The following is a 72,089-nucleotide window of genomic DNA, read 5'->3' as shown; positions in this document are numbered from 1 at the left end:
AGGAGTTGGATATCACATCTCATGCTATAGGAAGGGTCTCAGGTTTGGTATAAGCATTGAGATATCACATCTCATGCTATAGGAAGGGTCTCAGGATTGGAATGGGAAGGAGTTGGATATCACATCTCATGTTATAGGAAGGATCTCAGGTTTGGTATTAGAAGCATTGAGACATCACATCTCATGCTATCGGAAGGGTCTCAGGATTGGAATGGGAAGGAGTTGGATATCCCATCTCATGCTATAGGAAGGGTCTCAGGTTGGAATGGGAAGGAGTTGGATATCACATTTCATGTTATAGGAAGGGTCTCAGGATTGGAATTGGAAGGACTTGGCTATCATATCTCATGCTATAGGAAGGCTCTCAGGTTTGGAAGGGGAAGGAGTTGGATATCACATTTCATGTTAGAGGAACGATCTCAGGTTTGGTATTAGAGGTCTTGAGATATCACATCTCATGCTATAGGAAGGGTCTCAGGATTGGAATGGGAAGGAGTTGGATATCACATCTCAAGCTATAGGAACGGTCTCAGGTTATGTATAAGCATTGTGATATCACATCTCATGCTATAGGAAGGGTCTCAGGATTGGAATGGGAAGGAGTTGGATATCACATCTCATGTTATAGGACGGGTCTCAATTTTGATATTAGAAGCATTGAGATAACAAATCTCATGATATTGGAAGAGTCCCAGGATTGGAATGGGAAGGAGTTGGATATCACATCTCATGATAAAGGAAGGGTCTAAGGTTTAGAAGGGGAAAGATTTGGATATCACATCTCATGTGATAGGACAGGTCTCAGGTTTGGTATTAGAAGCATTGAGATATCAAGTCTCATGGTATAGGAAGGGTCTCAGAATTGGAATGGGAAGGATTTGGATATCACATCTCAAGCTATAGGAAGAGTCTCAGGATTGGAATGGGAAGGAGTTTGATATCACATCTCATGCCATAGTATGGTTCTCAGGTTTGGTAGAAGCATTGGGATATCACATCTCATGCTATTGGAAGGGTATCAGTATTGGATTTGGAAGGAGTTGGATATCCCATCTCATGCTATTGGAAGGGTCTCAGGTTGGAATGGGAAGGAGTTGGATATCACATTTCATGTTATAGGAAGGGTCTCAGGATTGGAATGGGAAGGAGTTGGATATCACATCTCAAGCTTTAGGAAGGGTCTCAGGTTTGGTATAAGCATTGAGATAGCACATCTCATGCTATAGGAAGGGTCTCAGGATTGGAATGGGAAGGAGTTGGATATCACATCTCATGTTATAGGAAAGATCTCAGGTTTGGTATTAGAAGCACTGAGACATCACATCTCATGTTATAGGAAGGGTCTCAGGATTGGAATGGGAAGAAGTTGGATATCACATCTCATGCTATAGGAAGGGTCTCAGGTTTGGAAGGGGAAGGAGTTGGATATCCAATCTCATGTTATAGGACTGGTCTCAGGTTTGGTATTAGAAGCATTGAGATATCACATCGCATGCTGTAGGAAGGTTCTCAGGTTTGGAATGGGGAGGAATTGGATATCACATCTCATGTCATAGGAAGGATCTCAGGTTTGGTATTAGAAGCATTGAGATATCACATCTCATGCTATAGGAATGGTCTCAGGATTGGAATGGGAAGGAGTTGGATATTACATTCTTGCTATAGGAAGGGTCTCATGTTTGGAATGGGAAGGAGTTGGATATCACATATGCTATAGGAAGGGTCTCAGGTTTGAAACGGGAAGGAGTTGGATATCACATCTCATGTTATAGGAAGGGTCTCAGGTTTGTTATAAGCATTGAGATATCACATCTCTGCTATCGGAAGTGTCTCAGGATTGGAATGGGAAGGTGTTGGATATCCCATCTCATGTTATAGGACGGGTCTCAGGTTTGTTATTAGAATCATTGAGATATCATATTGCATGCTGTAGGAAGGGTCTAAGGATTGGAATGGGAAGGACTTGGATATCACATCTCATGCTATAGGTAGGCTCTCAGGTTTGGAAAGGGAAGGAGTTCGATATCACATTTCATGTTAGAGGAGGGATCTCAGGTTTGGTATTAGAGGCATTGAGATATCACATATCATGCTATAGGAAGGGTCTCAGGATTGGAATGGGAAGGAGTTGGATATCACATCTCAAGCTTTAGGAAGGGTCTCAGGTTTGGTATAAGCATTGCGATAGCACATCTCATGCTATAGGAAGGGTCTCAGGATTGGAATGGGAAGGAGTTGGATATTACATCTCATGTTATAGGAAAGATCTCAGGTTTGGTATTAGAAGCATTGAGACATCACATCTCATGTTATAGGAAGGGTCTCAGGATTGGAATGGGAAGAAGTTGGATATCACATCTCATGCTATAGGAAGGGTCTCAGGTTTGGAAGGGGAAGGAGTTGGATATCCAATCTCATGTTATAGGACTGGTCTCAGGTTTGGTATTAGAAGCATTGAGATATCACATCGCATGCTGTAGGAAGGTTCTCAGGTTTGGTATTAGAAGCATTGAGACATCACATCTCATGCTATAGGAAGGGTCTCAGGATTGGAATGGGAAGGAGTTGGATATCACATCTCATGTTGTAGGAAGGATCTCAGGTTTGGTATTAGAAGCATTGAGACATCACATCTCATGCTATAGGAAGGGTCTCAGGATTGGAATGGGAAGGAGTTGGATATCACATCTCATGCTATAGGAAGGGTCTCAGATTTGGTATAAGCATTGAGATATCACATCTCATGATATAGGAAGGGTCTCAGGATTGGATTGGGAAGGAGTTGTATATGACATCTCAGGCCATAGGAAGGGTCTCAGGATTGGTATAAGAATTGAGATATCACATCTCTGCTATCGGAAGGGTCTCAGGATTGGAATGGGAAGGAGTTGGAAATCCCATCTCATGATAAAGGAAGGGTCTAAGGTTTGGAAGGGGAAAGATTTGGATATCAAATCTCATGTTATAGGACGGGTCTCAATTTTGATATTAGAAGCATTGAGATAACAAATCTCATGATATCGGAAGGGTCTCAGGATTGGAATGGGAAGGAGTTGGATATCACATCTCATGATAAAGGAAGGGTCTAAGGTTTGGAAGGGGAAAGATTTGGATATCACATCTCATGTTATAGGACGGGTCTCAGGTTTGGTATTAGAAGCATTGAGATATCAAGTCTCATGGTATAGGAAGGGTCTCAGAATTGGAATGGGAAGGATTTGGATATCACATCTCAAGCTATAGGAAGAGTCTCAGGATTGGAATGGGAAGGAGTTTGATATCACATCTCATGCCATAGTATGGTTCTCAGGTTTGGTAGAAGCATTGGGATATCACATCTCATGCTATTGGAAGGGTATCAGTATTGGATTTGGAAGGAGTTGGATATCCCATCTCATGCTATAGGAAGGGTCTCAGGTTGGAATGGGAAGGAGTTGGATATCACATTTCATGTTATAGGAAGGGTCTCAGGATTGGAATGGGAAGGAGTTGGATATCACATCTCAAGCTTTAGGAAGGGTCTCAGGTTTGGTATAAGCATTGAGATAGCACATCTCATGCTATAGGAAGGGTCTCAGGATTGGAATGGGAAGGAGTTGGATATCACATCTCATGTTATAGGAAAGATCTCAGGTTTGATATTAGAAGCATTGAGACATCACATCTCATGTTATAGGAAGGGTCTCAGGATTGGAATGGGAAGAAGTTGGATATCACATCTCATGCTATAGGAAGGGTCTCAGGTTTGGAAGGGGAAGGAGTTGGATATCCAATCTCATGTTATAGGACTGGTCTCAGGTTTGGTATTAGAAGCATTGAGATATCACATCGCATGCTGTAGGAAGGTTCTCAGGTTTGGAATGGGGAGGAATTGGATATCACATCTCATGTCATAGGAAGGATCTCAGCTTTGGTATTAGAAGCATTGAGATATCACATCTCATGCTATAGGAATGGTCTCAGGATTGGAATGGGAAGGAGTTGGATATTACATTCTTGCTATAGGAAGGGTCTCATGTTTGGAATGGGAAGGAGTTGGATATCACATATGCTATAGGAAGGGTCTCAGGTTTGAAACGGGAAGGAGTTGGATATCACATCTCATGTTATAGGAAGTGTCTCAGGTTTGGTATAAGCATTGAGATATCACATCTCTGCTATCGGAAGTGTCTCAGGATTGGAATGGGAAGGTGTTGGATATCCCATCTCATGTTATAGGACGGGTCTCAGGTTTGTTATTAGAATCATTGAGATATCATATTGCATGCTGTAGGAAGGGTCTAAGGATTGGAATGGGAAGGACTTGGATATCACATCTCATTCTATAGGTAGGCTCTCAGGTTTGGAAAGGGAAGGAGTTCGATATCACATTTCATGTTAGAGGAAGGATCTCAGGTTTGGTATTAGAGGCATTGAGATATCACATCTCATGCTATAGGAAGGGTCTCAGGATTGGAATGGGAAGGAGTTGGATATCACATCTCATGCTATAGGAAGGGTCTCAGGTTTGGTATAAGCATTGAGATATCACATCTCATGCTATAGGAAGGGTCTCAGGATTGGAATGGGAAGGAGTTGGATATCACATCTCATGTTATAGGAAGGATCTCAGGTTTGGTATTAGAAGCATTGAGACATCACATCTCATGCTATCGGAAGGGTCTCAGGATTGGAATGGGAAGGAGTTGGATATCCCATCTCATGTTATAGGAAGAGTCTCATGTTTGGTATTAGAAGCATTGAGATATCACATCTCATGCTATAGGAAGTGTCTCAGGATTGGAATCGGAAGGACTTGGATATCACATCTCATGCTATAGGGAGGGTCTCAAGTTTGATATTAGAAGCATTGAGATATCACATCTCATACTATAGGAAGGGTCTCAGGATTGGAATGGGAAGGAGTTGGATATCACATCTCATGCTATAGGAAGGGTCTCAGGTTTGGTATAAGCAGTGAGATATCACATCTCATGCTATAGGAAGTGTCTCAGGATTGGAATGGGAAGGAGTTGGATATCACATCTCATGTTATAGGAAGGATCTCAGGTTTGGTATAAGCATTGAGATATCACATCTCTGCTATCGGAAGGGTCTCAGGATTGGAATGGGAAGGACTTGGATATCACATCTCATGCTATAGGGAGGGTCTCAAGTTTGATATTAGAAGCATTGAGATATCACATCTCATGATATCGGAAGGGTCTCAGGGATGGAATGGGAAGGAGTTGGATATCACCTCTCATGATAAAGGAAGGGTCTAAGGTTTGGAAGGGGAAGGAGTTTGATATCACATCTCATGCCATAGTATGGGTCTCAGGTTTGGTAGAAGCATTGGGATATCACATCTCATGCTATCGGAAGGGTATCAGGATTGGATTTGGAAGGAGTTGGATATCCCATCTCATGCTATAGGAAGGGTCTCAGGTTGGAATGGGAAGGAGTTGGATATCACATCTCATGTTATAGGAAGGGTCTCAGGATTGGAATGGGAAGGACTTGGATATCACATCTCATGCTATAGGAAGGCTCTCAGGTTTGGAAGGGGAAAGAGTTGGATATCACATTTCATGTTAGAGGTAGGATCTCAGGTTTGGTATTAGAGGCATTGAGATATCACATCTCATGCTATCAGAAGAGTCTCAGGATTGGAATGGGAAGGAGTTGGATATCACATCTCATGCTAAAGGGAGGGTCTCAGGTTTGGAAGGGGAAGGATTCGGATATCACATCTCATGTTATAGGAAGGATCTCAGGTTTGGTATTAGCAGGATTTGAGATATCACATCTCATGCTATCGGAAGGATCTCAGGTTTGGTATAGAAGCATTGAGATATCACATCTCAAGCTATCAGAAGGGTCTCAGGATTGGAATGGGAAGGAGTTGGATATCACATCTCATGCTAAAGGGAGGGTCTCAGGTTTGGAAGGGGAAGGATTTGGATATCACATCTCATGTTATCGGAAGGATCTCAGGTTTGGTATTAGAAGTATTGAGATATCACATCTCATGCTATAGGAAGGGTCTCAGGATTGGAATGGGAAGGAGTTGGTTATCACATCTCATGCTAAAGGAAGGGTCTCAGTTTTGATATTAGAAGCATTGAGATGTCACATCTCATGCTATCGGAAGTGTCTCAGGATTGGAATGGGATGGAGCTGGATATCACATCTCATGCTAAAGGAAGGGTCTCAGGTTTGGAACGGGAAGGAGTTGGATATCACATCTCATGTTATAGGAAGGGTCTCAGGTTTGGTATAAGCATTGAGATATCACATCTCTGCTATCGGAAGTGTCTCAGGATTGGAATGGGAAGGACTTGGATATCACATCTCATGCTATAGATAGGCTCTCAGGTTTGGAAAGGGAAGGAGTTGGATATCACACTTCATGTTAGAGGAAGGATCTCAGGTTTGGTATTAGAGGCATTGAGATATCACATCTCAGGCTATAGGAAGGGTTTCAGGATTGGAATGGGAAGGAGTTGGATATCACATCTCATGCTATAGGAAGGGTCTCAGGATTGGAATGGGAAGGAGTTGGATATCACATCTCATGCTATAGGAAGGGTCTCAGGTTTGGTATAAGCATTGAGATATCACATCTCGTGCTATAGGAAGGGTCTCAGGTTTGGAATGGGAAGGAGTTGTATATGACATCTCATGCTATAGACAGGGTCTCCGGTTTGGAAAGGGAAGGAGATGGATATCACATTTCATGTTAGAGGTAGGATCTCAGGTTTGGTATTAGAGGCATTGAGATATCACATCTCATGCTATCAGAAGGGTCTCAGGATTGGAATGGGAAGGAGTTGGATATCACATCTCATGCTAAAGGGAGGGTCTCAGGTTTGGAAGGGGAAGGATTTGGAAATCACATCTCATGTTATAGGAAGGATCTCAGGTTTGGTATTAGAAGCATTGAGATATCACATCTCATGCTATCATAAGGGTCTCAGGATTGGAATCGGAAGGAGTTGGATATCACATCTAATGTTATAGGAAGGATCTCAGGTTTGGTATTAGAAGCATTGAGACATCACATCTCATGCTATAGGAAGGGTCTCAGGATTGGAATGGGAAGGAGTTGGATATCACATCTCATGCTATAGGAAGGGTCTCAGATTTGGTATAAGCATTGAGATATCACATCTCATGCTATAGGAAGGGTCTCAGGATTGGAATGGGAAGCAGTTGGTTATCACATCTCAGGCCATAGGAAGGGTCTCAGGTTTGGTATAAGCATTGAGATATCACATCTCTGCTATCGGAAGGGTCTCAGGATTGGAATGGGAAGGAGTTGGATATCCCATCTCATGTTATAGGAAGAGTCTCAGGTTTGGTATTAGAAGCATTGAGATATCCCATCTCATGCTATAGGAAGGGTCTCAGGTTGGAATGGGAAGGAGTTGGATATCACATTTCATGTTATAGGAAGGGTCTCAGGATTGGAATTGGAAGGACTTGGCTATCATATCTCATGCTATAGGAAGGCTCTCAGGTTTGGAAGGGGAAGGAGTTGGATATCACATTTCATGTTAGAGGAACGATCTCAGGTTTGGTATTAGGTGCCTTGAGATATCACATCTCATGCTATAGGAAGGGTCTCAGGATTGGAATGGGAAGGAGTTGGATATCACATCTCAAGCTATAGGAACGGTCTCAGGTTTGGTATAAGCATTGTGATATCACATCTCATGCTATAGGAAGGGTCTCAGGATTGGAATGGGAAGGAGTTGGATATCACATCTCATGTTATCGGAAAGATCTCAGGTTTGGTATTAGAAGCATTGAGACATCACATCTCATGTTATAGGAAGGGTCTCAGGATTGGAATGGGAAGAAGTTGGATATCACATCTCATGCTATAGGAAGGGTCTCAGGTTTGGTATAAGCATTGAGATATCACATCTCATGCTATAGGAAGGGTCTCAGGATTGGAATGGGAAGGAGTTGTATATGACATCTCATGCCATAGGAAGGGTCTCAGGTTTGGTATAAGCATTGAGATATCACATCACATGCTATAGGAAGGGTCTCAGGATTGTAATGGGAAGGACTTGGATATCACATCTCATGCTATAGGCAGGGTCTCAGGTTTGGAAAGGGAAGGAGATGGATATCACATTTCATGTTAGAGGTAGGATCTCAGGTTTGGTATTAGAGGCATTGAAATATCACATCTCATGCTATCAGAAGTATCTCAGGTTTGGTATTAGAGGCATTGAGATATCACATCTCATGCTATCGGAAGTATCTCAGGTTTGGTATTAGAGGCATTGAGATATCACATCTCATGCTATCATAAGGGTCTCAGGATTGGAATGGGAAGGAGTTGGATATCACATCTCATGTTATAGGAAGGATCTCAGGTTTGGTATTAGAAGCATTGAGACATCACATCTCATGCTATAGGAAGGGTCTCAGGATTGGAATGGGAAGGAGTTGGATATCACATCTCATGCTATAGGAAGGGTCTCCGATTTGGTATAAGCATTGAGATATCACATCTCATGCTATAGGAACGGTCTCAGGATTGGAATGGAAATGAGTTGTATATGACATCTCAGGCCATAGGAGGGGTCTCAGGTTTGGTATAAGCATTGAGATATCACATCTCTGCTATCGGAAGGGTCTCAGGATTGGAATGGGAAGGAGTTGGATATCCCATCTCATGTTATAGGAAGGGTCTCAGGTTTGGTATTAGAAGCATTGAGACATCACATCTCATGTTATAGGAAGGGTCTCAGGATTGGAATGGGAAGAAGTTGGATATCACATCTCATGCTATAGGAAGGGTCTCAGGTTTGGTATAAGCATTGAGATATCACATCTCATGCTATAGGAAGGGTCTCAGGATTGGAATGGGAAGGAGTTGGATATGACATCTCATGCCATAGGAAGGGTCTCAGATTTGGTATAAGCATTGAGATATCACATCTCATGCTATAGGAACGGTCTCAGGATTGGAATGGGAAGGAGTTGTATATGACATCTCAGGCCATAGGAGGGGTCTCAGGTTTGGTATAAGCATTGAGATATCACATCTCTGCTATCGGAAGGGTCTCAGGATTGGAATGGGAAGGAGTTGGATATCCCATCTCATGTTATAGGAAGGGACTCAGGTTTGGTATTAGAAGCATTGAGACATCACATCTCATGTTATAGGAAGGGTCTCAGGATTGGAATGGGAAGAAGTTGGATATCACATCTCATGCTATAGGAAGGGTCTCAGGTTTGGTATAAGCATTGAGATATCACATCTCATGCTATAGGAAGGGTCTCAGGATTGGAATGGGAAGGAGTTGGATATCCCATCTCATGTTATAGGAAGGGTCTCAGGTTTGGTATTAGAAGCATTGAGATATCACATCTCATGCTATAGGAAGAGTCTCAGGATTGGAATGGGGAAGACTTGGATGTCACATCTCATGCTATAGGGAGGGTCTCAAGTTTGATATTAGAAGCATTGAGATAACAAATCTCATGATATCGGAAGGGTCTCAGGATTGGAATGGGAAGGAATTGGATATCACATCTCATGATAAAGGAAGGGTCTAAGGTTTGGAAGGGGAAGGATTTGGATATCACATCTCATATTATAGGACGGGTCTCAGGTTTTGTATTAGAAGCATTGAGATATCAAGTCTCATGGTATAGGAAGGGTCTCAGAATTGGAATGGGAAGGAGTTGGATATCACATCTCAAGCTATAGGTAGGGTCTCAGGATTGGAATGGGAAGGAGTTTGATATCACATCTCATGCCATAGTATGGGTCTCAGGTTTGGTAGAAGCATTGGGATATCACATCTCATGCTATCGGAAGGGTATCAGTATTGGATTTGGAAGGAGTTGGATATCCCATCTCATGCTATAGGAAGGGTCTCAGGTTGGAATGGGAAGGAGTTGGATATCACATTTCATGTTATAGGAAGGGTCTCAGGATTGGATGGGAAGGACTTGGATATCATATCTCATGCTATAGGAAGGCTCTCAGGTTTGGAAGGGGAAGGAGTTGGATATCACATTTCATGTTAGAGGAAGGATCTCAGGTTTGGTATTAGAGGCCTTGAGATATCACATCTCATGCTATAGGAAGGGTCTCAGGATTGGAATGGGAAGGAGTTGGATATCACATCTCAAGCTATAGGAAGGGTCTCAGGTTTGGTATAAGCATTGAGATATCACATCTCATGCTGTAGGAAGGGTCTCAGGATTGGAATGGGAAGGAGTTGGATATCACATCTCATGTTATAGGAAAGATCTCAGGTTTGGTATTAGAAGCATTGAGACATCACATCTCATGTTATAGGAAGGGTCTCAGGAGTGGAACGGGAAGAAGTTGGATATCACATCTCATGCTATAGGAAGGGTCTCAGGTTTGGAAGGGGAAGGAGTTGGATATCCAATCTCATGTTATAGGACTGGTCTCGGGTTTGGTATTAGAAGCATTGAGATATCACATCGCATGCTGTAGGAAGGTTCTCAGGTTTGGAATGGGGAGGAATTGGATATCACATCTCATGTCATAGGAAGGATCTCAGGTTTGGTATTAGAAGCATTGAGATATCACATCTCATGCTATAGGAATGGTCTCAGGATTGGAATGGGAAGGAGTTGGATATTACATTCTTGCTATAGGAAGGGTCTCATGTTTGGAATGGGAAGGAGTTGGATATCACATATGCTATAGGAAGGGTCTCAGGTTTGGACCGGGAAGGAGTTGGATATCACATCTCATGTTATAGGAAGGGTCTCAGGTTTGGTATAAGCATTGAGATATCACATCTCTGCTATCGGAAGTGTCTCAGGATTGGAATGGGAAGGAGTTGGATATCCCATCTCATGTTATAGGATGGGTCTCAGGTTTGTTATTAGAATCATTGAGATATCATATTGCATGCTGTAGGAAGGGTCTAAGGATTGGAATGGGAAGGACTTGGATATCACATCTCATGCTATAGGTAGGCTCTCAGGTTTGGAAAGGGAAGGAGTTGGATATCACATTTCATGTTAGAGGAAGGATCTCAGGTTTGGTATTAGAGGCATTGAGATATCACATCTCATGCTATAGGAAGGGTCTAAGGTTTGGAAGCGGAAGGATTTGGATATCACATCTCATGTTATAGGACGGGTCTCAGGTTTTGTGTTAGAAGCATTGAGATATCAAGTCTCATGGTATAGGAAGGGTCTCAGGATTGGAATGGGAAGGAGTTTGATATCACATCTCATGCCATAGTATGGGTCTCAGGTTTGGTAGAAGCATTGGAATATCACATCTCATGCTATCGGAAGGGTATCAGTATTGGATTTGGAAGGAGTTGGATATCCCATCTCATGCTATAGGAAGGGTCTCAGGTTGGAATGGGAAGGAGTTGGATATCACATTTCATGTTATAGGAAGGGTCTCAGGATTGGATGGGAAGGACTTGGATATCATATCTCATGCTATAGGAAGGCTCTCAGGTTTGGAAGGGGAAGGAGTTGGATATCACATTTCATGTTAGAGGAAGGATCTCAGGTTTGGTATTAGAGGCCTTGAGATATCACATCTCATGCTATAGGAAGGGTCTCAGGATTGGAATGGGAAGGAGTTGGATATCACATCTCAAGCTATAGGAAGGGTCTCAGGTTTGGTATAAGCATTGAGATATCACATCTCATGCTATAGGAAGGGTCTCAGGATTGGAATGGGAAGGAGTTGGATATCACATCTCATGTTATAGGAAAGATCTCAGGTTTGGTATTAGAAGCATTGAGACATCACATCTCATGTTATAGGAAGGGTCTCAGGAGTGGAATGGGAAGAAGTTGGATATCACATCTCATGCTATAGGAAGGGTCTCAGGTTTGGAAGGGGAAGGAGTTGGATATCCAATCTCATGTTATAGGACTGGTCTCGGGTTTGGTATTAGAAGCATTGAGATATCACATCGCATGCTGTAGGAAGGTTCTCAGGTTTGGAATGGGGAGGAATTGGATATCACATCTCATGTCATAGGAAGGATCTCAGGTTTGGTATTAGAAGCATTGAGATATCACATCTCATGCTATAGGAATGGTCTCAGGATTGGAATGGGAAGGAGTTGGATATTACATTCTTGCTATAGGAAGGGTCTCATGTTTGGAATGGGAAGGAGTTGGATATCACATATGCTATAGGAAGGGTCTCAGGTTTGGACCGGGAAGGAGTTGGATATCACATCTCATGTTATAGGAAGGGTCTCAGGTTTGGTATAAGCATTGAGATATCACATCTCTGCTATCGGAAGTGTCTCAGGATTGGAATGGGAAGGAGTTGGATATCCCATCTCATGTTATAGGATGGGTCTCAGGTTTGTTATTAGAATCATTGAGATATCATATTGCATGCTGTAGGAAGGGTCTAAGGATTGGAATGGGAAGGACTTGGATATCACATCTCATGCTATAGGTAGGCTCTCAGGTTTGGAAAGGGAAGGAGTTGGATATCACATTTCATGTTAGAGGAAGGATCTCAGGTTTGGTATTAGAGGCATTGAGATATCACATCTCATGCTATAGGAAGGGTCTAAGGTTTGGAAGGGGAAGGATTTGGATATCACATCTCATGTTATAGGACGGGTCTCAGGTTTTGTGTTAGAAGCATTGAGATATCAAGTCTCATGGTATAGGAAGGGTCTCAGGATTGGAATGGGAAGGAGTTTGATATCACATCTCATGCCATAGTATGGGTCTCAGGTTTGGTAGAAGCATTGGGATATCACATCTCATGCTATCGGAAGGGTATCAGTATTGGATTTGGAAGGAGTTGGATATCCCATCTCATGCTATAGGAAGGGTCTCAGGTTGGAATGGGAAGGAGTTGGATATCACATTTCATGTTATAGGAAGGGTCTCAGGATTGGATGGGAAGGACTTGGATATCATATCTCATGCTATAGGAAGGCTCTCAGGTTTGGAAGGGGAAGGAGTTGGATATCACATTTCATGTTAGAGGAAGGATCTCAGGTTTGGTATTAGAGGCCTTGAGATATCACATCTCATGCTATAGGAAGGGTCTCAGGATTGGAATGGGAAGGAGTTGGATATCACATCTCAAGCTATAGGAAGGGTCTCAGGTTTGGTATAAGCATTGAGATATCACATCTCATGCTATAGGAAGGGTCTCAGGATTGGAATGGGAAGGAGTTGGATATCACATCTCATGTTATAGGAAAGATCTCAGGTTTGGTATTAGAAGCATTGAGACATCACATCTCATGTTATAGGAAGGGTCTCAGGAGTGGAATGGGAAGAAGTTGGATATCACATCTCATGCTATAGGAAGGGTCTCAGGTTTGGAAGGGGAAGGAGTTGGATATCCAATCTCATGTTATAGGACTGGTCTCGGGTTTGGTATTAGAAGCATTGAGATATCACATCGCATGCTGTAGGAAGGTTCTCAGGTTTGGAATGGGGAGGAATTGGATATCACATCTCATGTCATAGGAAGGATCTCAGGTTTGGTATTAGAAGCATTGAGATATCACATCTCATGCTATAGGAATGGTCTCAGGATTGGAATGGGAAGGAGTTGGATATTACATTCTTGCTATAGGAAGGGTCTCATGTTTGGAATGGGAAGGAGTTGGATATCACATATGCTATAGGAAGGGTCTCAGGTTTGGACCGGGAAGGAGTTGGATATCACATCTCATGTTATAGGAAGGGTCTCAGGTTTGGTATAAGCATTGAGATATCAAATCTCTGCTATCGGAAGTGTCTCAGGATTGGAATGGGAAGGAGTTGGATATCCCATCTCATGTTACAGGATGGGTCTCAGGTTTGTTATTAGAATCATTGAGATATCATATTGCATGCTGTAGGAAGGGTCTAAGGATTGGAATGGGAAGGACTTGGATATCACATCTCATGCTATAGGTAGGCTCTCAGGTTTGGAAAGGGAAAGAGTTGGATATCACATTTCATGTTAGAGGAAGGATCTCAGGTTTGGTATTAGAGGCATTGAGATATCACATCTCATGCTATAGGAAGGGTCTCAGGATTGGAATGGGAAGGAGTTGGATATCACATCTCATGCTATAGGAAGGGTCTCAGGTTTGGTATAAGCATCGAGATATCACATCTCATGCTATAGGAAGGGTCTCGGGATTGGAATGGGAAGGAGTTGGATATCACATCTCATGTTATAGGAAGGATCTCAGGTTTGGTATTAGAAGCATTGAGACATCACATCTCATGCTATAGGAAGGGTCTCAGGATTGGAATGGGAAGGAGTTGGATATCACATCTCATGCTATAGGAAGGGTCTCAGGTTTGGTATAAGCATTGAGATATCACATCTCATGCTATAGGAAGTGTCTCAGGATTGGAATGGGAAGGACTTGGGTATCACACCTCATGCTATAGGGAGGGTCTCAAGTTTGATATTAGAAGCATTGAGATATCACATCTCATGCTATAGGAAGGGTCTCAGGATTGGAATGGGAAGGAGTTGGATATCACATCTCAAGCTTTAGGAAGGGTCTCAGGTTTGGTATAAGCATTGAGATAGCACATCTCATGCTATAGGAAGGGTCTCAGGATTGGAATGGGAAGGAGTTGGATATTACATCTCATGTTATAGGAAAGATCTCAGGTTTGGTATTAGAAGCATTGAGACATCACATCTCATGTTATAGGAAGGGTCTCAGGATTGGAATGGGATGAAGTTGGATATCACATCTCATGCTATAGGAAGGGTCTCAGGTTTGGAAGGGGAAGGAGTTGGATATCCAATCTCATGTTATAGGACTGGTCTCAGGTTTGGTATTAGAAGCATTGAGATATCACATCGCATGCTGTAGGAAGGTTCTCAGGTTTGGTATTAGAAGCATTGAGACATCACATCTCATGCTATAGGAAGGGTCTCAGGATTGGAATGGGAAGGAGTTGGATATCACATCTCATGTTATAGGAAGGATCTCAGGTTTGGTATTAGAAGCATTGAGACATCACATCTCATGCTATAGGAAGGGTCTCAGGATTGGAATGGGAAGGAGTTGGATATCACATCTCATGCTATAGGAAGGGTCTCAGATTTGGTATAAGCATTGAGATATCACATCTCATGCTATAGGAAGGGTCTCAGGATTGGATTGGGAAGGAGTTGTATATGACATCTCAGGCCATAGGAAGGGTCTCAGGATTGGTATAAGCATTGAGATATCACATCTCTGCTATCGGAAGGGTCTCAGGATTGGAATGGGAAGGAGTTGGATATCCCATCTCATGATAAAGGAAGGGTCTAAGGTTTGGAAGGGGAAAGATTTGGATATCACATCTCATGTTATAGAACGGGTCTCAGGTTTGGTATTAGAAGCATTGAGATATCAAGTCTCATGGTATAGGAAGGGTCTCAGAATTGGAATGGGAAGGATTTCGGATATCACATCTCAAGCTATAGGAAGAGTCTCAGGATTGGAATTGGAAGGAGTTTGATATCACATCTCATGCCATAGTATGGTTCTCAGGTTTGGTAGAAGCATTGGGATATCACATCTCATGCTATTGGAAGGGTATCAGTATTGGATTTGGAAGGGGTTGGATATCCCATCTCATGCTATAGGAAGGGTCTCAGGTTGGAATGGGAAGGAGTTGGATATCACATTTCATGTTATAGGAAGGGTCTCAGTATTGGAATGGGAAGGAGTTGGATATCACATCTCAAGCTTTAGGAAGGGTCTCAGGTTTGGTATAAGCATTGGGATAGCACATCTCATGCTATAGGAAGGGTCACAGGATTGGAATGGGAAGGAGTTGGATATCACATCTCATGTTATAGGAAAGATCTCAGGTTTGGTATTAGAAGCATTGAGACATCACATCTCATGTTATAGGAAGGGTCTCAGGATTGGAATGGGAAGAAGTTGGATATCACATCTCATGCTATAGGAAGGGTCTCAGGTTTGGAAGGGGAAGGAGTTGGATATCCAATCTCATGTTATAGGACTGGTCTCAGGTTTGGTATTAGAAGCATTGAGATATCACATCGCATGCTGTAGGAAGGTTCTCAGGTTTGGAATGGGGAGGAATTGGATATCACATCTCATGTCATAGGAAGGATCTCAGTTTGGTATTAGAAGCATTGAGATATCACATCTCATGCTATAGGAATGGTCTCAGGATTGGAATGGGAAGGAGTTTGATATTACACTCTTGCTATAGGAAGGGTCTCATGTTTGGAATGGGAAGGAGTTGGATATCACATATGCCACAGGAAGGGTCTCAGGTTTGGTATAAGCATTGAGATATCACATCTCTGCTATCGGAAGGGTCTCAGGATTGGAATGGGAAGGAGTTGGATATCCCATCTTATGTTATAGGAAGGGTCTCAGGTTTGGTGTTAGAAGCATTGAGATATCACATCTCATGCTATCAGAAGGGTCTCAGGATTGGAATGGGAAGGAGTCGGATATCACATCTCATGATAAAGGAAGGGTCTAAGGTTTGGAAGGGGAAGGATTTGGATATCACATCTCATGTTATAGGACGGGTCTCAGGTTTGGTATTAGAAGCATTGTGATATCACATCTCATGCTATAGGAAGTGTCTCAGGATTGGAATGGGAAGGAGTTGGATATCACATCTCATGCTATAGGAAGGGTTTCAGGTTTGGTAGAAGCATTGAGATATCACATCTCATGCTATAGGAAGAGTCTCAGGTTTGGGAAGGGAAGGATTTGGATTTCACATCTCATGTTATAGGATGGTTCTCATGTTTGGTTTTTGAAGCATTGAGATATCACATCTCATGCTATCGGAAGGGTCTCAGGTTTGGAATGGGAAGGAGTTGGATATCACATCTCATGTTTTAGGAAGGATCTCATGTTTGGTATTAGAAGCATTGAGATATCACATCTCATGCTATAGGAAGGGTCTCCGTATTGGAATGTGAAGGATTTGGATATTACATCTCATGCTAAAGGAAGGGTCTCAGGTTTGGAATGGGAAGGAGTTGGATATGACATCTCTTGTTATAGGGAGGGTCTCAGGATTTGAATGGCAAGGAGTTGGATATCACATCTCATGCCATAGGAAGGGTCTCAGGTTTGGTATAAGCATTGAGATATCACATCTCTGCTATCGGAAGGGTCTCAGGATTGGATTGGGAAGGAGTTGGATATCCCTTCTCATGCTATAGGAAGGGTCTCAGGATTGGAATGGGAAGGATTTGGATATCGCATCTCTTGCTATAGGAAGGGTCTCAGGTTTTTTTTTAGAAACATTGAGATATCACATCTCATGCTATAGGATGGGTTTTAGGATTGGAATGGGAAGTATTTGGATATCACATCTCATGCTAAAGGAAGGGTCTCAGGTTTGGAAGGGGAAGGATTTGGATATCACATCTCTTGCTATAGGAAGGGTCTCAGGATTGGAATGGGTAGGAGTTGGATATTACATTCTAGCTATAGGAAGGGTCTCATGTTTGGAATGGGAAGGAGTTGGATATCACATATGCTATAGGAAGTGTCTCAGGTTTGGAACGGGAAGGAGTTGGATATCACATCTCATGTTAGAGGAAGGATCTCAGGTTTGGTATTAGAGGCCTTGAGATATCACTTCTCATGCTATAGGAAGGGTCACAGGTTTGGTATAAGCATTGAGATATCACATCTCATGCTATAGGAAGGGTCTCAGGATTGGAATGGGAAGAAGTTGGATATCACATCTCATGCTATAGGAAGGGTCTCAGGTTTGGTATAAGCATTGAGATATCACATCTCATGCTATAGGAAGGGTCTCAGGATTGGAATGGGAAGGAGTTGTATATGACATCTCATGCCATAAGAAGGGTCTCAGGTTTGGTATAAGCATTGAGATATCACATCACATGCTATAGGAAGGGTCTCAGGATTGGAATGGGAAGGACTTGGATATCACATCTCATGCTATAGGCAGGGTCTCAGGTTTGGAAAGGGAAGGAGATGGATATCACATTTCATGTTAGAGGTAGGATCTCAGGTTTGGTATTAGAGGCATTGAGATATCACATCTCATGCTAAAGGGAGGGTCTCAGGTTTGGAAGGGGAAGGATTTGGAAATCACATGTCATGTTATAGGAAGGATCTCAGGTTTGGTATTAGAAGCATTGAGATATCACATCTCATGCTATCGGAAGTATCTCAGGTTTGGTATTAGAGGCATTGAGATATCACATCTCATGCTATCATAAGGGTCTCAGGATTGGAATGGGAAGGAGTTGGATATCACATCTCATGTTATAGGGAGGATCTCAGGTTTGGTATTAGAAGCATTGAGATATCACATCTCATGCTGTAGGAAGGGTCTCAGGATTGGAATGGGAAGGAGTTGGATATCACATCTCATGCTATAGGAAGGGTCTCAGATTTGGTATAAGCATTGAGATATCACATCTCATGCTATAGGAAGGGTCTCAGGATTTGATTGGGAAGGAGTTGTATATGACATCTCAGGCCATAGGAAGGGTCTCAGGTTTGGTATACGCATTGAGATATCACATCTCTGCTATCGAAAGGGTCTCAGGATTGGAATGGGAAGGAGTTGGATATCCCATCTCATGTTATAGGAAGGGTCTCAGGTTTGGTATTAGAAGCATTGAGATATCACATCTCATGCTATAGGGAAGGTCTCAAGTTTGATATTAGAAGCATTGAGATAACAAATCTCATGATATCGGAAGGGTCTCAGGATTGGAATGGAAAGGAGTTGGATATCACATCTCATGATAAAGGAAGGGTCTAAGGTTTGGAAGGGGAAGGATTTGGATATCACATCTCATGTTATAGGACGGGTCTCAGGTTTGGTGTTAGAAGCATTGAGATATCAAGTCTCATGGTATAGGAAGGGTCTCAGAATTGGAATGGGAAGGAGTTGGATATCACATCTCAAGCTATAGGAAGGGTCTCAATATCCAACTCCTTCCCATTCCAATCCTGAGACCCTTCCTATAGCATGAGATGTGATGTCTCAATGCTTCTAATACCAAATCTGAGATCCTTCCTATAACATGAAATGTGATATCCAACTCCTTCCCATTGCAATCTTGAGACCGTTTCTATAGCATGAGATGTGATATCTCAATGCTTATACCAAACCTGAGACCCTTCCTATAGCATGAGATGTGATATCCAAATCCTTCCCATTCCAATCGTGAGACCCTTCCTATAGCATGAGATGTGATATCTCAATGCCTCTAATACCAAACCTGAGATCCTACCTCTAAAATGAAATTTGATATGCAACTCCTTCCCCTTCCAAACCTGATAGCCTTCCTATAGCATGAGATGTGATATCCAAGTCCTTCCCATTCCAATCCTGATACCCTTCCTATAACATGAGATGTGATATCCAACTCCTTCCCATTCCAACCTGAGACCCTTCCTATAGCATGAGATGTGATATCTCAATGCTTATACCAAACCTGAGGCCCTTCCTATAGCATGAGATGTGATATCCAACTTCTTCCCATTCCAATCCTGAGACTCTTCCTATAGCATGAGATGTGATATCTCAATGCTTATACCAAACCTGAGACCCTTCCTATAGCATGAGATGTGATATCTCAAGGCCTCTAATACCAAACCTGAGATCCTTCCTCTAACATGAGATGTGATATCCAAATCCTTCCCGTTCCAAACCTGAGACACTTCCTATAGCATATGTGATATCCAACTCCTTCCCATTCCAAACATGAGGCCCTTCCTATAGCAAGAATGTAATATCCAACTCCTACCCATTCCAATCCTGAGACCCTTCCTATAGCAAGAGATGTGATATCCAAATCCTTCCCATTCCAATCCTGAGACCCTTCCTATAACATGAGATGTGATATCCAACTCCTTCCCATTCCAACCTGAGACACTTCCTATAGCATGAGAAGGGATATCCAACTCCTTCCCAATCCAATCCGGAGACCCTTCCGATAGCAGATATGTGATATTTCAATGCTTATACGAAACCTGAGACCCTTCCTATGGCATGATATGTGATATCCAACTCCTTGCCATTCAAATCCTGAGACCCTTCCTATAGCATGAGAAGGGATATCCAACTCCTTCCCATCCCAATCCTGAGACTTCTCCGATAGCAGAGATGTGATATCTCAATGCTTATACCAAACCTGAGACTCTTCCTATAACATGAGATGTGATATCTAACTCCTTCCCGTTCCAAACCTGAGACCCTTCCTATAGCTTGAGATGTGATATCCAACTCCTTCCCATTCCAATCCTGAGACCCTTCCTATAACATGAGATGTGATGTCTCAATGCTTCTAATACCAAACCTGAGATCTTTCCTATAACATGAGATGTGATATCCAACTCCTTCCCATTCCAATCCTGAGACCCTTCCTATAGCATGAGATGTGCTATCTCAATGCTTATACCAAACCTGAGACCCTTCCTAAAGCTTGAGATGTGATATCCAACTCCTTCCCATTCCAATCCTGAGACCCTTCCTATAGCATGAGATGTGATATCTCAAGGCCTCTAATACCAAACCTGAGATCCTTCCTCTAACATGAAATGTGATATCCAACTCCTTCCCCTTCCAAACCTGAGAGCCTTCCTATAGCATGAGATATGATATCCAAGTCCTTCCCATTCCAATCCTGAGACCCTTCCTATAACATGAAATGTGATATCCAACTCCTTCCCATTCCAACCTGAGACCCTTCCTATAGCATGAGATGGGATATCCAACTCCTTCCAAATCCAATACTGATACCCTTCCAATAGCATGAGATGTGATATCCCAATGCTTCTACCAAACCTGAGACCCATACTATGGCAGAAGATGTGATATCAAACTCCTTCCCATTCCAATCCTGAGACCCTTCCTATAGGTTGAGATGTGATATCCAACTCCTTCCCATTCCAATTCTGAGACCCTTCCTATACCATGAGACTTGATATCTCAATGCTTCTAATACCAAACCTGAGACCCGTCCTATAACATGAGATGTGATATCCAAATCCTTCCCCTTCCAAACCTTAGACCCTTCCTTTATCATGAGATGTGATATCCAACTCCTTCCCATTCCAATCCTGAGACCCTTCCGATATCATGAGAGTTGTTATCTCAATGCTTCTAATATCAAACTTGAGACCCTCCCTATAGCATGAGATGTGACATCCAAGTCCTCCCCATTCCAATCCTGAGACCCTTCCTATAGCATGAGATGTGATATCTCAATGCTTCTAATACCAAACCTGAGACCCTTCCTATAACATGAGATGGGATATCCAACTCCTTCCCATTCCAAACCTGAGAACCTTCCTACAGCATGCAATGTGATATCTCAATGCTTCTAATACCAAACCCGAGACCCTTCCTATAACATGAGATGTGATATCCAACTCCTTCCCATTCCAATCCTGAGACCCTTCCTATAGCATGAGATGTGATATCTCAATGCTTATACCAAATCTGAGACCCTTCCTATAGCATGAGATGTGATATCCAACTCCTTCCCATTCCAATCCTGAGACCCTTCCTATAGCATGAGATGTGATGTCTCAATGCTTCTAATACCAAACCTGAGATCCTTCCTATAACATGAGATGTGATATCCAACTCCTTCCGATTCCAATCCTGAGACCCTTATGATAGCATGAGATGTGATATCTCAATGCTTCTAATACCAAACCTGAGATCCTTCCTATAACATGAGATGTGATGTCTCAATGCTTCTAATACCAAACCTGAGATATTTCCTATAACATGAGATGTGATATCCAACTCCTTCCCATTCTAATCCTGAGACCCTTCCTATAGCATGAGATGTGCTATCTCAATGCTTATACCAAACCTGAGACCCTTCCTAAAGCTTGAGATGTGATATCCAACTCCTTCCCATTCCAATCCTGAGACCCTTCCTATAACATGAAATGTGATATCCAACTCCTTCCCATTCCAACCTGAGACCCTTCCTATAGCATGAGATGGGATATCCAACTCCTTCCAAATCCAATCCTGATACCCTTCTGATAGCATGAGATGTGATATCCCAATGCTTCTACAAAACCTGAGACCCATACCATGGCATGAGATGTGATATCCAAGTCCTTCCCATTCCAATCCTGATACCCTTCCTATAACATGAGATGTGATATCCAATTCCTTCCCATTCCAACCTGAGACCCTTCCTATAGCATGAGATGGGATATCCAACTCCTTCCAAATCCAATCCTGATACCCTTCCGATAGCATGAGATGTGATATTCCAATGCTTCTACAAAACCTGAGACCCATACCATGGCATGAGATGTGATATCAAACTCCTTCCCATTCCAATCCTGACACCATTCCTATAGCTTGAGATGTGATATCCAACTCCTTCCCATTCCAATTCTGAGACCCGTCCTATACCATGGGACTTGATATCTCAATGCTTCTAATACCAAACCTGAGACCGGTCCTATAACATGAGATGTGATATCCAAATCCTTCCCCTTCCAAACCTTAGACCCTTCCTTTATCATGAGATGTGATATCCAAGTCGTTCCCATTCCAATCCTGAGACCCTTCCTATAGCATGAGATGTGATATCTCAATGCTTCTAATACCAAACCTGAGACCCTTGCTATAACATGAGATGTGATATTCAAGTCCTTCCCATTCCAATCCTGAGACCCTTCCTATAGCATGAGATGTGATATCTCAATGCTTCTAATACCAAACCTGAGACCCTTCCTATAATGAGATGGGATATCCAACTCCTTCCCATTCCAATCCTGTGACCCTTCCGATAGCAGAGATGTGATATCTCAATGCTTATACCAAACCTGAGACCCTTCCTATGGCATGAGATGTCAAATACAACTCCTTCCGATTCCAATCCTGAGACCCTTCCTATAGCATGAGATGTGATATCTCAATGCTTCTAATAATAAACCTGAGATCCTTCCTATAACATGAGATGTGATATCCAACTCCTTCCCATTCCAAACCTGAGACCCTTCCGATTGCATGAGATGTGATATCAAACTCCTTCCCATTCCAATCCTGAGATAGCTTGAGATGTGATATCCAACTCCTTCCCATTCCAATCCTGAGACCCTTCCTATACCATGAGATGTGATATCTCAATGCTTCTAATACCAAACCTGACACCCGTCCTAAAACATGAGATGTGAGATCCAAATCCTTCCCGTTCCAAACCTGAGATCTTCCCTTTAGCATGAGATGTGATATCCAACTCCTTCCCATTCCAATCCTGAGACCCTTCCTATAGCATGATATGTGATATCACAATTTTTCTAATACCAAACCTGAGATCCTTCCTATAACATGAGATGTGTATCCAACTCCTTCCCATTCCAAACCTGAGACCCTTCCTATAGCCTGAGATGTGATATCTTAATGCTTCTAAAACCAAACCTGAGAACCATCCAATAACATATGTGAAATCAAAATCCTTCCCTTTCCAAACCTGAGACCCTTCCGATAGCATTACATGTGATATCTCAATGCTTCTAAAACCAAACATGAGAACCATCCTATAACATGAGATGTGAAATCCAAATCCTTCCCTTTCCAAACCTGAGACCCTCCCTATAGCATGGGATGTGATATCTAAGTCCTTCCCATTCCTATCCTGAGACCCTTCCGATAGCAGAGATGTGATATCTCAATGCTTGGACCAAACCTGAGACCCTTCCTATGACATGAGATGTGATATCCAACTCCTTCCCATTCCAATCCTGAGACCCTTCCTATAGCATGAGATGTGATATCTCAATGCTTCTATCAAACCTGAGTCCCTTCCTTTAGCATGAGATGTGATATCCAACTCCTTCCCATTCCAATCCTGAGACCCTTCCTATAGCATGAGATGTGATGTTTCAAAGCTTCTAATACCAAACCTGGGACCCGTCCTATAACATGAGATATGATATCCAAATCCTTCCCCTTCCAAACCTGAGACCCTTCCTTTAGCATGAGATGTGATATCCAAATCCTTCCCATTCCAATCCTGAAACCCTTCCTATAGCATGAGATGTGATATCTCAATGTTTCTAATAAAAAACCTGAGACTCTTCCTATAGCAAGAGATGTGATATCCAAATCCTTCCCATTCCAATCCTGAGACCCTTCTGATAGCATGAGATGTGATATCTCAATGCCTCTAATACCAAACCAGAGATTCTTCCTATAACATGAGATGTGATATCTCAATGCTTCTAATACCAAACCTGAGACCCTCCCTTTAGCATGAGATGTGATATCCGACTCCTTCCCATTCCAATCCTGAGACCCTTCTGATAGCATGAGATGTGATATCTCAATGCTTCTAACACCAAACCTGAGACCCTTCCTATAACATAAGATGGGATATCCAACTCCTTCCCATTCCAATCCTGAGACCCTTCCGATAGCAGAGATGTGATATCTCAATGCTTATACCAAACCTGAGACCCTTCCTGTGGCATATGTGATATCCAACTCCTTCCCATTCCAAACATGAGACCCTTCCTATAGCAAGAGTGTAATATCCAACTCCTTCCCATTCCAATCCTGAGACCATTCCTATAGCATGAGATGTGATATCTCAATGCTTCTAATACCAAACTGAGATCCTTCCTATGACATGAGATGTGATATCCAATTCCTCCCCATTCCAAACCTGAGAACCTTCCTACAGCATGCGATGTGATATCTCAATGCTTCTAATACCAAACCTGAGACCAGTCCTATAACATGAGATTGGATATCCAACTCCTTCCCCTTCCAAACCTGAGACCCTTCCTATAGCATGAGATGTGATATCCAACTTCTTCCCATTCCAATCCTGAGACCCTTCCTATAACATGAGATGTGATGTCTCAATGCTTCTAATACCAAACCTGAGATCTTTCCTATAACATGAGATGTGATATCCAACTCCTTCCCATTCCAATCCTGAGACCCTTCCTATAGCATGAGATGTGCTATCCCAATGCTTATACCAAACCTGAGACCCTTCCTAAAGCTTGAGATGTGATATCCAACTCCTTCCCATTCCAATACTGAGACCCTTCCTATAACATGAAATGTGATATCCAACTCCTTCCCATTCCAACCTGAGACCCTTCCTATAGCATGAGATGGGATATCCAACTCCTTCCAAATCCAATACTGATACCCTTCCAATAGCATGAGATGTGATATCCCAATGCTGCTACCAAACCTGAGAACCATACTATGGCATGAGATGTGATATCAAACTCCTTCCAATTCCAATCCTGAGACTCTTCCTATAGCTTGAGATGTGATATCCGAAATCCTTCCCATTCCAATTCTGAGACCCTTCCTATACCATGAGACTTGATATCTCAATGCTTCTAATACCAAACCTGAGACCCGTTCTATAACATGAGATGTGATATCCAAATCTTTCCCCTTCCAAACCTTAGACCCTTCCTTTATCATGAGATGGGATATCCAACTCCTTCCCATTCCAATCCTGAGACCCTTCCGATAGCAGAGATGTGATATCTCAATGCTTATACCAATCCTGAGACCCTTCCTATGGCCTGAGATGTCATATACAACTCCTTCCCAATCCAATCCTGAGACCCTTCCTATAGCATGAGATGTGATATCTCAATGCTTATACCAAATCTGAGACCCTTCCTATAGCATGAGATGTGATATCCAACTCCTTCCCATTCCAATCCTGAGACCCTTCCTATAGCATGAGATGTGATGTCTCAATGCTTCTAATACCAAACCTGAGATCCTTCCTATAACATGAGATGTGATATCCAACTCCTTCCCATTCCAATCCTGAGACCCTTCCTATAGCATGAGATGTGATGTCTCAATGCTTCTAATACCAAACCTGAGAACCTTCCTACAGCATGCGATGTGATATCTCAATGCTTCTAATACCAAACCTGAGACCAGTCCTATAACATGAGATTGGATATCCAACTCCTTCCCCTTCCAAACCTGAGACCCTTCCTATAGCATGAGATGTGATATCCAACTTCATCCCATTCCAATCCTGAGACCCTTCCTATAACATGAGATGTGATGTCTCAATGCTTCTAATACCAAACCTGAGATCTTTCCTATAACATGAGATGTAATATCCAACTCCTTCCCATTCCAATCCTGAGACCCTTCCTATAGCATGAGATGTGCTATCTCAATGCTTATACCAAACCTGAGACCCTTCCTAAAGCTTGAGATGTGATATCCAACTCCTTCCCATTCCAATCCTGAGACCCTTCCTATAGCATGAGATGTGATATCTCAATGCTTCTAATATCAAACTTGAGACCCTCCCTATAGCATGAGGTGTCATACCCAAGTCCTTCCCATTCCAATCCTGAGACACTTCCTATAGCATGAGATGTGATATCTCAATGCTTATACCAAACCTGAGACCCTTCCTATAGCATGAGATGTGATATCCAACTCCTTCCCATTCCAATCCTGAGACCCTTCCTATAGCATGAGATGTGATGTCTCAATGCTTCTAATACCAAACCTGAGATCCTTCCTATAACATGAGATGTGATATCCAACTCCTTCCCATTCCAATCCCGAGACCCTTCCTATAGCATGAGATGTGATATCTCGATGCTTATACCAAACCTGAGACCCTTCCTATAGCATGAGATGTGATATCCAACTCCTTCCCATTCCAATCCTGAGACCCTTCCTATAGCATGAGATGTGATATCTCAATGCCTCTAATACCAAACCTGAGATCCTTCCTCTAACATGAAATGTGATATCCAACTCTTTCCCTTTCCAAACCTGAGAGCCTACCTATAGCATGAGATGTGATATCCAAGTCCTTCCCATTCCAATCCTTAGACCCTTCCTACAGCATGCAATATGATATCTCAATGATTCTAATAACAAACCTGAGACCCATCCTGTAACATGAGATGGGATATCCAACTCCTTCCCATTCCAATCCTGAGACACTTCCTATAGCATATGTGATATCCAACTCCTTCCCATTCCAAACATGAGACCCTTCCTATAGCAAGAATGTAATATCCAACTCCTTCCCATTCCAATCCTGAGACTATCCAACTCCTTCCAAATCCAATACTGATACCCTTCCGATAGCATGAGATGTGATATCCCAATGCTTCTACCAAACCTGAGACCCATACTATGGCATGAGATGTGATATCAAACTCCTTCCCATTCCAATCCTGAGACGCTTCCTATAGCTTGAGATGTGATATCCAACTCCTTCCCATTCCAATTCTGAGACCCTTCTTATACCATGAGACTTGATATCTCAATGCTTCTAATACCAAACCTGAGACCCGTCCTATAACATGAGATGTGATATCCAAATCCTTCCCCTTCCAAACCTTAGACCCTTCCTTTATCATGAGATGTGATATCCAACTCCTTCCCATTCCAATCCTGAGACCCTTCCGATATCATGAGATTTGTTATCTCAATGCTTCTAATATCAAACTTGAGACCCTCCCTATAGCATGAGATGTGACATCCAAGTCCTTCCCATTCCAATCCTGAGACCCTTCCTATAGCATGAGATGTGATATCTCAATGCTTCTAATACCAAACCTGAGACCCTTCCTATAACATGAGATGGGATATCCAACTCCTTCCCATTCCAATCCTGAGACCCTTCCGATAGCAGAGATGTGATATCTCAATGCTTATACCAAACCTGAGACCCTTCCTAAGGCCTGAGATGTCATATACAACTCCTTCCCATTCCAATCCTGAGACCCTTCCTATAGCATGAGATGTGATATCTCAATGCTTATACCAAATCTGAGACCCTTCCTATAGCATGAGATGTGATATCCAACACCTTCCCATTCCAATCCTGAGACCCTTCCTATAGCATGAGATGTGATATCTCCATGCTTATACCAAACCTGAGACCCTTCCTATAGCATGAGATGTGATATCCAAATCCTTCCCATTCCAATCCTGAGACCCTTCCTATAGCATGAGATGTGATATCTCAATGCTTATACCAAACCTGAGAGCCTACCTATAGCATGAGATGTGATATCCAAGTCCATCCCATTCCAATCCTTAGACCCTTCCTACAGCATGCGATGTGATATCTCAATGATTCTAATACCAAACCAGAGACCCGTCCTTTAACATGAGATGGGATATCCAACTCCTTCCCATTCCAATCCTGAGCCACTCCTGATAGCAGAGATGTGATATCTCAATGCTTATACCAAACCTGAGACCCTTCCTATAACATGAGATGTGATATCCAACTCCTTCCCGTTCCAAACCTGAGACACTTCAGATAGCATATGTGATATCCAACTCCTTCCCATTCCAAACATGAGACCCTTCCTATAGCAAGAATGTAATATCCAACTCCTACCCATTCCAATCCTGAGACCATTCCTATAGCATGAGATGTGATATATCAATGCTTCTAATACCAATCCTGAGATCCTTCCTATGACATGAGATGTGATATCCAAATCCTTCCCATTCCAATCCTGAGACCCTTCCTATAGCAAGAGATGTGATATCCAAATCCTTCCCATTCCAATCCTGAGACCCTTCCTATAACATGAGATGTGATATTCAACTCCTTCCCATTCCAACCTGAGACACTTCCTATAGCATGAGAAGGGATATCCAACTCCTTCCCAATCCAATCCTGAGAACCTTCCGATAGCAGAGATGTGATATCTCAATGCTTATACCAAACCTGAGACCCTTCCTATGGCATGAGATGTGATATCCAACTCCTTGCCATTCAAATCCTGAGACCCTTCCTATAGCATGAGATGTGATTTCTCAATGCTTCTACCAAACCTGAGACCCTTCCTTTAGCATGAGATGTGATATCCAAATCCTTCACATTCCAATCCTGAGACCCTTCATATAGCATGAGAAGTGATATCTCAATGCTTCTAATACCAAACCTGAGATCCTTCCTATAACATGAGATGTGATATCCAATTCCTTCCCATTCCAAACCTGAGACCCTTCCTATTGGATGAGATGTGATATCCAACTCCTTCCCATTCCAACCCTGAGACCCTTCCTATACCATGAGATGTGATATCTCAATGCTTCTAATACCAAACCTGGGAACCGTCCTATAACATGAGATGTGATATCTCAATGTTTCTAATAAAAAACTTGAGACCCTTCCTATAACATGAGATGTGATATCCAATTCCTTCCCATTCCAAACCTGAGACCCTTCCTATTGGATGAGATGTGATATCCAAATCCTTCCCCTTCCAAACCTGAGACCCTTCCTTTAGCATGAGATGTGATATCCAAATACTTCCCATTCCAATCCTAAAACCCTTCCTATAGCATGAGATTTGATATCTCAAGGTTTCTAATAAAAAACCTGAGACCCTTCCTATAGCAAGAGATGTGATATCCAAATCCTTCCCATTCCAATCCTGAGACCCTTCCTGTATATAACATGAGATGTGATATCCAACTCCTTCCCATTCCAACCTGAGACCCTTCCTATAGCATGAGATGTGATATCCAACTCCTTACCATTCAAATCCTGAGACCCTCCTTATAACAAGAGATGTCATATCCAACTCCTTCCCATTCCAAACCTGAGACCCTTCCTATAACATGAGATGTGATATCCAACTCCTTCCCATTCCAAACCTGAGACCCTTCCGATAGCATGAGCTGTGATATCTCAATGCTTCAAAAACCAAACATGAGAACCATCCTATAACATGAGATGTGAAATCCAAATCCTTCCCTTCCCAAACCTGAGACTCTTCCTATAGCATGAGATGTGATATCTCAATGCTTCTACCAAACCTGAAACCCTTCCTATAGCATGAGATGTGATATCCAACTCCTTCCCATTCCAATCCTGAGACACATCCTATAGCATGAGATGTGATATCACAATGCTTCTAATACCAAACCTGAGACCCGTCCTATAACATGAGATGTGATATCCAAATCCTTCCCCTTCCAAACCTGAGACCCTTCCTTTAGCATGAGGTGTGATATCCAGCTCCTCCCATTCCAATCCTGAGTCCCTTCCGATAGCAGAGATGTGATATTTCAATGCTTATACCAAACCTGAGACCCTTCCCATAGCATGAGATGTGATATCCAACTCCTTCCCATTCCAATCCTGAGACCCTTCCTATAGCATGAGATGTGATATCTCAATGCTTCTAATACCAAACCTGAGATCCTTCCTATAACATGAGATGTGATATCCAACTCCTTCCCATTCCAATCCCGAGACCCTTCCTATAGCATGAGATGTGATATCTCATTGCTTCTAATACCAAACCTAAGGTCCTTCCTATAACATGAGATGTGATATCCAAATCCTTCCCATTCCAAACCTGAGACCCTCCCTTTAGCATGAGATGTGATATCCAACTCCTTCCCATTCCAATCCTGATACCCTTCTGATAGCATGAGATGTGATATCTCAATGCCTCTAATACCAAACCTGAGATCCTACCTCTAACATGAAATGTGATATCCAACTCCTTCCTTTTCCAAACCTGAGACCCTTCCTACAGCATGAGATGTGATATCCAAGTCCTTCCCATTCCAATCCTGAGACCCTTCCTATAACATGAGATGTGATATCCAACTCCTTCTATTCCAACTTGAGACCCTTCCTATAGCATGAGATGGGATATCCAACTCCTTCCAAATCCAATCCTGATACCCTTCCGATAGCATGAGATGTGATATCCCAATGCTTCTACAAAACCTGAGACCCATACCATGGCATGAGATGTGATATCAAACTCCCGTCCTATACCATGAGACTTGATATCTCAATGCTTCTAATACCAAACCTGAGACCGGTCCAATAACATGAGATGTGATATCCAAATCCTTCCCCTTCCAAACCTTAGACCCTTCCTTTATCATGAGATGTGATATCCAAGTCCTTCCCATTCCATTCCTGAGACCCTTCCTATAGCATGAGATGTGATATCTCAATGCTTCTAATACCAAACCTGAGACCCTTCCTATAACATGAGATGTGATATCTCAATGCTTCTAATACCAAACTTGAGACCCTTCCTATAACATGAATTGTGATATCCAAATCCTTCCCATTCCAATCCTGAGACCCTTCCGATAGCAGAGATGTGATATCTCAATGCTTATACCAAACCTAAGACCCTTCCGATAGCATGAGATGTGATATCTCAATGCTTCTAATACCAAACCTGAGATCCTTCCAATAACATGAGATATGATGTCCAAATCCCTCCCCTTCCAAACCTTAGACCATCCCTTTAGCATGAGATTTGATATCCAACTCCTTCCCATTCCAATCCTGAGACCCTTCTGATGGCATGAGATGTGATATCTCAATGCCTCTAAAACCAAACCTGAGATCCTACCTCTAACATGAAATGTGATATCCAACTCCTTTCCCTTCCAACCCTGAGAGCCTTCCTATAGAATGAGATGTGATATCCAAGTCCTTCCCATTCCAATCCTGAGACCCTTCCTATAACATGAGATGTGATATCCAACTCCTTCCCATTCCAATCATGAGACCCTTCCTATAGCTTGAGATGTGATATCCAACTCCTTCTCATTCCAATTCTGAGACCCGTCCTATACCATGAGACTTGATACCTCAATGCTTCAAATACCAAACCTGAGACCGGTCCTATAACATGAGATGTGATACCCAAATCCGTCCCCTTCCAAACCTTAGACCCTTCCTATAGCATGAGATGTGATATCTCATTGCTTCTAATACCAAACCTGAGACCCTTCCTATAACGAGATGGGATATACAACTCCTTCCCATTCCAATCCTGAGACCCTTCAGATAGCAGAGATGTGATATCCAACTCCTTCCCATTCCAAACCTGAGACCCTTCCTATAGCATGAGATGTTATAATTTAATGCTTCTAAAACTAAACCTGAGAACCATCCTATAACCTGTGAAATCCAAATCCTTCCCTTTCCAAACCTGAGACCCTTCCGATAGCATGAGATGTGATATCTCAATGCTTCTAAAACCAAACATGAGAACCATCCTATAACATGAGATGTGAAATCCAAATCCTTCCCTTTCCAAACCTGAGACCCTTCCTATAGCTTGAGATGAAATATCAAACTCCTTCCCATTCCAATCCTGAGATAGCTTGAGATGTGATATCCAACTCCATCCCATTCCAATCCTGAGACCCTTCCGATAGCATGAGATGTGATAGCTCAATGCTTCTAATATCAAAACTGAGACCCTCCCAATAGTATGAGATGTGAATTCTAAGTCCTTCCCATTCCTATCCTGAGACCCTTCCGATAGCAGAGATGTGATATCTCAATGCTTATACCAAACCTGATGACCCTTCCTATGGCATTAGATGTGATATCCAACTCCTTCCCATTCCAATCCTGAGTTCCTTCCTATAGCATGAGATGTGATATCTCAATGCTTCTATCAAACCTGATACCCTTCCTTTAGCATGAGATGTGATATTCAACTCCTTCCCATTCCAATCCTGAGACCCTTCCTATAACATGAGACGTGATATCCAACTCCTTCCCATTCCAATCCTGAGACTCCTCCTATAGCATGAGATGTGATATCCAACTCCTTCCCATTCCAATCATGAGACCCTTCCTATAGCTTGAGATGTGATATCTCAATGCTTCTAATACCAAACCTGGGACCCGTCCTATAACATGAGATACGTTCTATAACATGAGATATGATATCCAAATCCTTCCCCTTCCAAACCTGAGACCCTTCCTTTAGCATGAGATGTGATATCCAAATCCTTCCCATTCCAATACTGAAACCCTTCCTATAGCATGAGATGTCATATCTCAATGTTTCTAATAGAAAACCTGAGACCCTTCCTATAGCAAGAGATGTGATATCCAAATCCTTCCCATTTCAATCTTGAGACCCTTCCTATAACATGAGATGTGATATCCAACTCCTACCCATTCCAACCTGAGACCCTTCCTATAGCATGAGAAGGGATATCCAATTCCTTCCCAATCCAATTCTTAGACCCTTCCGATAGCAGAGATGTGATATCTCAATGCTTATACCAAACCTGAGACCCTTCCTTTAGCATGAGATGTGATATCCAAATCCTTCACATTCCAATCCTGAGACCCTTCCTATAGCATGAGATGTGATATCTCAATGCTTCTAATACAAAACCTGAGATCCTTCCTATAACATGAGATGTGATATCCAAGTCCTTCCCATTCCAATCCTGAGACCCTTCCTATAACATGAGATGTGATATCCAACTCCTTCTATTCCAACCTGAGACCCTTCCTATAACATGAGACGTGATATCCAACTCCTTCCCAATCCAATCCTTAGACCCTTCCGATAGCAGAGATGTGATATCTCAATGCTTATACCAAACCTGATGACCCTTCCTATGGCATTAGATGTGATATCCAACTCCTTCCCATTCCAATCCTGAGTTCCTTCCTATAGCATGAGATGTGATATCTGAATGCTTCTATCAAACCTGATACCCTTCCTTTAGCATGAGATGTGATATTCAACTCCTTCCCATTCCAATCCTGAGACCCTTCCTATAACATGAGACGTGATATCCAACTCCTTCCCATTCCAATCCTGAGACTCCTCCTATAGCATGAGATGTGATATCTCAATGCTTCTAATACCAGCCCTGGGACCGGTCCTATAACATGAGATATGATATCCAAATCCTTCCCCTTCCAAACCTGAGACCCTTCCTATAGCAAGAGATGTGATATCCAATTCCTTCCCATTCCAATCCTGAGACCCTTCCTATAACGAGATGTGATATCCAACTCCTTCCCATTCCAACCTGAGACCCTTCCTGTAGCATGAGAAGGGAGATCCAACTCCTTCCCATTCCAATCATGAGACCCTTCCTATACCATGAGATGTGATATCTCAATGCTTCTAATACCAAACCTGGGACCCGTCCTATAACATGAGATACGTCCTATAACATGAGATATGATATCCAAATCCTTCCCCTTCCAAACCTGAGACCCTTCCTTTAGCATGAGATGTGATATCCAAATCCTTCCCATTCCAATACTGAAACCCTTCCTATAGCATGAGATGTCATATCACAATGTTTCTAATAGAAAACCTGAGACCCTTCCTATAGCAAGAGATGTGATATCCAAATCCTTCCCATTTCAATCTTGAGACCCTTCCTATAACATGAGATGTGATATCCAACTCCTACCCATTCCAACCTGAGACCCTTCCTATAGCATGAGAAGGGATATCCAATTCCTTCCCAATCCAATCCTTAGACCCTTCCGATAGCAGAGATGTGATATCTCAATGCTTATACCAAACCTGAGACCCTTCCTTTAGCATGAGATGTGATATCCAAATCCTTCACATTCCAATCCTGAGACCCTTCCTATAGCATGAGATGTGATATCTCAATGCTTCTAATACAAAACCTGAGATCCTTCCTATAACATGAGATGTGATATCCAAGTCCTTCCCATTCCAATCCTGAGACCCTTCCTATAACATGAGATGTGATATCCAACTCCTTCTATTCCAACCTGAGACCCTTCCTATAGCATGAGATGGGATATCCAACTCCTTCCAAATCCAATCCTGATACCCTTCCGATAGCATGAGATGTGATATCCCAATGCTTCTACAAAACCTGAGACCCATACCATGGCATGAGATGTGATATCAAACTCCCGTCCTATACCATGAGACTTGATATCTCAATGCTTCTAATACCAAACCTGAGACCGGTCCAATAACATGAGATGTGATATCCAAATCCTTCCCCTTCCAAACCTTAGACCCTTCCTTTATCATGAGATGTGATATCCAAGTCCTTCCCATTCCATTCCTGAGACCCTTCCTATAGCATGAGATGTGATATCTCAATGCTTCTAATACCAAACCTCAGATCCTTCCAATAACATGAGATGTGATGTCCAAATCCTTCCCCTTCCAAACCTTAGACCCTCCCTTTAGCATGAGATGTGATATCCAACTCCTTCCCATTCCAATCCCGAGACCCTTCTGATGGCATGAGATGTCATATCTCAATGCCTCTAATAGCAAACCTGAGATCCTACCTCTAACATGAGATGTGATATCAAACTCCTTCCCATTCCAAACCTGAGACCCTTCCGATAGCATGAGATGTGATATTTCAATGCTTCTAAAACCAAACATGAGAACCATCCTATAACATGAGATGTGAAATCCAAATCATTCCCTTTCCAAACCTGAGGCCCTTCCTATAGCTTGAGATGTGATATCAAACTCCTTCCCATTCAATGTGATATCCAACTCCTTCCCATTCCAATCCTGGGACCCTTCCTATACCATGAGATGTGATATTTCAATGCTTCTAATACCAAACCTGAGACCCGTCCTAAAACATGAGATGTGAGATCCAAATCCTTCCCCTTCCAGACCTGAGACCTTTCCTTTAGCATGAGATGTGATATCCAACTCCTTCCCATTCCAAACCTGAGACCCTTCCCATAGCATGAGATGTGATATCTCAATGCTTCTAAAACCAAACATGAGAACCATCCTATAACATGAGATGTGAAATCCAACTCCTTCCCGTTCCAAACCTGATACCCTTCCTATAGCATGAGATGTGATATCCAATTCCTTCCCATCCCAATCCTGAGACACCTCCGATAGCAGAGATGTGAAATCTCAATGCTTATACCAAACCTGAGACTCTTAATATAACATGAGATGTGATATCTAACTCCTTCCCGTTCCAAACCTGAGACCCTTCCTATAGCATGAGATGCAATATCCAACTCCTTCCCATTCCAATCCTGAGACCCTTCCCATAGCATGAGATGTGATATCTCAATGCTTCTAATACCAAACCTGTGAACCTTCCTATAACAAGAGATGTGATATCCAAATCCTTCCCCTTCCAAATCTGAGACCCTCCCTTTAGCATGAGATGTGATATCTCAATGCCTCTAATACCAAACCTGAGATCCTTCCGATAGCATGAGATGTGATATCTCAATGCTTCTAATACCAAACCTAAGATCCTTCCTATAACATGAGATGTAATATCCAAATCCTTCCCCTTCCATTCCTGAGACCCTCCTTTTAGCATGAGATGTTATATCCAACTCCTTCCCATTCCAATCCTGAGACCCTTCTGATAGCATGAGATGTGATATCTCAATGCCTCTAATACCAAACCTGAGATCCTACATCTAACATGAAATGTGATATCCAACTCCTTCCCTTTCCAAACGTGAGACCCTCCCTATAGAATGAGATGTGATATCCAAGTCCTTCCCATTCCAATCCTGAGACCCTTCCTATAGCATGAGATGTGATATCTCAATGCTTCTAATACCAAACCTGAGACCCTTCCTATAACGTAAGATGGGATATCCAACTCCTTCCCATTCCAATCCTGAGACCCTTCCGATAGCAGAGATGTGATATCTCAATGCTTATACCAAACCTGAGACCCTTCCTGTGGCATGAGATGTCATATACAACTCCTTCCCATTCCAATCCTGAGACCCTTCCTATAGCATGAGATGTGATATCTCAATGCTTCTAATACCAAACCTGAGACCCTTCCTATAACGTAAGATGGGATATCCAACTCCTTCCCATTCCAATCCTGAGACCCTTCCGATAGCAGAGATGTGATATCTCAATGCTTATACCAAACCTGAGACCCTTCCTGTGGCATGAGATGTCATATACAACTCCTTCCCATTCCAAACCTGAGACCCTTCCTATAGCATGAGATGTGATATCCAACTCCTTCCTATTCCAATCCTGAGACCCTTCCTATAACATGAGATGTTATGTCTCAATGCTTCTAATACCAAACCTGAGATCCTTCCTATGGCATGAGATGTCATATAAAACTCCTTCCCATTCCAATCCTGAGACCCTTCCCATAGCATGAGATGTGATATCGAACTCCTTCCCATTCCAATCCTGCGACCCTTCCTATAGCATGAGATTTGATATCTCAATGCTTCTAATACCAAACCTGAGATCCTTCCGATAGCATGAGATGTGATGTCTGAATGCTTCTAATACCAAACCTGAGATCATTCCTATAACACGAGATGTAATATCCAAATCCTTCCCCTTCCAAACCTGAGACCCTCCCTTTAGCATGAGATGTGATATTCAACTACTTTCCATTCCAATCCTGAGACCCTTCCTATAGCATGAGATGTGATGTCTCAATGCTTCTAATACCAAACCTGAGATCCTTCCTATAACATGAGATGTGATATCCAACTCCTTCCCATTCCAATCCTGAGACACTTCCTATAGCATGAGAAGTGATATCTCCATGCTTATACCAAACCTGAGACCCTTCCTATAGCATGAGATGTGATATCCAAATCCTTCCCATTCCAATCCTGAGACCCTTCCTATAGCATGAGATGTGATATCTCAATGCTTATACCAAACCTGAGAGCCTACCTATAGCATGAGATGTGATATCCAACTCCTTCCCGTTCCAAACCTGAGACCCTTCCTATAGCATATGTGATATCCAACTCCTTCCCATTCCAAACATGAGACCCTTCCTATAGCAAGAATGTAATATCCAACTCCTACCCATTCCAATCCTGAGACCATTCCAATAGCATGAGATGTGATATCTCAATGCTTCTAATACCAAACCTGAGATACTTCCTATGACATGAGATGTGATATCCAATTCCTTCCCATTCCAAACCTGAGATCCTTCCTACAGCATGCGATGTGATATCTCAATGCTTCAAATACCAAACCTGAGACCCGTCCTATAACATGAGATGGGATATCCAACTCCTTCCCGTTCCAAACCTGATACCCTTCCTGTAGCATGAGATGTGATATCCAACTCCTTCCCATCCCAATCCTGAGACACCTCCGATAGCAGAGATGTGATATCTCAATGCTTATACCAAACCTGAGACTCTTCCTTTAACATGAGATATGATATCCAACTCCTTCCCGTTCCAAACCTGAGACCCTTTCTATAGCATGAGATGTGATATCCAACTCCTTCCCATTCCAATCCTGAGACCCTTCTGATAGCATGAGATGTGATATCTCAATGCTTCTAATACCAAACCTGTGATCCTTCCTATAGCATGAGATGTGATATCCAACTCCTTCCAATTCCAATCCTGAGACCCTTCCTACAGCATGAGATGTGATATCTCAATGCTTCTAATACAAAACCTGAGACCCTTCCTATAACATGAGATGGGAATATCCAACTCCTTCCCATTCCAATCCTGAGACCCTTCCGATAGCAGAGATGTGATATCTCAATGCTTATACCAAACCTGAGATCCTTCCTATAACATGAGATGTGATATCCAACTCCTTCCCTTTCCAATCCTGAGACCCTTCCTATAGTATGAGATGTGATATCTCACTGCTTATACCAAACCTGAGACCCTTCCTATAGCATGAGATGTGATATCCAACTCCTTCCCATTCCAATCCTGAGACCCTTCCTATAGCATGAGATGTGATATCTCAATGCTTCTAATATCAAACTTGAGACCCTCCCTATAGCATGAGATGTGATATCCAAGTCCTTCCCATTCCAATCCTGAGACACTTCCTATAGCATGATATGTGATATCCAATGCTTCTAATACCAAACCTGAGACTCTTCCTATAACATGAGATGGGATATCCAACTCCTTCCCATTCCAATCCTGAGACCCTTCCGATAGCAGAGATGTGATATCTCAATGCTTATACGAAACCTGAGACCCTTCCTACGGCATGAGATGTCATATACAACTCCTTCCCATTCCAATCCTGAGACCCTTCCTATAGCATGAGATGTGATATCTCAATGCTTATACCAAACCTGAGACCCTTCCTATAGCATGAGATGTGATATCCAACTCCTTCCCATTCCAATCCTGAGACCCTTCCTATAGCATGAGATGTGATGTCTCAATGCTTCTAATACCAAACCTGAGATCCTTCCTATAACATGAGATGTGATATCCAACTCCTTCCATTCCAATCCTGAGACCCTTCCTATAGCATGAGATGTTATATCTAATACTTATACCAATCCTGAGACCCTTCCTATAGCATGAGATGTGATACCCAACTCCTTCCCATTCCAATCCTGAGACGCTTCCTATAGCATGAGATGTGATATCTCAATGCCTCTAATACCAAACCTGAGATCCTTCCTCTAACATGAAATGTGATATCCAACTCCTTCCCTTTCCAAATCTGAGAGCCTATCGATAGCATGAGATGTGATATCCAAGTCCTTCCCATTCCAATCCTTAGACCCTTCCTGCAGCGTGCAATATGATATCTCAATGATTCTAATAACAAACCTGAGACCCGTCCTATAACATGAGATGGGATATCCAACTCCTTCCCATTCCAATCTTGAGACACTTCTGATAGCAGAGATGTGATATCTCACTGCTTATACCAAACCTGAGACCCTTCCTATAACATGAGATCGGATATCCAACTCCTTCCCGTTCCAAACCTGAGACCCTTCCTATAGCATATGTGATATCCAACTCCTTCCCATTCCAAACATGAGACCCTTCCGATAGCATGAGATGTGATATCTGAATGCTTCTAATACCAAACCTGAGATCATTCCTATAACACGAGATGTAATATCCAAATCCTTCCCCTTCCAAACCTGAGACCCTCCCTTTAGCATGAGATGTGATATTCAACTACTTCCCATTCCAATCCTGAGACCCTTCCTATAGCATGAGATGTGATGTCTCAATGCTTCTAATACCAAACCTGAGATCCTTCCTATAACATGAGATGTGATATCCAACTCCTTCCCATTCCAATCCTGAGACACTTCCTATAGCATGAGAAGTGATATCTCCATGCTTATACCAAACCTGAGACCCTTCCTATAGCATGAGATGTGATATCCAAATCCTTCCCATTCCAATCCTGAGACCCTTCCTATAGCATGAGATGTGATATCTCAATGCTTATACCAAACCTGAGAGCCTACCTATAGCATGAGATGTGATATCCAACTCCTTCCCGTTCCAAACCTGAGACCCTTCCTATAGCATATGTGATATCCAACTCCTTCCCATTCCAAACATGAGACCCTTCCTATAGCAAGAATGTAATATCCAACTCCTACCCATTCCAATCCTGAGACCATTCCAATAGCATGAGATGTGATATCTCAATGCTTCTAATACCAAACCTGAGATACTTCCTATGACATGAGATGTGATATCCAATTCCTTCCCATTCCAAACCTGAGATCCTTCCTACAGCATGCGATGTGATATCTCAATGCTTCAAATACCAAACCTGAGACCCGTCCTATAACATGAGATGGGATATCCAACTCCTTCCCGTTCCAAACCTGAGACCCTTCCTATAGCATGAGATGTGATATCCAACTCCTTCCCATTCCAATCCTGAGACCCTTCTGATAGCATGAGATGTGATATCTCAATGCTTCTAATACCAAACCTGTGATCCTTCCTATAGCATGAGATGTGATATCCAACTCCTTCCAATTCCAATCCTGAGACCCTTCCTACAGCATGAGATGTGATATCTCAATGCTTCTAATACAAAACCTGAGACCCTTCCTATAACATGAGATGGGAATATCCAACTCCTTCCCATTCCAATCCTGAGACCCTTCCGATAGCAGAGATGTGATATCTCAATGCTTATACCAAACCTGAGATCCTTCCTATAACATGAGATGTGATATCCAACTCCTTCCCTTTCCAATCCTGAGACCCTTCCTATAGTATGAGATGTGATATCTCACTGCTTATACCAAACCTGAGACCCTTCCTATAGCATGAGATGTGATATCCAAGTCCTTCCCATTCCAATCCTGAGACACTTCCTATAGCATGATATGTGATATCCAATGCTTCTAATACCAAACCTGAGACTCTTCCTATAACATGAGATGGGATATCCAACTCCTTCCCATTCCAATCCTGAGACCCTTCCGATAGCAGAGATGTGATATCTCAATGCTTATACGAAACCTGAGACCCTTCCTACGGCATGAGATGTCATATACAACTCCTTCCCATTCCAATCCTGAGACCCTTCCTATAGCATGAGATGTGATATCTCAATGCTTATACCAAACCTGAGACCCTTCCTATAGCATGAGATGTGATATCCAACTCCTTCCCATTCCAATCCTGAGACCCTTCCTATAGCATGAGATGTGATGTCTCAATGCTTCTAATACCAAACCTGAGATCCTTCCTATAACATGAGATGTGATATCCAACTCCTTCCATTCCAATCCTGAGACCCTTCCTATAGCATGAGATGTTATATCTCAATACTTATACCAATCCTGAGACCCTTCCTATAGCATGAGATGTGATACCCAACTCCTTCCCATTCCAATCCTGAGACGCTTCCTATAGCATGAGATGTGATATCTCAATGCCTCTAATACCAAACCTGAGATCCTTCCTCTAACATGAAATGTGATATCCAACTCCTTCCCTTTCCAAATCTGAGAGCCTATCTATAGCATGAGATGTGATATCCAAGTCCTTCCCATTCCAATCCTTAGACCCTTCCTGCAGCGTGCAATATGATATCTCAATGATTCTAATAACAAACCTGAGACCCGTCCTATAACATGAGATGGGATATCCAACTCCTTCCCATTCCAATCTTGAGACACTTCTGATAGCAGAGATGTGATATCTCACTGCTTATACCAAACCTGAGACCCTTCCTATAACATGAGATCGGATATCCAACTCCTTCCCGTTCCAAACCTGAGACCCTTCCTATAGCATATGTGATATCCAACTCCTTCCCATTCCAAACATGAGACCCTTCCTATAGCAAGAATGTAATATCCAACTCCTTCCCATTCCAACCCTGAGACCATTCCTATAGCATGAGATGTGATATCTCAATGATTCTAATACCAAACCTGAGATCCTTCCTATGACATGAGATGTGATATCCAATTCCTCCCCATTCCAAACCTGAGAACCTTCCTACAGCATGCGATGTGATATCTCAATGCTTCTAATACCAAACCTGAGACCAGTCCTATAACATGAGATTGGATATCCAACTCCTTCCCCTTCCAAACCTGAGACCCTTCCTATAGCATGAGATGTGATATCCAACTTCTTCCCATTCCAATCCTGAGACCCTTCCTATAACATGAGATGTGATGTCTCAATGCTTCTAATACCAAACCTGAGATCTTTCCTATAACATGAGATGTGATATCCAACTCCTTCCCATTCCAATCCTGAGACCCTTCCTATAGCATGAGATGTGATATCTCAATGCTTATACCAAACCTGAGACCCTTCCTATAGCTTGAGATGTGATATCCAACTCCTTCCCATTCCAATCCTGAGACCCTTCCTATAGCATGAGATGTGATATCTCAAGGCCTCTAATACCAAACCTGAGATCCTTCCTCTAACATGAAATGTGATATCCAACTCCTTCCCCTTCCAAACCTGAGTGCCTTCCTATAGCATGAGATATGATATCCAAGTCCTTCCCATTCCAATCCTGAGACCCTTCCTATAACATGAAATGTGATATCCAACTCCATCCCATTCCAACCTGAGACCTTTCCTATAGCATGAGATGGGATATCCAACTCCTTCCAAATCCAATACTGATACCATTCCGATAGCATGAGATGTGATATCCCAATGCTTCTACCAAATCTGAGACCCATACTATGGCATGAGATGTGATATCAAACTCCTTCCCATTCCAATCCTGAGACCCTTCCTATAGCTTGAGATGTGATATCCAACTTCTTCCCATTCCAATTCTGAGACCCTTCCTATACCATGAGACTTGATATCTCAATGCTTCTAATACCAAACCTGAGACCCGTCCTATAACATGAGATGTCATATCCAAATCCTTCCCCTTCCAAACCTTAGACCCTTCCTTTATCATGAGATGTGATATCCAACTCCTTCCCATTCCAATCCTGAGACCCTTCCGATATCATGACATTTGTTATCTCAATGCTTCTAATATCAAACTTGAGACCCTCCCTATAGCATGAGATGTGACATCCAAGTCCTCCCCATTCCAATCCTGAGACCCTTCCTATAGCATGAGATGTGATATCTCAATGCTTCTAATACCAAACCTGAGACCCTTCCTATAACATGAGATGGGATATCCAACTCAGATGGGATATCCAACTCCTTCCCATTCCAATCCTGAGACCCTTCCGATAGCAGAGATGTGATATCTCAATGCTTATATCAAACCTGAGACCCTTCCTATGGCCTGAGATGTCATATACAACTCCTTCCCATTCCAATCCTGAGACCGTTGCTATAGCATGAGATGTGATATCTCAATGCTTATACCAAATCTGAGACCCTTCCTATAGCATGAGATGTGATATCCAACTCCTTCCCATTCCAATCCTGAGACCCTTCCTATAGCATGAGATGTGATGTCTCAATGCTTCCAATACCAAACCTGAGATCCTTCCTATAACATGAGATGTGATATCCAACTCCTTCCCATTCCAATCCTGAGACCCTTATGATAGCATGAGATGTGATATCTCAATGCCTCTTATATCAAACCTGAGATCCTTCCGATAGCATGAGATGTGATATCTCAATGCTTCTAATACCAAACCTGAGATCCTTCCTATAATATGAGATGTGATTTCCAAATCCTTCCCCTTCCAAACCTGAGACCCTCCCTTTAGCATGAGATGTGATATCCAACTCCTTCCCATTCCATTCCTGAGACCCTTCTGATAGCATGAGATGTGATATCTCAATGCCTCTAATACCAAACCTGAGATCCTACCTCTAACATGAAATGTGATATCCATCTCCTTCCCTTTCCAAACCTGAGACCCTGCCTATAGCATGATATGTGATATCCAAGTCCTTCCCATTCCAATCCTGAGACCCTTCCTATAGCATGTGATGTGATATCTCAATGCTTATACCAAACCTGAGACCCTTCCTATGGCATGAGATGGCATATACAACTCCTTCCCATTCCAATCCTGAGACCCTTCCTATAGCATGAGATGTGATATCTCAATGCTTATACCAAACCTGAGACCCTTCCTATAGCATGAGATGTGATATCCAACTTCTTCCCATTCCAATCCTGAGACCCTTCCTATAGCATGAGATGTGATATCTCAATGCTTATACCAAACCTGAGACCCTTCCCATAGCTTGAGATGTGATATCCAACTCCTTCCCATTCCAATCCTGAGACCCTTCCTATAGCATGAGATATGATATCCAAGTCCTTCCCATTCCAATCCTGAGACCCTTCCGATATCATGAGATGTGATATCTCAATGCTTATACCAAATCTGAGACACTTCCTATGGCCTGAGATGTCATATACAACTCCTTCCCATTCCAATCCTGAGACCCTTCCTATAGCATGAGATGTGATATCTCAATGCTTATACCAAACCTGAGACCCTTCCTATAGCATAAGATGTGATATCCAAATCCTTCCCATTCCAATCCTGAGACCCTTCCTATAGCATGAGATGTGATATCTCAATGCTTATACCAAACCTGAGACCCTTCCTATAGCATGAGATGTGATATCCAACTCCTTCCCATTTCAATCCTGAGAACCTTCCTATAGCATGAGATGTGATGTCTCAATGCTTCTAATACCAAACCTGAGATCCTTCCTATAACATGAGATGTGATATCCAACTCCTTCCCATTCCAATCCTGAGACCCTTATGATAGCATGAGATGTGATATCTCAATGCCTCTTATACCAAACCTGAGATCCTTCCGATAGCATGAGATGTGATATCTTAATGCTTCTAATACCAAACCTGAGATCCTTCCTATAATATGATGTGATTTCCAAATCCTTCCCCTTCCAAACCTGAGACTCTCCCTTTAGCATGAAATGTGATATCCAACTCCTTCCCATTCCAATCCTGAGACCCTTCTGATAGCATGAGATGTGATATCTCAATGCCTCTAATACCAAACCTGAGATCCTACCTCTAACATGAAATGTGATATCCATCTCCTTCCCTTTCCAAACCGAGACCCTGCCTATAGCATGAGATGTGATATCCAAGTCCTTCCCATTCCAATCCTGAGACCCTTCTTATAGCATGTGATGTGATATCTCAATGCTTATACCAAACCTGAGACCCTTCCTATGGCATGAGATGTCATATACAACTCCTTCCCATTCCAACCCTGAGACCCTTCCTATAGCATGAGATGTGATATCTCAATGCTTATACCAAACCTGAGACCCTTCCTATAGCATGAGATGTGATATCCAACTTCTTCCCATTCCAATCCTGAGACCCTTCCTATAGCATGAGATGTGATATCTCAATGCTTATACCAAACCTGAGACCCTTCCTATAGCATAAGATGTGATATCTCAATGCTTATACCAAACCTGAGACCCTTCCTATAGCATGAGATGTGATATCCAACTCCTTCCCATTCCAATCCTGAGACCCTTCCTATAGCATGAGATGTGATATCTCAATGCTTATACCAAACCTGAGACCCTTCCTATAGCATGAGATGTGATATCCAACTCCTTCCCATTCCAATCCTGAGACCCTTCCTATAGCATGAGATGTGATGTCTCAATGCTTCTAATACCAAACCTGAGATCCTTCCTATAACATGAGATGTGATATCCAACTCCTTCCCATTCCAATCCTGAGACCCTTCCTATAGCATGAGATGTGATATCTCAATGCCTCTTATACCAAACCTGAGATCCTTCCGATAGCATGAGATGTGATATCTCAATGCTTCTAATACCAAACCTGAGATCCTTCCTATAATATGAGATGTGATTTCCAAATCCTTCCCCTTCCAAACCTGAGACCCTCCCTTTAGCATGAAATGTGATATCCAACTCCTTCCCATTCCAATCCTGAGACCCTTCTGATAGCATGAGATGTGATATCTCAATGCCTCTAATACCAAACCTGAGATCCTACCTCTAACATGAAATGTGATATCCATCTCCATCCCTTTCCAAACCTGAGACCCTGCCTATAGCATGAGATGTGATATCCAAGTCCTTCCCATTCCAATCCTGAGACCCTTCCTATAGCATGTGATGTGATATCTCAATGCTTATACCAAACCTGAGACCCTTCCTATGGCATGAGATGTCATATACAACTCCTTCCCATTCCAACCCTGAGACCCTTCCTATAGCATGAGATGTGATATCTCAATGCTTATACCAAACCTGAGACCCTTCCTATAGCATGAGATGTGATATCCAACTTCTTCCCATTCCAATCCTGAGACCCTTCCTATAGCATGAGATGTGATATCTCAATGCTTATACCAAACCTGAGACCCTTCCTATAGCTTGAGATGTGATATCCAACTCCTTCCCATTCAATCCTGAGACCCTTCCTATAGCATGAGATGTGATATCTCAAGGCCCCTAATACCAAACCTGAGATCCTTCCTCTAACATGAAATGTGATATCCAACTCCTTCCCCTTCCAAACCTGAGAGCCTTCCTATAGCATGAGATATGATATCCAAGTCCTTCCCATTCCAATCCTGAGACCCTTCCTATAACATGAAATGTGATATCCAACTCCTTCCCATTCTAACCTGAGACCCTTCCTATAGCATGAGATGGGATATCCAACTTCTTCCAAATCCAATACTGATACCCTTCCGATAGCATGAGATGTGATATCCCAATGCTTCTACCAAACCTGAGACCCATACTATGGCATGAGATGTGATATCAAACTCCTTCCCATTCCAATCCTGAGACGCTTCCTATAACTTGAGATGTGATATCCAACTCCTTCCCATTCCAATTCTGAGACCCTTCTTATACCATGAGACTTGATATCTCAATGCTTCTAATACCAAACCTGAGACCCGTCCTATAACATGAGATGTGATATCCAAATCCTTCCCCTTCCAAACCTTAGACCCTTCCTTTATCATGAGATGTGATATCCAACTCCTTCCCATTCCAATCCTGAGACCCTTCCGATATCATGAGATTTGTTATCTCAATGCTTCTAATATCAAACTTGAGACCCTCCCTATAGCATGAGATGTGACATCCAAGTCCTTCCCATTCCAATCCTGAGACCATTCCTATAGCATGAGATGTGATATCTCAATGCTTCTAATACCAAACCTGAGACCCTTCCTATAACATGAGATGGGATATCCAACTCCTTCCCATTCCAATCCTGAGACCCTTCCGATAGCAGAGATGTGATATCTCAATGCTTATACCAAACCTGAGACCCTTCCTAAGGCCTGAGATGTCATATACAACTCCTTCCCATTCCAATCCTGAGACCCTTCCTATAGCATGAGATGTGATATCCAACACCTTCCCATTCCAATCCTGAGACCCTTCCTATAGCATGAGAAGTGATATCTCCATGCTTATACCAAACCTGAGACCCTTCCTATAGCATGAGATGTGATATCCAAATCCTTCCCATTCCAATCCTGAGACCCTTCCTATAGCATGAGATGTGATTTCTCAATGCTTATATCAAACCTGAGAGCCTACCTATAGCATGAGATGTGATATCCAAGTCCATCCCATTCCAATCCTTAGACCCTTCCTACAGCATGCGATGTGATATCTCAATGATTCTAATACCAAACCAGAGACCCGTCCTTTAACATGAGATGGGATATCCAACTCCTTCCCATTCCAATCCTGAGCCACTCCTGATAACAGAGATGTGATATCTCAATGCTTATACCAAACCTGAGACCCTTCCTATAACATGAGATGTGATATCCAACTCCTTCCCGTTCCAAACCTGAGACACTTCCTATAGCATATGTGATATCCAACTCCTTCCCATTCCAAACATGAGACCCTTCCTATAGCAAGAATGTAATATCCACCTCCTACCCATTCCAATCCTGAGACCATTCCTATAGCATGAGATGTGATATATCAATGCTTCTAATACCAAACCTGAGATCCTTCCTATGACATGAGATGTGATATCCATATCCTTCCCATTCCAATCCTGAGACCCTTCCTATAGCAAGAGATGTGATATCCAAATCCTTCCCATTCCAATCCTGAGACCCTTCCTATAACATGAGATGTGATATTCAACTCCTTCCCATTCCAACTTGAGACACTTCCTATAGCATGAGAAGGGATATCCAACTCCTTCCCAATCCAATCCTGAGAACCTTCCGATAGTAGAGATGTGATATCTCAATGCTTATACCAAACCTGAGACCCTTCCTATGGCATGAGATGTGATATCCAACTCCTTGCCATTCAAATCCTGAGACCCTTCCTATAGCATGAGATGTGATTTCTCAATGCTTCTACCAAACCTGAGACCCTTCCTTTAGCATGAGATGTGATATCCAAATCCTTCACATTCCAATACTGAGACCCTTCCTATAGCATGAGATGTGATATCTCAATGCTTCTAATACCAAACCTGAGATCCTTCCTATAACATGAGATGTGATATCCAATTCCTTCCCATTCCAAACCTGAGACCCTTCCTATTGGATGAGATGTGATATCCAACTCCTTCCCATTCCAACCCTGAGACCCTTCCTATACCATGAGATGTGATATCTCAATGCTTCTAATACCAAACCTGGGAACCGTCCTATAACATGAGATGTGATATCTCAATGTTTCTAATAAAAAACCTGAGACCCTTCCTATAACATGAGATGTGATATCCAATTCCTTCCCATTCCAAACCTGAGACCCTTCCTATTGGATGAGATGTGATATCCAAATCCTTCCCCTTCCAAACCTGAGACCCTTCCTTTAGCATGAGATGTGATATCCAAATACTTCCCATTCCAATCCTAAAACCCTTCCTATAGCATGAGATTTGATATCTCAATGTTTCTAATAAAAAACCTGAGACCCTTCCTATAGCAAGAGATGTGATATCCAAATCCTTCCCATTCCAATCCTGAGACCCTTCCTGTATATAACATGAGATGTGATATCCAACTCCTTCCCATTCCAACCTGAGACCCTTCCTATAGCATGAGATGTGATATCCAACTCCTTACCATTCAAATCCTGAGACCCTCCCTATAACAAGAGATGTCATATCCAACTCCTTCCCATTCCAAACCTGAGACCCTTCCTATAACATGAGATGTGATATCCAACTCCTTCCCATTCCAAACCTGAGACCCTTCCGATAGCATGAGCTGTGATATCTCAATGCTTCAAAAACCAAACATGAGAACCATCCTATAACATGAGATGTGAAATCCAAATCCTTCCCTTCCCAAACCTGAGACTCTTCCTATAGCATGAGATGTGATATCTCAATGCTTCTACCAAACCTGAAACCCTTCCTATAGCATGAGATGTGATAACTCAATGCTTATACCAAACCTGAGACCCTTCCTATGGCATGAGATGTCATATACAACTCCTTCCCATTCCAACCCTGAGACCCTTCCTATAGCATGAGATGTGATATCTCAATGCTTATACCAAACCTGAGACCCTTCCTATAGCATGAGATGTGATATCCAACTTCTTCCCATTCCAATCCTGAGACCCTTCCTATAGCATGAGATGTGATATCACAATGCTTCTAATACCAAACCTGAGACCCGTCCTATAACATGAGATGTGATATCCAAATCCTTCCCCTCCCAAACCTGAGACCCTTCCTTTAGCATGAGATGTGATATCCAGCTCCTCCTATTCCAATCCTGAGACCCTTCCGATAGCAGAGATGTGATATTTCAATGCTTATACCAAACCTGAGACCCTTCCCATAGCATGAGATGTGATATCCAACTCCTTCCCATTCCAATCCTGAGACCCTGCCTATAGCATGAGATGTGATATCCAAGTCCTTCCCATTCCAATCCTGAAACCCTTCCTATAGCATGTGATGTGATAACTCAATGCTTATACCAAACCTGAGACCCTTCCTATGGCATGAGATGTCATATACAACTCCTTCCCATTCCAACCCTGAGACCCTTCCTATAGCATGAGATGTGATATCTCAATGCTTATACCAAACCTGAGACCCTTCCTATAGCATGAGATGTGATATCCAACTTCTTCCCATTCCAATCCTGAGACCCTTCCTATAGCATGAGATGTGATATCTCAATGCTTATACCAAACCTGAGACCCTTCCTATAGCTTGAGATGTGATATCCAACTCCTTCCCATTCCAATCCTGAGACCCTTCCTATAGCATGAGATGTGATATCTCAAGGCCCCTAATACCAAACCTGAGATCCTTCCTCTAACATGAAATGTGATATCCAACTCCTTCCCCTTCCAAACCTGAGAGCCTTCCTATAGCATGAGATATGATATCCAAGTCCTTCCCATTCCAATCCTGAGACCCTTCCTATAACATGAAATGTGATATCCAACTCCTTCCCATTCTAACCTGAGACCCTTCCTATAGCATGAGATGGGATATCCAACTCCTTCCAAATCCAATACTGATACCCTTCCGATAGCATGAGATGTGATATCCCAATGCTTCTACCAAACCTGAGACCCATACTATGGCATGAGATGTGATATCAAACTCCTTCCCATTCCAATCCTGAGACGCTTCCTATAGCTTGAGATGTGATATCCAACTCCTTCCCATTCCAATTCTGAGACCCTTCTTATACCATGAGACTTGATATCTCAATGCTTCTAATACCAAACCTGAGACCCGTCCTATAACATGAGATGTGATATCCAAATCCTTCCCCTTCCAAACCTTAGACCCTTCCTTTATCATGAGATGTGATATCCAACTCCTTCCCATTCCAATCCTGAGACCCTTCCGATATCATGAGATTTGTTATCTCAATGCTTCTAATATCAAACTTGAGACCCTCCCTATAGCATGAGATTTGACATCCAAGTCCTTCCCATTCCAATCCTGAGACCCTTCCTATAGCATGAGATGTGATATCTCAATGCTTCTAATACCAAACCTGAGACCCTTCCTATAACATGAGATGGGATATCCAACTCCTTCCCATTCCAATCCTGAGACCCTTCCGATAGCAGAGATGTGATATCTCAATGCTTATACCAAACCTGAGACCCTTCCTAAGGCCTGAGATGTCATATACAACTCCTTCCCATTCCAATCCTGAGACCCTTCCTATAGCATGAGATGTGATATCTCAATGCTTATACCAAATCTGAGACCCTTCCTATAGCATGAGATGTGATATCCAACACCTTCCCATTCCAATCCTGAGACCCTTCCTATAGCATGAGAAGTGATATCTCCATGCTTATACTAAACCTGAGACCCTTCCTATAGCATGAGATGTGATATCCATATCCTTCCCATTCCAATCCTGAGACCCTTCCTATAGCAAGAGATGTGATATCCAAATCCTTCCCATTCCAATCCTGAGACCCTTCCTATAACATGAGATGTGATATTCAACTCCTTCCCATTCCAACTTGAGACACTTCCTATAGCATGAGAAGGGATATCCAACTCCTTCCCAATCCAATCCTGAGAACCTTCCGATAGCAGAGATGTGATATCTCAATGCTTATACCAAACCTGAGACCCTTCCTATGGCATGAGATGTGATATCCAACTCCTTGCCATTCAAATCCTGAGACCCTTCCTATAGCATGAGATGTGATTTCTCAATGCTTCTACCAAACCTGAGACCCTTCCTTTAGCATGAGATGTGATATCCAAATCCTTCACATTCCAATCCTGAGACCCTTCCTATAGCATGAGATGTGATATCTCAATGCTTGTAATACCAAACCTGAGATCCTTCCTATAACATGAGATGTGATATCCAATTCCTTCCCATTCCAAACCTGAGACCCTTCCTATTGGATGAGATGTGATATCCAACTCCTTCCCATTCCAACCCTGAGACCCTTCCTATACCATGAGATGTGATATCTCAATGCTTCTAATACCAAACCTTGGAACCGTCCTATAACATGAGATGTGATATCTCAATGTTTCTAATAAAAAACCTGAGACCCTTCCTATAACATGAGATGTGATATCCAATTCCTTCCCATTCCAAACCTGAGACCCTTCCTATTGGATGAGATGTGATATCCAAATCCTTCCCCTTGCAAACCTGAGACCCTTCCTTTAGCATGAGATGTGATATCCAAATACTTCCCATTCCAATCCTAAAACCCTTCCTATAGCAGGAGATTTGATATCTCAATGTTTCTAATAAAAAACCTGAGACCCTTCCTATAGCAAGAGATGTGATATCCAAATCCTTCCCATTCCAATCCTGAGACCCTTCCTGTATATAACATGAGATGTGATATCCAACTCCTTCCCATTCCAACCTGAGACCCTTCCTATAGCATGAAATGTGATATCCAACTCCTTACCATTCAAATCCTGAGACCCTCCCTATAACAAGAGATGTCATATCCAACTCCTTCCCATTCCAAACCTGAGACCCTTCCTATAACATGAGATGTGATATCCAACTCCTTCCCATTCCAACCTGAGACCCTTCCTATAGCATGAGATGTGATATCCAACTCCTTACCATTCAAATCCTGAGACCCTCCCTATAACAAGAGATGTCATATCCAACTCCTTCCCATTCCAAACCTGAGACCCTTCCTATAACATGAGATGTGATATCCAACTCCTTCCCATTCCAAACCTGAAACCCTTCCTATAGCATGAGATGTGATAACTCAATGCTTATACCAAACCTGAGACCCTTCCTATGGCATGAGATGTCATATACAACTCCTTCCCATTCCAACCCGGAGACCCTTCCTATAGCATGAGATGTGATATCTCAATGCTTATACCAAACCTGAGACCCTTCCTATAGCATGAGATGTGATATCCAACTCCTTCCCATTCCAATCCTGAGACCCTTCTGATAGCATGAGATGTGATATCTCAATGCCTCTAATACCAAACCTGAGATCCTACCTCTAACATGAAATGTGATATCCATCTCCTTCCCTTTCCAAACCGAGACCCTGCCTATAGCATGAGATGTGATATCCAAGTCCTTCCCATTCCAATCCTGAGACCCTTCTTATAGCATGTGATGTGATATCTCAATGCTTATACCAAACCTGAGACCCTTCCTATGGCATGAGATGTCATATACAACTCCTTCCCATTCGAACCCTGAGACCCTTCCTATAGCATGAGATGTGATATCTCAATGCTTATACCAAACCTGAGACCCTTCCTATAGCATGAGATGTGATATCCAACTTCTTCCCATTCCAATCCTGAGACCCTTCCTATAGCATGAGATGTGATATCTCAATGCTTATACCAAACCTGAGACCCTTCCTATAGCATAAGATGTGATATCTCAATGCTTATACCAAACCTGAGACCCTTCCTATAGCATGAGATGTGATATCCAACTCCTTCCCATTCCAATCCTGAGACCCTTCCTATAGCATGAGATGTGATATCTCAATGCTTATACCAAACCTGAGACCCTTCCTATAGCATGAGATGTGATATCCAACTCCTTCCCATTCCAATCCTGAGACCCTTCCTATAGCATGAGATGTGATGTCTCAATGCTTCTAATACCAAACCTGAGATCCTTCCTATAACATGAGATGTGATATCCAACTCCTTCCCATTCCAATCCTGAGACCCTTCCTATAGCATGAGATGTGATATCTCAATGCCTCTTATACCAAACCTGAGATCCTTCCGATAGCATGAGATGTGATATCTCAATGCTTCTAATACCAAACCTGAGATCCTTCCTATAATATGAGATGTGATTTCCAAATCCTTCCCCTTCCAAACCTGAGACCCTCCCTTTAGCATGAAATGTGATATCCAACTCCTTCCCATTCCAATCCTGAGACCCTTCTGATAGCATGAGATGTGATATCTCAATGCCTCTAATACCAAACCTGAGATCCTACCTCTAACATGAAATGTGATATCCATCTCCATCCCTTTCCAAACCTGAGACCCTGCCTATAGCATGAGATGTGATATCCAAGTCCTTCCCATTCCAATCCTGAGACCCTTCCTATAGCATGTGATGTGATATCTCAATGCTTATACCAAACCTGAGACCCTTCCTATGGCATGAGATGTCATATACAACTCCTTCCCATTCCAACCCTGAGACCCTTCCTATAGCATGAGATGTGATATCTCAATGCTTATACCAAACCTGAGACCCTTCCTATAGCATGAGATGTGATATCCAACTTCTTCCCATTCCAATCCTGAGACCCTTCCTATAGCATGAGATGTGATATCTCAATGCTTATACCAAACCTGAGACCCTTCCTATAGCTTGAGATGTGATATCCAACTCCTTCCCATTCAATCCTGAGACCCTTCCTATAGCATGAGATGTGATATCTCAAGGCCCCTAATACCAAACCTGAGATCCTTCCTCTAACATGAAATGTGATATCCAACTCCTTCCCCTTCAAAACCTGAGAGCCTTCCTATAGCATGAGATATGATATCCAAGTCCTTCCCATTCCAATCCTGAGACCCTTCCTATAACATGAAATGTGATATCCAACTCCTTCCCATTCTAACCTGAGACCCTTCCTATAGCATGAGATGGGATATCCAACTCCTTCCAAATCCAATACTGATACCCTTCCGATAGCATGAGATGTGATATCCCAATGCTTCTACCAAACCTGAGACCCATACTATGGCATGAGATGTGATATCAAACTCCTTCCCATTCCAATCCTGAGACGCTTCCTATAACTTGAGATGTGATATCCAACTCCTTCCCATTCCAATTCTGAGACCCTTCTTATACCATGAGACTTGATATCTCAATGCTTCTAATACCAAACCTGAGACCCGTCCTATAACATGAGATGTGATATCCAAATCCTTCCCCTTCCAAACCTTAGACCCTTCCTTTATCATGAGATGTGATATCCAACTCCTTCCCATTCCAATCCTGAGACCCTTCCGATATCATGAGATTTGTTATCTCAATGCTTCTAATATCAAACTTGAGACCCCACCTATAGCATGAGATGTGACATCCAAGTCCTTCCCATTCCAATCCTGAGACCCTTCCTATAGCATGAGATGTGATATCTCAATGCTTCTAATACCAAACCTGAGACCCTTCCTATAACATGAGATGGGATATCCAACTCCTTCCCATTCCAATCCTGAGACCCTTCCGATAGCAGAGATGTGATATCTCAATGCTTATACCAAACCTGAGACCCTTCCTAAGGCCTGAGATGTCATATACAACTCCTTCCCATTCCAATCCTGAGACCCTTTCTATAGCATGAGATGTGATATCTCAATGCTTATACCAAATCTGAGACCCTTCCTATAGCATGAGATGTGATATCCAACACCTTCCCATTCCAATCCTGAGACCCTTCCTATAGCATGAGAAGTGATATCTCCATGCTTATACCAAACCTGAGACCCTTCCTATAGCATGAGATTTGATATCCAAATCCTTCCCATTCCAATCCTGAGACCCTTCCTATAGCATGTGATGTGATATCTCAATGCTTATACCAAACCTGAGAGCCTACCTATAGCATGAGATGTGATATCCAAGTCCATCCCATTCCAATCCTTAGACCCTTCCTACAGCATGCGATGTGATATCTCAATGATTCTAATACCAAACCAGAGACCCGTCCTTTAACATGAGATGGGATATCCAACTCCTTCCCATTCCAATCCTGAGCCACTCCTGATAGTAGAGATGTGATATCTCAATGCTTATACCAAACCTGAGACCCTTCCTATAACATGAGATGTGATATCCAACTCCTTCCCGTTCCAAACCTGAGACACTTCCTATAGCATATGTGATATCCAACTCCTTCCCATTCCAAACATGAGACCCTTCCTATAGCAAGAATGTAATATCCACCTCCTACCCATTCCAATCCTGAGACCATTCCTATAGCATGAGATGTGATATATCAATGCTTCTAATACCAAACCTGAGATCCTTCCTATGACATGAGATGTGATATCCATATCCTTCCCATTCCAATCCTGAGACCCTTCCTATAGCAAGAGATGTGATATCCAAATCCTTCCCATTCCAATCCTGAGACCCTTCCTATAACATGAGATGTGATATTCAACTCCTTCCCATTCCAACTTGAGACACTTCCTATAGCATGAGAAGGGATATCCAACTCCTTCCCAATCCAATCCTGAGAACCTTCCGATAGCAGAGATGTGATATCTCAATGCTTATACCAAACCTGAGACCCTTCCTATGGCATGAGATGTGATATCCAACTCCTTGCCATTCAAATCCTGAGACCCTTCCTATAGCATGAGATGTGATTTCTCAATGCTTCTACCAAACCTGAGACCCTTCCTTTAGCATGAGATGTGATATCCAAATCCTTCACATTCCAATCCTGAGACCCTTCCTATAGCATGAGATGTGATATCTCAATGCTTCTAATACCAAACCTGAGATCCTTCCTATAACATGAGATGTGATATCCAATTCCTTCCCATTCCAAACCTGAGACCCTTCCTATTGGATGAGATGTGATATCCAACTCCTTCCCATTCCAACCCTGAGACCCTTCCTATACCATGAGATGTGATATCTCAATGCTTCTAATACCAAACCTGGGAACCGTCCTATAACATGAGATGTGATATCTCAATGTTTCTAATAAAAAACCTGAGACCCTTCCTATAACATGAGATGTGATATCCAATTCCTTCCCATTCCAAACCTGAGACCCTTCCTATTGGATGAGATGTGATATCCAAATCCTTCCCCTTCCAAACCTGAGACCCTTCCTTTAGCATGAGATGTGATATCCAAATACTTCCCATTCCAATCCTAAAACCCTTCCTATAGCATGAGATTTGATATCTCAATGTTTCTAATAAAAAACCTGAGACCCTTCCTATAGCAAGAGATGTGATATCCAAATCCTTCCCATTCCAATCCTGAGACCCTTCCTGTATATAACATGAGATGTGATATCCAACTCCTTCCCATTCCAACCTGAGACCCTTCCTATAGCATGAGATGTGATATCCAACTCCTTACCATTCAAATCCTGAGACCCTCCCTATAACAAGAGATGTCATATCCAACTCCTTCCCATTCCAAACCTGAGACCCTTCCTATAACATGAGATGTGATATCCAACTCCTTCCCATTCCAAACCTGAGACCCTTCCGATAGCATGAGCTGTGATATCTCAATGCTTCAAAAACCAAACATGAGAACCATCCTATAACATGAGATGTGAAATCCAAATCCTTCCCTTCCCAAACCTGAGACTCTTCCTATAGCATGAGATGTGATATCTCAATGCTTCTACCAAACCTGAAACCCTTCCTATAGCATGAGATGTGATAACTCAATGCTTATACCAAACCTGAGACCCTTCCTATGGCATGGGATGTCATATACAACTCCTTCCCATTCCAACCCTGAGACCCTTCCTATAGCATGAGATGTGATATCTCAATGCTTATACCAAACCTGAGACCCTTCCTATAGCATGAGATGTGATATCCAACTCCTTCCCATTCCAATCCTGAGACCCTTCTGATAGCATGAGATGTGATATCTCAATGCCTCTAATACCAAACCTGAGATCCTACCTCTAACATGAAATGTGATATCCATCTCCTTCCCTTTCCAAACCGAGACCCTGCCTATAGCATGAGATGTGATATCCAAGTCCTTCCCATTCCAATCCTGAGACCCTTCTTATAGCATGTGATGTGATATCTCAATGCTTATACCAAACCTGAGACCCTTCCTATGGCATGAGATGTCATATACAACTCCTTCCCATTCCAACCCTGAGACCCTTCCTATAGCATGAGATGTGATATCTCAATGCTTATACCAAACCTGAGACCCTTCCTATAGCATGAGATGTGATATCCAACTTCTTCCCATTCCAATCCTGAGACCCTTCCTATAGCATGAGATGTGATATCTCAATGCTTATACCAAACCTGAGACCCTTCCTATAGCATAAGATGTGATATCTCAATGCTTATACCAAACCTGAGACCCTTCCTATAGCATGAGATGTGATATCCAACTCCTTCCCATTCCAATCCTGAGACCCTTCCTATAGCATGAGATGTGATATCTCAATGCTTATACCAAACCTGAGACCCTTCCTATAGCATGAGATGTGATATCCAACTCCTTCCCATTCCAATCCTGAGACCCTTCCTATAGCATGAGATGTGATGTCTCAATGCTTCTAATACCAAACCTGAGATCCTTCCTATAACATGAGATGTGATATCCAACTCCTTCCCATTCCAATCCTGAGACCCTTCCTATAGCATGAGATGTGATATCTCAATGCCTCTTATACCAAACCTGAGATCCTTCCGATAGCATGAGATGTGATATCTCAATGCTTCTAATACCAAACCTGAGATCCTTCCTATAATATGAGATGTGATTTCCAAATCCTTCCCCTTCCAAACCTGAGACCCTCCCTTTAGCATGAAATGTGATATCCAACTCCTTCCCATTCCAATCCTGAGACCCTTCTGATAGCATGAGATGTGATATCGCAATGCCTCTAATACCAAACCTGAGATCCTACCTCTAACATGAAATGTGATATCCATCTCCATCCCTTTCCAAACCTGAGACCCTGCCTATAGCATGAGATGTGATATCCAAGTCCTTCCCATTCCAATCCTGAGACCCTTCCTATAGCATGTGATGTGATATCTCAATGCTTATACCAAACCTGAGACCCTTCCTATGGCATGAGATGTCATATACAACTCCTTCCCATTCCAACCCTGAGACCCTTCCTATAGCATGAGATGTGATGTCTCAATGCTTCTAATACCAAACCTGAGATCCTTCCTATAACATGAGATGTGATATCCAACTCTTTCCCATTCCAATCCTGAGACCCTTCCTATAGCATGAGATGTGATATCTCAATGCCTCTTATACCAAACCTGAGATCCTTCCGATAGCATGAGATGTGATATCTCAATGCTTCTAATACCAAACCTGAGATCCTTCCTATAATATGAGATGTGATTTCCAAATCCTTCCCCTTCCAAACCTGAGACCCTCCCTTTAGCATGAAATGTGATATCCAACTCCTTCCCATTCCAATCCTGAGACCCTTCTGATAGCATGAGATGTGATATCGCAATGCCTCTAATACCAAACCTGAGATCCTACCTCTAACATGAAATGTGATATCCATCTCCATCCCTTTCCAAACCTGAGACCCTGCCTATAGCATGAGATGTGATATCCAAGTCCTTCCCATTCCAATCCTGAGACCCTTCCTATAGCATGTGATGTGATATCTCAATGCTTATACCAAACCTGAGACCCTTCCTATGGCATGAGATGTCATATACAACTCCTTCCCATTCCAACCCTGAGACCCTTCCTATAGCATGAGATGTGATATCTCAATGCTTATACCAAACCTGAGAGCCTACCTATAGCATGAGATGTGATATCCAAGTCCATCCCATTCCAATCCTTAGACCCTTCCTACAGCATGCGATGTGATATCTCAATGATTCTAATACCAAACCAGAGACCCGTCCTTTAACATGAGATGGGATATCCAACTCCTTCCCATTCCAATCCTGAGCCACTCCTGATAGCAGAGATGTGATATCTCAATGCTTATACCAAACCTGAGACCCTTCCTATAACATGAGATGTGATATCCAACTCCTTCCCGTTCCAAACCTGAGACACTTCAGATAGCATATGTGATATCCAACTCCTTCCCGTTCCAAACCTGAGACACTTCAGATAGCATATGTAATATCCAACTCCTACCCATTCCAATCCTGAGACCATTCCTATAGCATGAGATGTGATATATCAATGCTTCTAATACCAATCCTGAGATCCTTCCTATGACATGAGATGTGATATTCAAATCCTTCCCATTCCAATCCTGAGACCCTTCCTATAGCAAGAGATGTGATATCCAAATCCTTCCCATTCCAATCCTGAGACCCTTCCTATAACATGAGATGTGATATTCAACTCCTTCCCATTCCAACCTGAGACACTTCCTATAGCATGAGAAGGGATATCCAACTCCTTCCCAATCCAATCCTGAGAACCTTCCGATAGCAGAGATGTGATATCTCAATGCTTATACCAAACCTGAGACCCTTCCTATGGCATGAGATGTGATATCCAACTCCTTGCCATTCAAATCCTGAGACCCTTCCTATAGCATGAGATGTGATTTCTCAATGCTTCTACCAAACCTGAGACCCTTCCTTTAGCATGAGATGTGATATCCAAATCCTTCACATTCCAATCCTGAGACCCTTCCTATAGCATGAGATGTGATATCTCAATGCTTCTAATACCAAACCTGAGATCCTTCCTATAACATGAGATGTGATATCCAATTCCTTCCCATTCCAAACCTGAGACCCTTCCTATTGGATGAGATGTGATATCCAACTCCTTCCCATTCCAACCCTGAGACCCTTCCTATACCATGAGATGTGATATCTCAATGCTTCTAATACCAAACCTGGGAACCGTCCTATAACATGAGATGTGATATCTCAATGTTTCTAATAAAAAACCTGAGACCCTTCCTATAACATGAGATGTGATATCCAATTCCTTCCCATTCCAAACCTGAGACCCTTCCTATTGGATGAGATGTGATATCCAAATCCTTCCCCTTCCAAACCTGAGACCCTTCCTTTAGCATGAGATGTGATATCCAAATACTTCCCATTCCAATCCTAAAACCCTTCCTATAGCATGAGATTTGATATCTCAATGTTTCTAATAAAAAACCTGAGACCCTTCCTATAGCAAGAGATGTGATATCCAAATCCTTCCCATTCCAATCCTGAGACCCTTCCTGTATATAACATGAGATGTGATATCCAACTCCTTCCCATTCCAACCTGAGACCCTTCCTATAGCATGAGATGTGATATCCAACTCCTTACCATTCAAATCCTGAGACCCTCCCTATAACAAGAGATGTCATATCCAACTCCTTCCCATTCCAAACCTGAGACCCTTCCTATAACATGAGATGTGATATCCAACTCCTTCCCATTCCAAACCTGAGACCCTTCCGATAGCATGAGCTGTGATATCTCAATGCTTCAAAAACCAAACATGAGAACCATCCTATAACATGAGATGTGAAATCCAAATCCTTCCCTTCCCAAACCTGAGACTCTTCCTATAGCATGAGATGTGATATCTCAATGCTTCTACCAAACCTGAAACCCTTCCTATAGCATGAGATGTGATAACTCAATGCTTATACCAAACCTGAGACCCTTCCTATGGCATGAGATGTCATATACAACTCCTTCCCATTCCAACCCTGAGACCCTTCCTATAGCATGAGATGTGATATCTCAATGCTTATACCAAACCTTAGACCCTTCCTATAGCATGAGATGTGATATCCAACTCCTTCCCATTCCAATCCTGAGACCCTTCTGATAGCATGAGATGTGATATCTCAATGCCTCTAATACCAAACCTGAGATCCTACCTCTAACATGAAATGTGATATCCATCTCCTTCCCTTTCCAAACCGAGACCCTGCCTATAGCATGAGATGTGATATCCAAGTCCTTCCCATTCCAATCCTGAGACCCTTCTTATAGCATGTGATGTGATATCTCAATGCTTATACCAAACCTGAGACCCTTCCTATGGCATGAGATGTCATATACAACTCCTTCCCATTCCAACCCTGAGACCCTTCCTATAGCATGAGATGTGATATCTCAATGCTTATACCAAACCTGAGACCCTTCCTATAGCATGAGATGTGATATCCAACTTCTTCCCATTCCAATCCTGAGACCCTTCCTATAGCATGAGATGTGATATCTCAATGCTTATACCAAACCTGAGACCCTTCCTATAGCATAAGATGTGATATCTCAATGCTTATACCAAACCTGAGACCCTTCCTATAGCATGAGATGTGATATCCAACTCCTTCCCATTCCAATCCTGAGACCCTTCCTATAGCATGAGATGTGATATCTCAATGCTTATACCAAACCTGAGACCCTTCCTATAGCATGAGATGTGATATCCAACTCCTTCCCATTCCAATCCTGAGACCCTTCCTATAGCATGAGATGTGATGTCTCAATGCTTCTAATACCAAACCTGAGATCCTTCCTATAACATGAGATGTGATATCCAACTCCTTCCCATTCCAATCCTGAGACCCTTCCTATAGCATGAGATGTGATATCTCAATGCCTCTTATACCAAACCTGAGATCCTTCCGATAGCATGAGATGTGATATCTCAATGCTTCTAATACCAAACCTGAGATCCTTCCTATAATATGAGATGTGATTTCCAAATCCTTCCCCTTCCAAACCTGAGACCCTCCCTTTAGCATGAAATGTGATATCCAACTCCTTCCCATTCCAATCCTGAGACCCTTCTGATAGCATGAGATGTGATATCGCAATGCCTCTAATACCAAACCTGAGATCCTACCTCTAACATGAAATGTGATATCCATCTCCATCCCTTTCCAAACCTGAGACCCTGCCTATAGCATGAGATGTGATATCCAAGTCCTTCCCATTCCAATCCTGAGACCCTTCCTATAGCATGTGATGTGATATCTCAATGCTTATACCAAACCTGAGACCCTTCCTATGGCATGAGATGTCATATACAACTCCTTCCCATTCCAACCCTGAGACCCTTCCTATAGCATGAGATGTGATATCTCAATGCTTATACCAAACCTGAGACCCTTCCTATAGCATGAGATGTGATATCCAACTTCTTCCCATTCCAATCCTGAGACCCTTCCTATAGCATGAGATGTGATATCTCAATGCTTATACCAAACCTGAGACTCTTCCTATAGCTTGAGATGTGATATCCAACTCCTTCCCATTCAATCCTGAGACCCTTCCTATAGCATGAGATGTGATATCTCAATGCTTATACCAAATCTGAGACCCTTCCTATAGCATGAGATGTGATATCCAACACCTTCCCATTCCAATCCTGAGACCCTTCCTATAGCATGAGAAGTGATATCTCCATGCTTATACCAAACCTGAGACCCTTCCTATAGCATGAGATTTGATATCCAAATCCTTCCCATTCCAATCCTGAGACCCTTCCTATAGCATGTGATGTGATATCTCAATGCTTATACCAAACCTGAGAGCCTACCTATAGCATGAGATGTGATATCCAAGTCCATCCCATTCCAATCCTTAGACCCTTCCTACAGCATGCGATGTGATATCTCAATGATTCTAATACCAAACCAGAGACCCGTCCTTTAACATGAGATGGGATATCCAACTCCTTCCCATTCCAATCCTGAGCCACTCCTGATAGTAGAGATGTGATATCTCAATGCTTATACCAAACCTGAGACCCTTCCTATAACATGAGATGTGATATCCAACTCCTTCCCGTTCCAAACCTGAGACACTTCCTATAGCATATGTGATATCCAACTCCTTCCCATTCCAAACATGAGACCCTTCCTATAGCAAGAATGTAATATCCACCTCCTACCCATTCCAATCCTGAGACCATTCCTATAGCATGAGATGTGATATATCAATGCTTCTAATACCAAACCTGAGATCCTTCCTATGACATGAGATGTGATATCCATATCCTTCCCATTCCAATCCTGAGACCCTTCCTATAGCAAGAGATGTGATATCCAAATCCTTCCCATTCCAATCCTGAGACCCTTCCTATAACATGAGATGTGATATTCAACTCCTTCCCATTCCAACTTGAGACACTTCCTATAGCATGAGAAGGGATATCCAACTCCTTCCCAATCCAATCCTGAGAACCTTCCGATAGCAGAGATGTGATATCTCAATGCTTATACCAAACCTGAGACCCTTCCTATGGCATGAGATGTGATATCCAACTCCTTGCCATTCAAATCCTGAGACCCTTCCTATAGCATGAGATGTGATTTCTCAATGCTTCTACCAAACCTGAGACCCTTCCTTTAGCATGAGATGTGATATCCAAATCCTTCACATTCCAATCCTGAGACCCTTCCTATAGCATGAGATGTGATATCTCAATGCTTCTAATACCAAACCTGAGATCCTTCCTATAACATGAGATGTGATATCCAATTCCTTCCCATTCCAAACCTGAGACCCTTCCTATTGGATGAGATGTGATATCCAACTCCTTCCCATTCCAACCCTGAGACCCTTCCTATACCATGAGATGTGATATCTCAATGCTTCTAATACCAAACCTGGGAACCGTCCTATAACATGAGATGTGATATCTCAATGTTTCTAATAAAAAACCTGAGACCCTTCCTATAACATGAGATGTGATATCCAATTCCTTCCCATTCCAAACCTGAGACCCTTCCTATTGGATGAGATGTGATATCCAAATCCTTCCCCTTCCAAACCTGAGACCCTTCCTTTAGCATGAGATGTGATATCCAAATACTTCCCATTCCAATCCTAAAACCCTTCCTATAGCATGAGATTTGATATCTCAATGTTTCTAATAAAAAACCTGAGACCCTTCCTATAGCAAGAGATGTGATATCCAAATCCTTCCCATTCCAATCCTGAGACCCTTCCTGTATATAACATGAGATGTGATATCCAACTCCTTCCCATTCCAACCTGAGACCCTTCCTATAGCATGAGATGTGATATCCAACTCCTTACCATTCAAATCCTGAGACCCTCCCTATAACAAGAGATGTCATATCCAACTCCTTCCCATTCCAAACCTGAGACCCTTCCTATAACATGAGATGTGATATCCAACTCCTTCCCATTCCAAACCTGAGACCCTTCCGATAGCATGAGCTGTGATATCTCAATGCTTCAAAAACCAAACATGAGAACCATCCTATAACATGAGATGTGAAATCCAAATCCTTCCCTTCCCAAACCTGAGACTCTTCCTATAGCATGAGATGTGATATCTCAATGCTTCTACCAAACCTGAAACCCTTCCTATAGCATGAGATGTGATAACTCAATGCTTATACCAAACCTGAGACCCTTCCTATGGCATGGGATGTCATATACAACTCCTTCCCATTCCAACCCTGAGACCCTTCCTATAGCATGAGATGTGATATCTCAATGCTTATACCAAACCTGAGACCCTTCCTATAGCATGAGATGTGATATCCAACTCCTTCCCATTCCAATCCTGAGACCCTTCTGATAGCATGAGATGTGATATCTCAATGCCTCTAATACCAAACCTGAGATCCTACCTCTAACATGAAATGTGATATCCATCTCCTTCCCTTTCCAAACCGAGACCCTGCCTATAGCATGAGATGTGATATCCAAGTCCTTCCCATTCCAATCCTGAGACCCTTCTTATAGCATGTGATGTGATATCTCAATGCTTATACCAAACCTGAGACCCTTCCTATGGCATGAGATGTCATATACAACTCCTTCCCATTCCAACCCTGAGACCCTTCCTATAGCATGAGATGTGATATCTCAATGCTTATACCAAACCTGAGACCCTTCCTATAGCATGAGATGTGATATCCAACTTCTTCCCATTCCAATCCTGAGACCCTTCCTATAGCATGAGATGTGATATCTCAATGCTTATACCAAACCTGAGACCCTTCCTATAGCATAAGATGTGATATCTCAATGCTTATACCAAACCTGAGACCCTTCCTATAGCATGAGATGTGATATCCAACTCCTTCCCATTCCAATCCTGAGACCCTTCCTATAGCATGAGATGTGATATCTCAATGCTTATACCAAACCTGAGACCCTTCCTATAGCATGAGATGTGATATCCAACTCCTTCCCATTCCAATCCTGAGACCCTTCCTATAGCATGAGATGTGATGTCTCAATGCTTCTAATACCAAACCTGAGATCCTTCCTATAACATGAGATGTGATATCCAACTCCTTCCCATTCCAATCCTGAGACCCTTCCTATAGCATGAGATGTGATATCTCAATGCCTCTTATACCAAACCTGAGATCCTTCCGATAGCATGAGATGTGATATCTCAATGCTTCTAATACCAAACCTGAGATCCTTCCTATAATATGAGATGTGATTTCCAAATCCTTCCCCTTCCAAACCTGAGACCCTCCCTTTAGCATGAAATGTGATATCCAACTCCTTCCCATTCCAATCCTGAGACCCTTCTGATAGCATGAGATGTGATATCGCAATGCCTCTAATACCAAACCTGAGATCCTACCTCTAACATGAAATGTGATATCCATCTCCATCCCTTTCCAAACCTGAGACCCTGCCTATAGCATGAGATGTGATATCCAAGTCCTTCCCATTCCAATCCTGAGACCCTTCCTATAGCATGTGATGTGATATCTCAATGCTTATACCAAACCTGAGACCCTTCCTATGGCATGAGATGTCATATACAACTCCTTCCCATTCCAACCCTGAGACCCTTCCTATAGCATGAGATGTGATGTCTCAATGCTTCTAATACCAAACCTGAGATCCTTCCTATAACATGAGATGTGATATCCAACTCTTTCCCATTCCAATCCTGAGACCCTTCCTATAGCATGAGATGTGATATCTCAATGCCTCTTATACCAAACCTGAGATCCTTCCGATAGCATGAGATGTGATATCTCAATGCTTCTAATACCAAACCTGAGATCCTTCCTATAATATGAGATGTGATTTCCAAATCCTTCCCCTTCCAAACCTGAGACCCTCCCTTTAGCATGAAATGTGATATCCAACTCCTTCCCATTCCAATCCTGAGACCCTTCTGATAGCATGAGATGTGATATCGCAATGCCTCTAATACCAAACCTGAGATCCTACCTCTAACATGAAATGTGATATCCATCTCCATCCCTTTCCAAACCTGAGACCCTGCCTATAGCATGAGATGTGATATCCAAGTCCTTCCCATTCCAATCCTGAGACCCTTCCTATAGCATGTGATGTGATATCTCAATGCTTATACCAAACCTGAGACCCTTCCTATGGCATGAGATGTCATATACAACTCCTTCCCATTCCAACCCTGAGACCCTTCCTATAGCATGAGATGTGATATCTCAATGCTTATACCAAACCTGAGAGCCTACCTATAGCATGAGATGTGATATCCAAGTCCATCCCATTCCAATCCTTAGACCCTTCCTACAGCATGCGATGTGATATCTCAATGATTCTAATACCAAACCAGAGACCCGTCCTTTAACATGAGATGGGATATCCAACTCCTTCCCATTCCAATCCTGAGCCACTCCTGATAGCAGAGATGTGATATCTCAATGCTTATACCAAACCTGAGACCCTTCCTATAACATGAGATGTGATATCCAACTCCTTCCCGTTCCAAACCTGAGACACTTCAGATAGCATATGTGATATCCAACTCCTTCCCGTTCCAAACCTGAGACACTTCAGATAGCATATGTAATATCCAACTCCTACCCATTCCAATCCTGAGACCATTCCTATAGCATGAGATGTGATATATCAATGCTTCTAATACCAATCCTGAGATCCTTCCTATGACATGAGATGTGATATTCAAATCCTTCCCATTCCAATCCTGAGACCCTTCCTATAGCAAGAGATGTGATATCCAAATCCTTCCCATTCCAATCCTGAGACCCTTCCTATAACATGAGATGTGATATTCAACTCCTTCCCATTCCAACCTGAGACACTTCCTATAGCATGAGAAGGGATATCCAACTCCTTCCCAATCCAATCCTGAGAACCTTCCGATAGCAGAGATGTGATATCTCAATGCTTATACCAAACCTGAGACCCTTCCTATGGCATGAGATGTGATATCCAACTCCTTGCCATTCAAATCCTGAGACCCTTCCTATAGCATGAGATGTGATTTCTCAATGCTTCTACCAAACCTGAGACCCTTCCTTTAGCATGAGATGTGATATCCAAATCCTTCACATTCCAATCCTGAGACCCTTCCTATAGCATGAGATGTGATATCTCAATGCTTCTAATACCAAACCTGAGATCCTTCCTATAACATGAGATGTGATATCCAATTCCTTCCCATTCCAAACCTGAGACCCTTCCTATTGGATGAGATGTGATATCCAACTCCTTCCCATTCCAACCCTGAGACCCTTCCTATACCATGAGATGTGATATCTCAATGCTTCTAATACCAAACCTGGGAACCGTCCTATAACATGAGATGTGATATCTCAATGTTTCTAATAAAAAACCTGAGACCCTTCCTATAACATGAGATGTGATATCCAATTCCTTCCCATTCCAAACCTGAGACCCTTCCTATTGGATGAGATGTGATATCCAAATCCTTCCCCTTCCAAACCTGAGACCCTTCCTTTAGCATGAGATGTGATATCCAAATACTTCCCATTCCAATCCTAAAACCCTTCCTATAGCATGAGATTTGATATCTCAATGTTTCTAATAAAAAACCTGAGACCCTTCCTATAGCAAGAGATGTGATATCCAAATCCTTCCCATTCCAATCCTGAGACCCTTCCTGTATATAACATGAGATGTGATATCCAACTCCTTCCCATTCCAACCTGAGACCCTTCCTATAGCATGAGATGTGATATCCAACTCCTTACCATTCAAATCCTGAGACCCTCCCTATAACAAGAGATGTCATATCCAACTCCTTCCCATTCCAAACCTGAGACCCTTCCTATAACATGAGATGTGATATCCAACTCCTTCCCATTCCAAACCTGAGACCCTTCCGATAGCATGAGCTGTGATATCTCAATGCTTCAAAAACCAAACATGAGAACCATCCTATAACATGAGATGTGAAATCCAAATCCTTCCCTTCCCAAACCTGAGACTCTTCCTATAGCATGAGATGTGATATCTCAATGCTTCTACCAAACCTGAAACCCTTCCTATAGCATGAGATGTGATAACTCAATGCTTATACCAAACCTGAGACCCTTCCTATGGCATGAGATGTCATATACAACTCCTTCCCATTCCAACCCTGAGACCCTTCCTATAGCATGAGATGTGATATCTCAATGCTTATACCAAACCTTAGACCCTTCCTATAGCATGAGATGTGATATCCAACTCCTTCCCATTCCAATCCTGAGACCCTTCTGATAGCATGAGATGTGATATCTCAATGCCTCTAATACCAAACCTGAGATCCTACCTCTAACATGAAATGTGATATCCATCTCCTTCCCTTTCCAAACCGAGACCCTGCCTATAGCATGAGATGTGATATCCAAGTCCTTCCCATTCCAATCCTGAGACCCTTCTTATAGCATGTGATGTGATATCTCAATGCTTATACCAAACCTGAGACCCTTCCTATGGCATGAGATGTCATATACAACTCCTTCCCATTCCAACCCTGAGACCCTTCCTATAGCATGAGATGTGATATCTCAATGCTTATACCAAACCTGAGACCCTTCCTATAGCATGAGATGTGATATCCAACTTCTTCCCATTCCAATCCTGAGACCCTTCCTATAGCATGAGATGTGATATCTCAATGCTTATACCAAACCTGAGACCCTTCCTATAGCATAAGATGTGATATCTCAATGCTTATACCAAACCTGAGACCCTTCCTATAGCATGAGATGTGATATCCAACTCCTTCCCATTCCAATCCTGAGACCCTTCCTATAGCATGAGATGTGATATCTCAATGCTTATACCAAACCTGAGACCCTTCCTATAGCATGAGATGTGATATCCAACTCCTTCCCATTCCAATCCTGAGACCCTTCCTATAGCATGAGATGTGATGTCTCAATGCTTCTAATACCAAACCTGAGATCCTTCCTATAACATGAGATGTGATATCCAACTCCTTCCCATTCCAATCCTGAGACCCTTCCTATAGCATGAGATGTGATATCTCAATGCCTCTTATACCAAACCTGAGATCCTTCCGATAGCATGAGATGTGATATCTCAATGCTTCTAATACCAAACCTGAGATCCTTCCTATAATATGAGATGTGATTTCCAAATCCTTCCCCTTCCAAACCTGAGACCCTCCCTTTAGCATGAAATGTGATATCCAACTCCTTCCCATTCCAATCCTGAGACCCTTCTGATAGCATGAGATGTGATATCGCAATGCCTCTAATACCAAACCTGAGATCCTACCTCTAACATGAAATGTGATATCCATCTCCATCCCTTTCCAAACCTGAGACCCTGCCTATAGCATGAGATGTGATATCCAAGTCCTTCCCATTCCAATCCTGAGACCCTTCCTATAGCATGTGATGTGATATCTCAATGCTTATACCAAACCTGAGACCCTTCCTATGGCATGAGATGTCATATACAACTCCTTCCCATTCCAACCCTGAGACCCTTCCTATAGCATGAGATGTGATATCTCAATGCTTATACCAAACCTGAGACCCTTCCTATAGCATGAGATGTGATATCCAACTTCTTCCCATTCCAATCCTGAGACCCTTCCTATAGCATGAGATGTGATATCTCAATGCTTATACCAAACCTGAGACTCTTCCTATAGCTTGAGATGTGATATCCAACTCCTTCCCATTCAATCCTGAGACCCTTCCTATAGCATGAGATGTGATATCTCAAGGCCCCTAATACCAAACCTGAGATCCTTCCTCTAACATGAAATGTGATATCCAACTCCTTCCCCTTCCAAACCTGAGAGCCTTCCTATAGCATGAGATATGATATCCAAGTCCTTCCCATTCCAATCCTGAGACCCTTCCTATAACATGAAATGTGATATCCAACTCCTTCCCATTCTAACCTGAGACCCTTCCTATAGCATGAGATGGGATATCCAACTCCTTCCAAATCCAATACTGATACCCTTCCGATAGCATGAGATGTGATATCCCAATGCTTCTACCAAACCTGAGACCCATACTATGGCATGAGATGTGATATCAAACTCCTTCCCATTCCAATCCTGAGACGCTTCCTATAACTTGAGATGTGATATCCAACTCCTTCCCATTCCAATTCTGAGACCCTTCTTATACCATGAGACTTGATATCTCAATGCTTCTAATACCAAACCTGAGACCCGTCCTATAACATGAGATGTGATATCCAAATCCTTCCCCTTCCAAACCTTAGACCCTTCCTTTATCATGAGATGTGATATCCAACTCCTTCCCATTCCAATCCTGAGACCCTTCCGATATCATGAGATTTGTTATCTCAATGCTTCTAATATCAAACTTGAGACCCTCCCTATAACATGAGATGGGATATCCAACTCCTTCCCATTCCAATCCTGAGACCCTTCCGATAGCAGAGATGTGATATCTCAATGCTTATACCAAACCTGAGACCCTTCCTAAGGCCTGAGATGTCATATACAACTCCTTCCCATTCCAATCCTGAGACCCTTCCTATAGCATGAGATGTGATATCTCAATGCTTATACCAAATCTGAGACCCTTCCTATAGCATGAGATGTGATATCCAACACCTTCCCATTCCAATCCTGAGACCCTTCCTATAGCATGAGAAGTGATATCTCCATGCTTATACCAAACCTGAGACCCTTCCTATAGCATGAGATGTGATATCCAAATCCTTCCCATTCCAATCCTGAGACCCTTCCTATAGCATGAGATGTGATATCTCAATGCTTATACCAAACCTGAGAGCCTACCTATAGCATGAGATGTGATATCCAAGTCCATCCCATTCCAATCCTTAGACCCTTCCTACAGCATGCGATGTGATATCTCAATGATTCTAATACCAAACCAGAGACCCGTCCTTTAACATGAGATGGGATATCCAACTCCTTCCCATTCCAATCCTGAGCCACTCCTGATAGCAGAGATGTGATATCTCAATGCTTATACCAAACCTGAGACCCTTCCTATAACATGAGATGTGATATCCAACTCCTTCCCGTTCCAAACCTGAGACACTTCCTATAGCATATGTGATATCCAACTCCTTCCCATTCCAAACATGAGACCCTTCCTATAGCAAGAATGTAATATCCACCTCCTACCCATTCCAATCCTGAGACCATTCCTATAGCATGAGATGTGATATATCAATGCTTCTAATACCAAACCTGAGATCCTTCCTATGACATGAGATGTGATATCCAT

Source organism: Ambystoma mexicanum, chromosome 2p (assembly GCF_040938575.1).
Source record: "Ambystoma mexicanum isolate Mex_15411 chromosome 2p, UKY_AmexF1_1, whole genome shotgun sequence".
NCBI classification, from domain to species: Eukaryota; Metazoa; Chordata; class Amphibia; order Caudata; family Ambystomatidae; genus Ambystoma; species Ambystoma mexicanum.
Note: the sequence above shows the minus strand (reverse complement) of the source record.